Source organism: Ixodes scapularis, unplaced genomic scaffold, assembly GCF_016920785.2.
Source record: "Ixodes scapularis isolate PalLabHiFi unplaced genomic scaffold, ASM1692078v2 PGA_scaffold13__105_contigs__length_92229423, whole genome shotgun sequence".
NCBI lineage: Eukaryota > Metazoa > Arthropoda > Arachnida > Ixodida > Ixodidae > Ixodes > Ixodes scapularis.
In genome coordinates this window covers 7997976-8070064 of record NW_024609839.1, presented here as the reverse complement: position 1 = coordinate 8070064, position 72089 = coordinate 7997976, and positions in this window count along the sequence as shown.

Sequence of the window (72089 nt, the reverse complement as noted above, 5' to 3'; positions counted from 1 at the left end):
TTTTCGTTTCGGTACTTCACCAGTGGCAACGAAAACGAGATCTGAACAGACAGTCACGTGACAAGACTTTGCGCCCCGATCTACCGAAAGCGCTAAGGCGTTGGAAGTTGGTGTGGTGGATGAACTGTGATGTTGATGGGAATTTTTCGGTTGTGCGCAGGTGAGCATGGGTTAGAAAATACGAAGAGAAATTGACGAACCTTAAAACAATCTTGGGTGGTCGCGCAGCAGTATGGATGCTCCTAGGAAAGGATGCCGGCCTAAAATCACCTGGAGAAGGGATAGTGTAGCGGCGCCCCTGAGGCGCGTGCCAGAGCCCAGGACCCATGGAAGATGACAACGCGCGTGCAAAAAGCAAATTGGGTTATGGGTATATTTATACAGCGTGTAGTTGGTCAGCCATTGAAGGTTTGACGAGTCACTCGCTGTAGATGAGCAATTTAGCCAGTGCAGTACAACCGCTAGCCTGGGGTCTTTAATGTGCACCACGCAGTAGTGATCCAAAATGCAAGAATTGCACAATTCGATCTGTTCTAGACGCTCCGTTCTAGTCGCAAAATGAACCCTAACAATATTTTATACAAACCAAAATTATAACAAGCACATCTAAAAGGAATGATATTCCCATCATGCTTTCATATTATTTTTTTTCTTCCGTGTACATTGAGTTTTGTAAATGCCCTCCCTAGCGTGATCGATGTGCAATTAATAGCATTTTGAAATACGCAAATAATATATAAATAATTACATTCCTCAACCTCTCAAAAATCAAGTTTTGTTTGCGGCTCTTGAGCACTGTCACCTTGACCACGGTGATTCTGCGGCAGGAGATGGAGCTGGAAAATCTAAAAATGTCGAACAAAACGTGAGTGGTCGACGTTGCCGGCACGCCTTGTATGACGTTTACGACATTTAGGTGTGAACGCGACGCCGCTGAAACGTCACTGACGGGGCAATAATGTAACGTCCCACCCTGGACTTTATTTTAACTTCGAAGAAACGTGAATGTTCGACGTTGCTGAAACGTCTTTTCTTGACGTCGTGGCGACGATGACGACGTTAGAGTTGAAACGTGACGTCGCCAGCACGTCACGGACAGGACGAGAAAGGAATGCATTTAGGAACTTCAGTTCAACGTCAAAGAAACGTGAGCGTTGGACGTTGTGAGAACGTCGTGCCTCGACGTCATGGGAACGTTGACGACGTTTGAGTTGAAATACAACGTCGTCACAACGTCACCGATTGGACTCTAATGGAACGTCATATAAGGACGTCACCTCAACATCGAAAAAACGTGATCGAAGTCATACGGGACGTCACGGACGTCCGGGACTTTTTCTCGACGTTTCCACGACGTTTTGTGCTGCGCCTGGGTTTATTCCTTTTAGGGCGAGTGTAAAAAGAAAGGCAACCGGGGCTGATTTCTAGGGTTATGGAAACCTACCGGATAACAACACCCCCGCAAACGGCGTTGTGGGCACGCTCTTTTTCGACAACGCCGCCGGAACAACTACTCAGCCCGGAGTAAAATTCGTCATCTGACTCAGTATGTGTCATCATCGCCTCCTCAGTCGCGCATTCTTGACGACGTGACGCTGTATGCGGTTACGTTCTTTTATAGGGAAAGGGGGGCATAAAAAAGCTACGCGCCGATAAACTGAAATAGAGGAAGAGACGAGAGTGGGGTAGGACGTAAGACTGCCGAACTCTAGCTCGAATGATTAGCAGGACGATCTTAAGTTAGCTGCATTTATCTCCACTGCACTCCTCGAGCGCGTTTGAATGCGAGAGTTCGCATTCGTACCCCTGGACCGGCGTTCCGTATTCGAAGGCGTACCACGAGTACCCTAATCATTCCAACCAGAGCTCGGCGTTCTGACGTCCCTTCTCGTCTCCTGCTCTCCCTCAGTATCTCGACCCATAGCGTGCTCGCATTCTGGGTCCTGTGGATAAACAATCACAACGACTCTGTTTATATATATTTTTCTTTTCCGAAGGAAAATGTATTGGTACGCTATTTCAAAGCTCCCTAAATTTTTCATGTTTCTGCATACGTCACTGTGTGTTTGAGCGCACGGAATGCGCATCTGTGCATGCGTGCGTGCCTATTCTCCCTTATTGTCTGGTAACACTCAGTGGTGCATTTATTGGGTAGCTCCGGCACACTTCTGCTTCACGTACATTTCTCAATTGTTTACCTACCATTCTTTTACCATATGAGTGAATTATGTCTGAAAATGCTGTAAGTGGCCGCTTCTGGAAGATAGCGTGTATATTGGATTTCGCAAATGCTGCGAACCCCGTCATCTGGTTCAGAACCGGGAGTGGTTGGAGCCTATTTGCACACTGGCGCCACCACCTGTCAATAACGCCGGAAAGAGCGAATGCAGCAGGTTTTCGGCGCGTGAATGCGAGCGTTCTAATAACCTCGGACTGGCAAGTGGCGTTGACGTTTTGCTAAAAAACTTACATTTTACAGGACTACAACTACTATAGAATGAGTTTAACCCGGCAGCTAAGTAACTTACTAAAACGTTGGCTGTTACTCTGGGGCTTCCGTCAAATACCTTTGTAACTTCTTTGAGGCTCTTTCGCCTACCATGTGTTCTTCGATGCAGTTTGTTTTCTTAATTTTTACGCAGTCATATAATCGTAAACATCACCTTAATTACGTTTGTATGGGCTTACCAAAGAGCTAGAGTTACAATTTTTATAGTTAGATTGTGGAAACCAGCTGAACTTACAGAAAAGGGTGAGGAGAGAAAGGAGAAAAGGCATCCGATTGCTGGACTACCAACTATTTATTAACCCTCGGCTTCGTCTTCTACTGGTCTGGTGGCTCTCCTTTTCACGTCTTCTTCTTTTTCTTTTTTCTTGATCTTCCTCTATCTTCATGCGCATTTGCGTCTTGCAGGAACTTCTTTTCACTTGTTTGTAGGGCAATGGATGGTGAACTGACGCAGTTATCTTCTTGTTCTATGGCTAAGGCCTCAAGTAGTTCTCGGGCGAACCGGTCTTTGTGGTGAGCTAGGATGCTTACCGTTTCAAGCTTAGCCTCACACATGCATTCTCTACAATGAGCTGCTAGATGTCCAGGTGCAGCCAGGTTTCTTAAGTTTGCGGCATGTTCTCGCGCTCGGTCATTTATACAACGTCCCGTTTGCCCGATGTAGCTACGTCCACATGACAATGGTATGTTGTACACGGCTCCTTTGTCGCATGGAACGTATTCTGTCTCGTGTTTGGTGGTACACCTGCCTGTATTGTTAACCTGGGCTAGATTGACCTTCCTGCACATTGCGTGTGCCGTGTTGGGTGTCGAGCATACGATATTTACGCCGTGTCTGCTTGCGATCTTTTATAACCTGTGAGTTACCCCATGTATGTATGGGACCACCGCTAAAGGTGAACGGAAGATCTGCTTCGGTGGATCAAGGTGGGTGCGTTGACAAGTTCTTTTTATGTTGCGGCAAATCTTTTCGCAAATGGAGGCCAGGAAGGGTCTCGGATATCCGGCCTCTTGAAGCCTGGACATTTGAGTTTCAAAACTTTTTACCATCTGATGGGGGCAGGTCTTTCTGAGGCTGGCTGAAAGAGCTGCAGTAGCGACCCCTTGTTTTACAATTTTGGAATGTTCGGATTCAAAGGGAAGGAACCCTTTCCCCGATCGCACTTCATATCTCCAACACAAATGCTCTGTTTGGAAGTTCAAGGCCAAATCAAGAAGCCGTATGGAATTATCAACAGGGGGCTCGTAGGTGAATGTGAGCCCCATGCAGCTTGTCTGGAACTGCCTGAGGGTGGTGTGGAGGCATCCGTCTGCTGTTTCATGAACTCCAGTTGTACATAAAATAAAAAAATCGTCAACATACCTGAAAATAGCGGCAACTCGCGGGTCTTTTAAAACTTGCTGTATGGCTACCCCACATGCGGCGAGAAAGATGTCGCACAAATATGGGGCCACTTTTGAACCAATGCACACACCACTCTTCTGGACATAAGGCCGATTTTGATGGGTTACTACCGTTGCGGACAAATAATATCTTAAAATCTCCAAGAAGGTGTCTAGGCTAACACCTGCTGCATTTTGGAACTGCGCGAGCCATTGGTTTTCGATGGAACTTCGGAGGACCTGTAGAAGTCTTGCTTGAGGGATGGAGTAATACATGTCCTGTACGTTCAAGGAAAACCCCGAGACGGTGTTGTTTCCTTGTTTCTCTAGATACGATATCACTCGCTCAGAGTCTGGTATGTGGAATGGGTTCGCATGGTGTATTGTGGAAAGATGTTGGGCCAAATACCTTGAAACACATGCTTGCCACGGTGTTTTTTCCGACACTATGGCCCGGAAAGGTACCCCTTCTTTGTGAGTCTCGGCGGAGAAAAACACCATAAGCTTGTCATTTTTGGCGGCTTTGATCTTGGCGCAAAGGCTGGTTTGTTGATTTTTTTTCAAAGAGGTCTAGGATGTGTCTTTTTGCTGCTTTGGTTCGTTGTTCGTCAACATTTATAAAATTCTTGATGATAGCTTGATGGGCCTTTTCTCCATATGCATCTGAACCAAGAACAACAAAACCTCCCTCTTTGTCTGAGACGCAACGAAGAACCCATAGGTTCTCCGTTGCATGCCTTGTCAAGGCGAGGTGATTGGAAAAACAATTGTAGGTAGAACATTTGACTCGCAGAAATCGGTGAGGAGGCGGACTTGGCGCCATTTTTCGGATCTAAGGATCTTGGGCACTCGTTGGGCATGTCCTTGGGATGGTTTGACCGCACCAAAGAAGGTTTGCACTTCATGCAGGACAATCTTCTTTTGTATGCTCCAAATGAGTAGTCGTGCTTGGCAGATAGAGGTGGCAATGAAAAGGCTTAGGGCTTGCGGCTCGAGGAGGTTAAAATTAACGAAAGACGTTTGTGTTGGAGATATGAAGTGCGATCGGGGAAAGGGTTCCTTCCCTTTGATTCCGAACATTCCGAAATTGTAAAACAAGGGGTCGCTACTGCAGCTCTTTCAGCCAGGCTCAGAAAGACCTGACCCATCAGATGGTAAAAAGTTTTGAAACCCAAATGTCCAGACTTCAAGGGTCCGGATATCCGAAACCCTTCCTGGCCTCCATTTGCGAAAATATTTGCCGCAACATAAAAAGAACTTGTCAACGCACCGACCTTGATCCACCAAAGCAGATCTGCCGTTCACCTTTTGCGGTGGTCCCATACATACATGGGGTAACTCACAGGTCAAAAAAGATCGCAAGCAGACAAGGCGTAAATATCGTATGCTCGGCACCCAACACGGCACACGCAATGTGCAGGAAGGTCAATCTAGCCCAGGTTAACAATACAGGCAGGTGCACCACCAAACGCAAGACAGAATACGTTCCATGCGACAAAGGAGTCGTATACAACATACCATTGTCATGTGGACGTAGTTACATCGGACAAACGGGACGTTGTATAAATGAACGAGCCCGAGAACTTGCCGCAAACTTAAGAAACCTGGCTGCACCTGGACATCTAGCAGCTCATTGTAGAGAATGCATGTGTGAGGCTAAGCTCGAAACGGTAAGCATCCTAGCTCACCACAAAGACCGGTTCGCCCGAGAACTACTTGAAGCCTTAGCCATAGAACAAGAAGAAGACAACTGCGTCAGTTCACCATCCATTGCCCTACAAACAAGTGAAAAGAAGTTCCTGCGAGACGCAAATGCGCATGAAGATAGAGGAAGATCAAGAAAAAAGAAAAAGAAGAAGACGTGAAAAGGACAGCCACCATACCAGTAGAAGACAAAGCCGAGGGTTAATAAATAGTTGGTAGTCCAGCGATCGGATGCCTTTTCTCCTTTCTCTCCTCACCCTTTTCTGTAAGTTCAGCTGGTTTCCACAATCTAAGTAGGTACAACCAACTAGCTCAGTTCCTTACCATTGCAATTTTTATAGATTTGCCATCTGCCCTTGTGCCATGTCGTCGTTCAATTCATTCACGTTTTTTTACTGCGAATTACATGAATTATTACTTTAATGTTTTTGCAAGCATGTCTCCAGGTGTTAACCAAACAACAAATTTAATATCCATGGCGTAGACCGCCGTACAACTGAGTTTAATAAGAACAACATGGCAAAGAACATAGTGCGAGAGGCAGCCCCGTGGTAGACACGCCTTATGCGTTTCTCGCGCTAGGCACACGCAACGCTGTTGAAGTAACACCACATAGAGCAGTCCTTTCCGCTAGTCGAAACTAAGTCACAAAGTCATAACACCCATCCGGAATGCGCCGAATTCGCTCCGCGTGCCATGGCTCAGGCAGGTGAGGGGGTGGTGCTTCTGATTCCTTGTCAAAAGAACTTGCACGCACGTCCGTTTCTACTGTTCCTGGTTCACTTCCCAGTTCTACCACTTAATCCACAGATTCTGGTTCACGTTCCAGCTCTGGCACTTGACACGACGGTACAAAGCATAGAAGCACCAGATCAATGTTCCACAGGGGTCAATCCTGGGCCCTCTCTTGTTTTTAATATTTATAAATGATATAGTATCTTGTGTCCAGAGTTCCCAGTTGTTACTTTTTGCTGATGATATCAAGTTGTTTAGAATGATTCACTCTCCTGTGGACTGCGAGATCCTACAGCGTGATGTGTCCCTCATTTTTCAGTGGTGTGAACAAAATCTATTATTGCTTAATCCTGCAAAAACAAAGGTCCTATCCTTGTGCCGACGCCATGTGCCTTTCAGTTTTACTTATCATCTTGATATCATGCCAATTGAACGTGTACTGTGTGTGAAGGATCTTGGCGTGTACGTTGATAGTGCCTTGTCTTTTAGAAATCATGTATCTTTTGTGGTAGGAAGTTCTATGAGAGTTCTGGGAATCATATCACGTTTGTCAAAGAATTTCAGGAGGCCTCATTGTTTGTTACATCTTTACAAATCTTTAGTTAGGTCACGTTTGGAATTTGCCTCGGTAATATGGAACTCAATATCTAGGGCACAGGCCTTGACCATCGAAAATGTTCAAAAAAGATTGATTCGTATTGTTTACGATAGGTACTTTGAAAGGCGCTGTTATTATGACTATGAATACATACTTAGGTCATTTTCGCTTACACTCTTGTCTGAAAGGCGAACGATTCATGATTTTGTATTTTTGCATAAGGTTGTGAATAGTGTAATTGATTCGCCATCAATGCTCAGCAAAGTTAATTTTCATGTTAACTTACGCCATACTAGACATCCTGTATGCTTTGATGTACGTTCACCTTGTTGTACTTCACCGCTTTCTCGGATTCAGACATTATACAACAGCATTTCTCCTAAGCACTTCGATTTCTGTACATCCATTTCATTGTACCGCCATGAGTTGAATAACCTTGTAATTTACTGATAACATTTTGTTTGTTTATTTGTTTTTGGGTGATCGTAATATACCAACGTGTTTCTAGGATTGAACAGGTGCACCAAAGTGAAGACCGCTGTGGTTGTTTTTGGGCACTGAAAATAAAGTCATTATATTATATTAAAGTCATTATAATGTCATCCACGCCAGGAACGGTAAACACGCATAGCCTCAGATGCTCCAGGTGTCGTTGCCAATTAAACATTCGACTGGGCGCTTTCACACGCACTCGGTAAGACAGAGATCGTGCCCGGGACAGGACGACTCTTTACAACCAACGATCTTCTGGGAGAAAGTTCTTGACATGGCGCACGCCTACCAACAGCGAACTGACGTTCTTAATGACAACTGGATTGCAGCTGCCTGTGCTGTGCCTTCTGGACGCTTAGCTCAGTGGAGACTGGATGACTCCTTTCAGCGAACGGTCTCCTGGGCAGATATACTTGACATACACACGCTCACCTACAATAAACTGACGTTCTCAATGATCACCGGATGACAGCTGCATTTACTGTGCCTTCTGGATATATTGCTCAGTGAAGGTCTTCAAGCAATCCAGCCGCGTAGTCACGTGACGTACAAGTGGCAGTTCCGTTGGACTCTAAAAAGTGGTGGCATGTGGCCTGTTTCTGCATGTGAGCAGGAAACTATCCAACCTAAGGTTGAGAGGTCGACCCTTCCCTCCTTTCTCACGGCCTCTTTGTGTGTGCGGAGGAGACGCTCCGCTAAACGTCTGCTTGGTGGATGATAAGGCGCAGTCCTCACATGCCGCATTCCACTTAAAAAAAAACTTTCTGAACTGGTCTGAAATAAATGGAGGACCATTTTCTGTTAGAAGCACATTGGATAGGCCAAAATGGCTAAATAGCTATCTCCATTTGGCCATGGTGGCCTCTGCTCCGGCGGTACTCACAAAGAACGCTTCGAGCCATTTAGAATGAGACTCAATAATGATAAGAAAGTTACGTTCCTTGAACGACACTGCAAAGTCGAGGTGCAGGCGCTGTCTTGGACGGGTGGGCCACGACCAGGGAGCAAGGGGAACACTTCCTGAAACACTCCTGTGCTGCTGGTAGGCTCACAAAGCTTGTCAAACTCTTTGATGACTGCATTGATTTCTGTCCACCAAGTGTAACTGCGTGCGACTTTTTCTCAATCTAACCATCCCTGGATGACCATCGTGAAGTTCGACTTATACACGGTCACGCCTGACAGCAAACATCTTTGGGTGTCGTACCAAATCCTGTTTTTGTGTGAAGAACGGTTTGAGAAAATCTTCAACATTCTTGGACGAGCCTTCGACAACGTATCTTCTAATTAATTCATTGTTTTGTCATTTCTCGCAGTACGAGTCACTTCTTAGTTGATTACTGGAAAAGAGCCGAGACGAAGGCTGTCGTATGTAGAGATGTCATCGCCGTAAACTCTTGGTTCAGTTCGGGCGTGGGCACAGGAAGACGTGAAAAACAATCCGCTTCCACGTTGGGGTTCCCAGCCTTGTACATCAGCTTATGCTGATAGGTTGATGATATCATGGCCCATCTTTGAAGCCTTGACGCTGCGACAGTCGGGATTCATACCTTAGGCCAGAACGTGGTTTGCAACGAATGATAATCTGTGAACAACACCAATGATCGTTCAAACAAATAGAAGTGAAGCTCATTAACACCAAAGAATATAGCTATGCTTTTTCTTGATTTCTGTCAGTGTTCTCGACGCAAAAGCAATAGGGCGCGTCACCCCACTCTCATAAACTGAGGACAAAACAGCACTCAGACCATAATAGGAGGCGTAGCCATAACCTGAATTTTCGCATCTGGCTCGTAGTGCGCTAAAAGCAGATCTCCAAATCGCAGGTTCTTTACCGACTCAAATGCATCTTCAGATGCATTGTTCCACTGCCAGACAGCGTTCTTCTTAAGTAGGTGGTTCAATAGTGCCAGCATAGCAAACATGTCTGGAAGAAACTTGCCATCAAAAGTGATTATGCCCAAGAATGACCGCAACTGCTTCACGTTCCCTTGTTTTTGGAGCTTTTACGATTGCCTGCATCATTGTTGCAGATGTGGAAATTTTCTGGCAACTTACTTCATGCCTCAAAAATTCAAATTAGATTTTAAAAAAAATCACATTTATTCTTCTTCTTCATTTTGATACCTCTCTGCCAAAGGCGGTGCAGTACTTGATCAAGGATCTTGAGGTACTCCTCATGTGTTCTTCCCGTTATCAGAATGCCGTCCAAAGAAAATATTTTTCCACGAATTCCCTTGAGCATGTTGTCATAATTAGTTTTTAGAATATGGCCGGTGCCGATGCGATCCCAAAAGCCAGGCGCTTGACCGCATACAGACCTCGGTGTGTGCGATCGGTAAAGAAGGGCTCGGATTCACAGTGAATTTTTACTTGTTCATAGGCTTGGCCCAAATCGACCTTTGAAAATGCCGTTGCCTCGGCTACCACCCCAATGATTTCCTCCATCTTAAAAAAAAAATGTTATTTTTCTACTTTCATACAAGGATTCAAGGACATACAGGCGTGCGGTCTCGATCTTCTTCGTCACGGGCACCACGGGCGTTGCGTAGTTGCTGCGCGAAAGTTACTCGATCATTCCAAACGCTTTCAACTTGTCTAAGGCCTTCTCCACACGTTACTTTAACGCGAACGGCATGTTCTGTGGCTTCTGAAACTTTGGGGGACTTCCTTCCTCCAAGTGGAGTTGCGCCTTTTTGCTTTTAAAGCAGCTAAGTTCGGCTCGAAACAAGTCATCGTGCCTCTCCAGAAGATCACACAGCATGTTCTTTAGGACCACTTTTATGGCGTTTGACGCTGTCCAGTCGAGCTTGACCTTTGTCAGCCAATCTCTTTCCACCAATGGCAGGCTGTTCTTCCGCAGTATGTAAAATAGTAACGTCCCTTCAAAATCTTGGCGCTGCATGCTGATTATTGCCACACCTTGTGGCGCGACTGCTTCACCCGTGTATGTGCGTAACCTCACTGCTGCTGCGGTCAACTTCACGAACGGCAATAATTCCTCATACTGCCGCTCCGACATTACTGAAACAACAGCATTGCTATCTAGTTCCATCTTCAATTGCTTATTTTCAATGTAAACTGTTACGCAGCAACGAGAAGGGACGGACAAACACAAACTTTGTCTGTCCCTTCTCGTTTTCTTCCTCAAGTTTAATTAGCCATATAAACCCGCTCGTTCTGTCCTTAAGGCGGGTTCTTTCTGTTTTCTCCCCATACGTGCATGACCGCCTCCTCCACTTTTTACTCTGATTCCAAAGTTATAAATACTTTGTACTTTTCTTTCGGAAATTGGTCGCTTCTCAGAACACTCCTGGAAGCTCGTTGCAGATGACCTTGCTTCTTGCATTCGTGAAAGACAGCATTCCGATACGGGCCTGCCTGTGCGTTATGTTTCAAAAATGGACAGCGAAAACATTCGTAGGGGTTTTTGTCATCTTGTCTCATTTTTTTTTTTGTTTAACCTAATATTGCAAGTCATGTGACTCCTCTTGCATCTCGTGATGCTTCTCGTGACCATGACCTCGTTCGTGGCACGCCTATACATGCTTTGTCTCCCTTTCAAATGACAACGCTTTGTCGACGGCTCTCTTAAACGTGAGAGTCTCGTCCTCCGTGAACATAACGCGTTGAGTGTTGACGCGTGTTAGACCAATCACGAAACGGTCTCCCGAAACCTCTTCAAGATTGCTTCCAAAGTTGCACGTTTCGGCGAGTTTTTTTCTTTTTTTTTTAACTTTGCCGCGTACATGGCGATTGATTCAGTTTCATGTTGCTGCCTTTTTTTAAATGTAGTCTTAGAAGGCCAAAAAGGTCTTCCAAGGTCTTACTTTACTGATCTTCCGGTGCTACCAGGTTCTTCAACAGTTTATGAGTCTCAAGACATATAATACTGATAATGAAATCCACAATAATTTTCTTGCAACTTTGTTGGCTTTCGAGAATGCTTGATAAATTATCTTCATAGCGGAGCCGGCCCGTTTTTGAATCCTCAAAAGGTTCTACTTGTCTGAACGTAGCCATCCTTCTTGGCTCGTCCGTCGCCGTTGCTTCAGACATCATTGACCGCATTGGCTCGTCCTCTGCCGTTACTTCGGACCTCGTAGCTTGCATTAGGCTACTTGCGTCGCTCGTCGCCACTATGTAATGGCTTTTTTTTTGGAAGGATGCATCCAGGTGTTAATTACACTACAAGTTGTATGCCCATGGCGCAGAACGCTGCACAACTGGGGTTAATAAGAAGAACATGGTTAAGAACGTCGTGCGCGACGCACCACCGCGGTAGTCACCTCTCAATGATCTCTCACGCTTGGCACAGGAGGGGCTGTTGTAACAACACATGCAACAATTACAAAAAAAAAACCTTGATATTCACTAGTTTAGGACTACTATATCTCGTTCTCGCCGCAACTGTCAAAACACACAGAAAAACCACCGTGAAAAATAAAGAAACTGATTTCGTGTTACGATCATCCCCATTTTGTAATCCTTTCTCTAAATTCGTTAAAAATGGGTGCCCCCCTTCTTTAGCATAACACGCACCCTATAATAATCCTAACTTTGGTAACAGTGCAACCTAGATTTTGTTTTATTTCTAAATTTTATATGTAGGCAGTTTTAACTTTTACGTCCCGTTCGGACTTCGTAACTAACTCAAACGGTTAACCGGATACAATGTCAGTTTATTGGCGCAGTTGCCGACGTTCGTGGGACCTTGTGCCGTGGACAACCAGACATATTTGACCCCGAGCGAAACTTGAAAATTCATCGAACTTTCCAATTTGGCAAAGCTCTGGCTTCACACTCCCGCGGGGGGTGTTTATTCAAACTCGAACTAAAAAAAAAAAAAAAAAAAAAGAAGAAGTAGGAAAACAGCTTTAGTGTTTTTTTTTCCGCCCCTTAATTATCTTGTCCATTCCAAATTGGATTCGGTCGGGCCACCGGCGAAAGGTTCATTTCGCCCTAGGGTTCTAATTTGCACAGCGCGCGAAAGTCCTTGCTTCGGTCCGCGCGCAGAGTGCACGTCTACTCCATCCGACGAGGGAGCATGGAGCTCTGTTTGTCCAGCGATAGGATTCTATGGAACAGGATTAACGGGAAACGACAGTGTCTAACCCCGGGGTCGGAACTGGTAGGGGTTAATTATTAAGCTCCGTCGGACGAGTGCGCGACTCAAGTTGTAGCGAGAAAACGGAATTTGAGAACGAACTCGATGCCCGGAGACATAGGTTGGCGATGGTTGCGGCCGGAAACAGATTGGATATTTTGTGGAGATGATGATTAGCGCGTGGGTTGAGAAATAAGAGAAGCGATGGAAGTCCATGGCTAGTACGTGGGATGGTATTTGAAGCACGCCTAGTTTATTGTAAGTACTATTAAAATATAATGTTTCCAGCAGCTGTCTGTTTTCCCCCGGTAAATGCTTAAAGCTCAAAACGTTGAACTCATCAGGATTGCGCATCTAACATGAGGTTATTAGGTTGTCATGAAAGACGGCTTAAACAGTTTCGTGAGAGTAACGAAACAAAGAAAGCTTTGAGCACGGAAGTGGATAATCAGACTCACAGAACAAGGCGTCTCGAGCCTGTGATTCAGAAGTCGATTTGCGAGCGATCGCGTGAAATTTAAGAAAGACGCCGAAGTTGGAGCGGGAACTCCTTCTTGGGGAATAAATAGGACTTCTAAACTCCGAGCGTTACTCAAGGACGTAATGAACATATGACCGGAAACAATGAAAAGCAAAAACCATACCTGGGGTCGGTTTTTAAAGCGACGCAATTTCGATTGGGGTCAGCGAATAGGAACAGCGCCACCGGAAGTTCAATTAATGACATTAATGACGTCACCGGCACTGTTCTTCGCATCCTTGTTGAATGTGCTCGCACGGTAAAGTTGTTGTTATCACTGGCCGGTGACGTGGAAACTAACCCCGGCCCTGATAAAGCTAGTAAAGCTGATACGCAGGATCCCATTCAGGAGATTTTAAAAAGCCAGAAGGACATTGCCAAGGTCTTTAAAGAAATGCGAAAGGAACAACAAAGCGTTAAGGAAATGTTTGTAGGTGCGAATAAGCGGCTATGTGCTATTGAGGCCACCATTGATGAGGTCAATAGCACGGCAAAGTCCTTCCAGGCTTACGAGGCTAATGTTGCTGAGCTAAATCACACTGCTTCCGATTTAAGAGTGACTGTTTCTCAAATGGGAAAGAACCTTGATGACTATGAAAATCGTAGTCGACGGAGCAATGTTATTGTTTTCGGTATACCTGAAGATCGTCAAGAGAACCCTGTCCAACTGAAGCAGAAAGTTTGCAGTGATGTTTTGGTTGGTAAATTGGATGTACATGTCACCACCATTGAAAGGATCCACCGGCTTGTTTATAACAAAGGAAATCGCCCGAGGCCTGTGATTTTGAATGTTCGTGATTTTAACGAAAAGGTCAATTTATTTAAAAACGCTTACAAACTAAAAGGTTCCGAAATTTCTATCTCCGACGACTACTCAAAACAAGTACGATTACTTCGAAAAAAATTGTGGGATAGTGCAGACGCTAACGGGAGGCAAGGTGACAGGGTAAAACTCGTCTACAACAGATTGATAATCAACAACTTGTCTTACACGTGGAACACGGAAAATGACACCAGAATTTGTATTTCCACAACAGAACGTTCCATGGCGTCTGTTGAAGGTGCCTTTTCACCGTGACACGTCGTACCTTGTTCGAAATCTTTGAAATTAATAAACGTCAATGCCAAAAGTGTTGCTAATAAAATCGTTGACCTTGAGTGTTTGTTGTATGATCACGAACCTGACATTGTTGCTGTAACAGAAACGTGGCTGCATAGTTCTATTCATGATTCAGAGATTATTCCCCCATCGTATAACATTGTTCGAAACGATCGCGAATCACGTGGTCGGGGCGTTGCCGTTATCCTGAAAAATCATTTGGATTTTGTTGTAATCAATGACGCTCTTGATATCGAGTGTTTATGGCTGAAGCTTACCGGGTTTACCCCGCCAATCGTCGTCGGCGTAGTCTATCGTCCGCCAAATGCTTGCTCATCCGTTCTTGATCTTCTTGCTGATTTTGTTTTTAAGATTAAACAAAAATACCCGGTTTTTGTTATGGCTGGTGACTTTAACTTACCCTTAATTGATTGGAATTTTATGTGTAGTTGCAGTGATTGCCCTAATTCATCCTTGCTAATTGACCTGGTTTATAACAACAATCTACTTCAAATTGTTAGTAGTCCAACACGAATCACCTCGTCTTCTCAATCTACACTAGACCTCGTGTCTCTATCGGAACCACTTGCAGCACGTACGTACGACTACCAAGTGGTGGATGGGATCTCTGATCATCAAATGGTACTCGTTGAGTTTTCTACTTCAACACTTCGTCCTTCATTACGTAAAAAGAAGATTTCTAGGCGTGTGTTTAATTTTTCTAAAGCAGAAGACGAGTCAGTACTTGACGCGCTAGAGGTGTCGTTTGATTATTTTTCAAACATGTGTTCTAATGGTTCTTCTATTGATACCCTTTGGAATTATTTTAAAGAAACCGTGCTTGAATGTTTACGAAGGTTTGTTCCAACGAGTATCAAAGTTACCAGAAAACATAATCCATGGATCACTCGCGATATCCTACACCTAAAACAAAAAAAATAATCGTGCCAGGAAGGGCAAAAGACGTTTAAATATCAATGAAATGCGTACAAGACTGAAAGCTATGATTCGTCTTGCAAAACATAATTATAACAATATAACCTTGCACACGTTCCTTAAAGGATCACCCGATAAGTTTTGGAGGTCTTTGTCCCCGGTTCGAAGAGACATTTCCAAACTTATGGTTTCGGACAGATTATTAACGGATGACTGTGCCATCGCTGAAGGTTTCAATGATTATTTTCCATCTGTTTTCACCTCAGATAACGGCATTATTCCTTGTTTAAACCTGTCACCCAACCTATCAGTGTTACCCGATGTTTTTTTCTCTCCCGACGGACTGTTTTCAGCGTTGCTTAATCTTTCGACAAAAAAGGCTGCTGGTCACGACGGCATTCCAAATATGTTCCTCGTCCGCTACGCAGAATGGTGCTCAAAGTATCTTTATCTAATATTTAAAAAATCATTGTCGGAGTCCGTCATTCCAGTAGAATGGAAGATTGCCAAGATCGTTCCCGTTCACAAATCTGGATCTCATCTCTTGCCTGGAAACTTCCGGCCAATTTCTTTGCTTCCTTACTGCTCTAAACTCTTAGAGCACGTTGTTTTTAAACATTTGGCAGCGTATTTAGAAAATCACAACTTTTTAATGTGAATCAACATGGTTTTCGTCATGGCCTTTCAACCAGAACGCAATTACTTGAAACCATCTATGATTTTGCTGAAATATTAAATCGTTCTAAACAGGTTGATGTAATTTTTCTTGACCTCGCCAAAGCGTTTGACAGAGTGTCACACTGTAAACTGCTTCTAAAACTTAACTCAATCGTGCAAAACGATATCATCTACTCCTGACTTGAAATTTACTTGCTAGAAAGAAAACAGTACGTTCAGATAAACTCTAGTGCATCCTCACCAGCCCCTGTGCTATCAGGCGTTCCACAAGGGTCAGTCCTTGGGCCTTTACTTCTTTCAATTTTAATAAACGAAATCACTGCTTACATTCCTGTGCGAGCACGTTTATTCGCGGACGATGTTGTTATCTTCACTGAGGTAAATGGTGTTAGTGACCAGACATTACTTAACGGCTGCTTATCCAAGATCCACGATTGGTGTGACTCGTGGCAGATGTCACTAAATGTTAACAAATGTGTTCGCATGCATATAACCCGCAAAACTAGTTTTCTTTTCTATAATTATTTCATTAACAATACTGTCCTAGCCGAAGTGACTTCCTATAAATACCTCGGTGTAATCATTTCAAACGAGCTGCGTTGGAACACCCATATCAAATATATTGTTCGCAAGGCATTAACTAAACTCTGGTTTCTCCGGCGAAATTTAAAGCAAACCTCATCGGATGTAAAATTAACAGCCTATAAAACTATTGTTCTGCCTATATTAGAGTATGCGTCCGTTGTCTTGGACCCGTTTACTAAAACCAACATAAATTTACTTGAATCCATACGGAGAAAAGGCTTGCGTTTTATATACAACAAATTTCAGAGACAATACCCGGTTTCCGAACTATATGTGTGTTCCAGCATTAGCCCATTAACCCATAGACGCATGTTTCAAAGATTAAAATTTTTGCTCGACCTACTAAACAACCGATTTAATATTGACACCTCTACATATATTTCACCTGCTCTTCATAATACCCCACGCGAAATTTTCGTTGTAGATCATTACAAGAATACAGCTGTAGGGTCGATGTATTTAAGTTCTGATTTTTCCCAAGGACCATTCATGATTGGAATGCCCTACCCAGTCATATAATAAATGCTACATCTGAGTCATCACTCATTGCTAACCTTCGCAGTTTCTGTAACTCCTGCGATTGACGGTATTTCTTGTAGGTTGTTTTGTTGTTGCTTTTTTCGCTTTAATTTTTATTCAATACTGTATAATGACGACATTGATTGCCTTATTCGCGTGTGCTAAAATGACTAGAAATGTATGCCTTTATACAACATTATGTACCTCTCCTACCACATTTCCCGAAGGAGATAGTAGCATCAATAAATAAAATATATAAAATAAATAAATAATTACTTCTCAACCAGGACCGCTTTCTCATCGTATTGGTCTTCACCCTACGAGCGGAAGAAACAGTTTTTATATAACGGTTTTTAAATAACGATATGCCCGCGCTAGTTTGATTTTATATTTTTATACAGTTCTTAGTGTTACAACCCCACGTTAGGAACGTAACTAAAATCTCTACAAAGCGGCAAACTTTTCACCCATCTAATTAGTTTTCTGTTTCGGTCATCATGAGCCAGATGGTCCCCGAATATTAAAACGTTTTGCTAGACCGCACGCTGCACATCACAGGACTAGAGGGGTCGAGCTCGATCTATGCTTTATAGTGACGCAACGAGCTCCCGCTAGCAACCTAATGCTCTAGCGTATGGTGTACTAAAATTCATTTTTATAACAGGAACATTTCGCGGAACTCGTGTTCCGCGAAACAACTGCCAGAGACTTTGACGCATGCTTTTCAGCGCGCTACCGGGTGAGACGGTGCCCGCGGGGCACGCGCTTAATATCATGCTTCAAACAATCCAGTGGTGCGGTACGCGGAACACGGTAATGGTTTGCTAAAAGTCCCCATGATCTCTACCGTTATTGCGTGTTATGTTCGCGTTTGTTTCGCCAAATTCTATTCCCAAGCCAACGCTTCTGTTATGAAACAGTTCTTAATGATCACCGACAAACATTTACCAAACCTGGCCAACCTGTGTTTGCTCAACAAGGAACTTCATTCTTTGCGCTACTATAAGCGAGGAACAGATGTTGTTTGAATAATCATCAGCAGATAAAACCGACGGACGAATTGCTTTCGAAGGCACAACGGAGGAGCTAATACGAACTAGGAATTATCGGGGTTCGTTACTCTCCTTTCTTGCTTAGCAAAAAAGTAGGGATAATACGAAAAAAAATAAAATAAAAGCAGGAGGTGCGAAATAGCCAAGGACGGAGTACAATCTACAGATTGAACAAAGCGGCAGCGTCCTCGTCTGCTCAAACTCCATTATTGCATCCTCCACGTCGCGGCCCGCTCATGCTTATAGCGGATCCCCGAAGAAAACGCGTACGTGAAAATAATTAAGAAAAAAAAAAAACGGATGGTGAGCAATAAAACAATTAAACAATCAGGGAGAAGGTAAAACCAATGTGGAATATTAAGTACTTATATTTTTTATCGTTCTTTGTTTTTTATAAATTTGGGCGCTGTGGAGTGACGTCTTTCTACAATATCTTTTTTTCGAGTTATCTCCGAGTTTCCTGGCATTCCAGGTTCCTCGTTCAGCTAATGGTCTTTCTCCGGTGCCCGGCTGCGTTAGATGATTCTGACCAGAAGTGCAGCGTGGGCCGGCACGCGTGTCTGGCCCGGGCCTAACGGTCCTGATTTCTCGGCGCAATGGCGCTCGCAGCGAGGTAGAAACCTTGTGCCTCGGGTAAATTGATTCGGATTGTGGGGGATTCATCACTGCGTCTGCGATGCTGCTTTAAACCGTGACCCTGCGTTTGTATCTATGAATATGAATATGTGTGTTTCTGTGCATGCGTGTGCGTGCGTTACATGTGCGCGTGCGTGTGTGCTTCTGCGTGTGTGCATGTGTGCACGTTTGTTTGTGTTCTTTTCCTGTGCTTGTGATTATGAATGTGCACTGTTGTGCGCACGCGGGTGCGAACGTGTACGTGTTTTTTTTTTTTGTGTTTCTCTAAGGCTGTTCACACATGTTTCTTTATGGGCGCTCACATCTTACTCTGAGTGTGTATGCGACTGTGGATGTTGTGCTAACGTTTGTGCTTATGCGCCTTTGTTTCTTTGTGTTTCTATGTGTGTGTGTCTTACGCGTGTGGTGGTGTGTGTTTGAATATGCACGTGTTTACGTCCGTATATGAGTGAGTTTAAACGTATATTTAATTATAGATATGTGTTTACGATCAAGTGTCCTTCTCGCTTTCTGCATATGTATGTATATCTGAGTGTCTCTCTGTCGGAGTATGAACTTTGATGTTTGCATTGGTGTGCACTTGTGTGCACACGAATATGTGTGTATGTATACGTTAACCTTTTACTTATGTTTGAGTGAACGGCCCGCCCGAAGCACACGAAGAAGAAGGGCAGATCTCGAGACCGTAGGTTTAGGAACAAATCTCGTCTTACTGGGCGCAGAGCTCATTCACACCACCGCGTATCACCCAATGTCTAATAAAATGGTAGAGCGCTTTCATCGGTAATTGAAAGCTGCCAACAAAACACAGGACAAAACTGCGTCATGGACGGAAACCCTACCTTTGATAATGATCGGCATACGCTCAGAGCTTAAAACTGACTTGAACTGCGGTGCAGCCGAGCTGGTCTATGGAACGTCTCTCCGAATACCAGAAGAATTTTTTCCAAGAAGCCTTCAATCACCAAATTGTGAGCGCCGAGGACTATGCTCACCGGTTGCGGCTTCTAATGCAAGACCTACGCCCCGTTATTACAAGAATGCCTTCCTCACGGACTACCTTCGTCAGGTATCGTACAGTGGCTGAATGCTCGATGATCACCGCAAGGCCGCCAGTCTCCTGTCTTCTTCGGCACCATCTGAAGCGCTGACGACCAAGGACTTCAAGACGGTCGTACATAGCCTAGTTCAAGCATATGTCCAAATTCGTGTTTGGCTATCTGAAGTCGGTCTGGTGGCAGGCGTTCTGGACGTGCGAAGTGAACAACCAGCTTCGATGAGATCGGTTCCTAAACCTCCAGTCTAGATATCTGCCCTTCTTCGTCCGCTTTGGGCTGGCCGTTCACTATAATGTGCTTGTATTTCTGCGCCCGTGTTTTTGTATATATGTACTCGCGTCTATAAATGCCAGTACCTACGCGACAATGTGTATAGATTTGTCTGTTTTTTTCTCTTTGTGCATACTTGCAAATAACAATGGCGTACTGTTTTTAAGTTCCAAATAAACAGTATCATATGTACCCTTAACTTGACAAGTGCATGCTCAAACGAGTGTGAGTTTTGGGGGCGGAGCTGCGTGTGGTTGTTTGTGCGTCTGCAGGCGACCATGCGAGTATTTTGTTGGAGAGCATGAAAACTGTCAGATGTCGTTTTTAGAGTTGTATTTAAAGTTTTATCAAGTTTATGTACGCTTTGTACTAAATTGTGACATCATATAAAACGATAAGCTACAATCTCGATATCACTGCTAACAGACGCTTTCTGTATTCTGTGACGTCAATAACAAAATATTTGTTTTTACCTTATAGTCAACAGGGTGCCCTAATATATGATTCTACTGCGTCTATTCCTATTTGCTTCATATTAAGGCATTTATCAGAGACAAAAAGATGTCAGAAAACCCCATACAACACGCTAACGAGACAGCAAGTGCTGCGTCATCACGAGCAGCTAATGGGCTTCGCAAATAAAGTATAGCTCACGGAGAAATCAGCGACTGGAACCTACCAGAAGTTATCCGCGCGACTGCAGGACGTGAACGCGTATCGGTCAATTCCTACATCGGTCAGGGGATTCGCCTGCTTGTAACAGGACATCCACCCTCATTGTGACACTTGGCAGTAGCGAAGGCACATTACTATGGTCCTACTAACACGGAAAAAGTGTTTATGTTTGTAACTACTTTCTTATACAAATAATTCGTGTGGTCTTGCGGTGGTTGCTGCCAAGCCCTCTTCTTCGGGGGGGGGGGGGGGGGGGGGGGGCATGCCCAAGGATCTTGCTAAGTTGTGCAATGAACTGACCAAAGAGTTAAAACGCGAGTTTGAGACTTTCAAGGCATCGCTTGAAAGAGAGTTTAGGTCAAAATGTGTGAGCTACGAACAGATGGTAAGGACGTTAAAATTAGCCAATAAGTTAATACGAAAACATACGAAGACATTAAGATAAAGTTGGAGGCATTTTCGAACCCAAATGCTGAACTCATGCAGAAAAATGCGAATCTGCGTCAGTCTCATGAAAGGTTGCTAAAAGCAATGAAAGAAGCGGAAGCCCGTTTTGCTCACTGCGAGCAATATTCAAGAAATGGAAACCTAGCGATAAGAGAAATTCTTAAATACAACCTTACCAAAATAACAGTGGCAGACAGAGTCTCTAAAGAGACGCTGCCTGAGCCTGTTACTTTTCCATGCTCCGTAAAGAAATTTCCTCCTTCTGTTCCAGTCTCAGTTTCTCTAGCCTGCAATCATCCTATCAGCTTAGGCGGTTGAAGCTTATCGCTCATCTGGGGTTCTGACCTGGGCACGTGGGAAAACCACCGGCGGGGAATTCAACATCGTTCATTGGCCCATGTCAGGGTCCAGTGCAGCCCGGGACAATCCCGACCGCTGAATTTACCACCGACTTTTTCTCCAAGTGTTCAGATAGCAGGGGAGCCATGGGTTGGAGTGCGTTCGTCTCCGAAATAATTTACTTCAATGAGTGCTTGAACAGAAGGCGTTTTATTCAAAGCTACAATGTTTGCATCTGTGCCATCAGCAAGACGCGTGAGACGAGGTTTTTCTACAGTATCAGTTTCTACAGCTTTCGTTTGACATATGAGCCTGCAGTTCTACCGACTGCAAATATTGATTAGTAAAACTAACTCGTTAGGTTTAGAAAACGTGTTTTGGGCGATAACGGTCATGTCCCAGTGGTTCTTATAAATAAAATCAACACTCTGAAGAAACGGCTGTGTGTCTGCTTTTCAAAAATGTACTATGATATTAGGTCACTGTGGTTGGCGGAAGTATCTTGGCTTAGGATAACACCAAAATGACATAGTTGGACACCCTGAGAAACGGGGAAATAAAAAAGCGGACAAGAACTTGTGTTGTCTTGTCCGTTTTTAGAGTGCAGCTCTTAGGGGCCCGTTTCCGGCTTGAGCGGCGTCGCCGTCGGCGTCGGCGTCGGCGTAACCGCGCGGTGCATCATGGGAAATGTCCCATAATGCACCGCGCGAGCCCCTCACCGGGGTCACGTGACCTCGTGGGGGGCACGTGACCCCCCGAGGTCACGTGACCCCGGTGCATCATGGGAAATGTCCCATAATGCACCGCGCGAGCCCCCCACCGGGGTCACGTGACCTCGTGGGGGGCACGTGACCCCCCCGGGGTCACGTGACCCCCCGAAGTCACGTGACTCCCCTGAGGTCACGTGACCCCCGCCGATGTCGCGTGACCCCCAATGACGTCATCGTCACTGATGACGTCACCGGCATCTACATCGTCATCGTCATCATCACTGATGACGTCACCGGCATCCACATCGTCATCGTCATCATCACTGATGACGTCACCGGCATCCACATCGTCATCGTCATCATCACTGATGACGTCACCGGCATCCGCATCGTCATCGTCATCATCACTGATGACGTTACCGACATCCGCATCATCATCGTCATCATCACTGATGACGTCATCAGTGACGTCACTGATGTCGTCACCGGCATCCACATCGTCATCGTCATCGTCACTGATGACGTCACCGGCATCCGCATCGTCATCGTCATAATCACTGATGACGTCACCGGCATCCGCATCGTCATCGTCATCATCACTGATGACGTTACCGACATCCACATCGTCATCGTCATCATCACTGATGACGTCATCAGCGACGTCACTGATGACGTCACCGACATTCACATCGTCATCGTCATCATCACTGGTGAAGTCATCAGTGACGTCACTAATGACGTCATCGGTACCCGCATCGTCATCGTCAATGATGACGTCATCAGGGACCTCAGTGATTACATCATCGGCATCGGGGGTCACGTGACCCCCCCTGGTTAGTTTAACCCCCCCCCCCCAGTGCCCTTCCCTCCTCCTCCTCAAGAGCTGCGCTCCAATTCGGCGTTACAGGGAGTTGTAAGCAGCTTTCACTTTTTTATTTCCCCGTTCCTCAGGGTTTTCAACTACGTTGTTTAGGCAGCTGACTCGCACTCTTTCCTTAAAAAAGAAAAAAGAAATAAAACGTTTGCAGACAATAAACCAACCTGCGCCATTACACATTATTTCACGTTGCATGACGTACCGTCCAAACAGTGTATGTCCCGTGAGTCACTTAAGGCATATTGTTCTGAATTGAACGATTTATTTCGCATTACTCATTCATCAATATTTTTGTATAAATTTCGTACATTGACGGAAGCTAGATAAATGCAGGAGATTTTCTTTTTTAGACGACATGCAATGTGCACCGTGTGCACATGCTGCACATGCAATTTTTACTTCTGGGCGAATTTAAATTTCCCAGTTTCATCTATTCCGATACTTGCTGTCTATCAAAGCCTCACTTGGCCGAATGTAACCAGTTTTTAGATTTATTTTACGATTTCCACCTTTCATAACTTCTAGCATTGCCAAAGAGGACAACGCCCTCTTCAGCGAACAAGCTCGACCTCATATTAACTGATAATTTAGTCTCCAATGTTTTACGTTTTCCAGATCTTAGTGATAACCTGTTGCTTCACGTTCTTTATTAACTCCTGTGGGTCGTAATATAAAGCAAGTCAAGCCAATTCCAGATAAAAAAATGTTAATTATACTGCCCAATTAATAACCCTTTGTTGCATAATGGCCACTGCAGTGGACAAAGTTATTTATTTTTCTTAAATTAAGTGTCAGGTCACGTAGTGCCCGTTCGCATGATGTCCACTTCGGTGGACATATACGTTTTTGATTACCACTCATAGACGGCGCCACCATTCCACTGGTGTTGACACATTCAGCATCCAAAATGGCAGGCTCCACAAATTCGAAGTAAGGCACGTGCAACCTTGCAAATGCGTCGTAAACTCTATCAAAAAGCTTATTACTCATTTGTTAACCTTATTACTCCCGAGGAAGTCTTGAGGTGTAGTCTTTATAAACATCAGTGTTCGAAAAGTCTTCATTGTTCAGTAAGTGATCTATTTGTGACTTGTCCACTCTAGTGGACTCTATGAACAGCAGCATTGCGGGGCCATGTGCTATGCAAAAATCGTTTTTTTTTTTTGTTGTTCAGCAACACTGTAAATAGTTTGGAATGGTCCAATTTTATGTTGTAATGAATAAGGCGCCATAATTATGCATTTTCCAAGGAAAAAGACACGATATTTTGTTATTTTATTGTTTTAGTTGCAAACGATTTGATACAAAATCGCCTTTAAGGGAAGAAGACATCGATGATTTATGGGATATTCCACTATCTGACTCAGAAATCCATGTCCTACTTAAAGGCGGTCTACCGTCAGGACCTGATAATGATATTTTGGAGAGCGAGGATGATGACATTGATTATGCATAGAGGATGATTAAGGTAGGTGTGATGATAGCTCGGAAGATGCCAGCCAAAGTGATGACACTGATGAAGAGGAACGCGACCGAGAAACCCAAGCTCGACCACCAAGGAAACGACGTTGAGCTAAAAAAGAAAAGCCAAATTTATGGTCAAGGGACGAAAGGGATCTTGTGCCCCCTGTGCATGCCGTCCACTGTAGTGGTGGTTCTGTAATCAGTAAACTACATTCCTGAAAGTTAAGAAAAAAATCCTGGGTCGCAAGTCATTACCGATGGTTACAAAAACAAACTTTTATTATTTGCATGGACGTTTTTGAAGTATGCTCTCTTCTGCTTGTCGTTTAAATAGCCCCCCTGAAGAATGTGCCGTGCCGGCACCGAAACTTTGGGACCCTGCGATCTTTAGGGATTGGTTGGCGTTTGCACTTTATTTATAAGAGATAATATTCTGTGTTGCTTTTAGAGCGCAGCTCTTATGCGCCCGTTTCCGTGTTCTGCGGTATCGCCGTCGCCGCGGTGTCGGCGTAACAACGCTAAATTTAGCGGAAAAATTGACGTAAGGTGACCTCAACACTAATTTAATTCCCCGCTAAATTTAGCGGGGAATCGATGTTACGTGACCTCAACCACAGGTTTCCCGCTACGTTTATAAAAAAACTTGACGTCAAAAGACTTCAGCATCAATTCGATTCCCCACTAATTTTAGCGGTCAATTGACGTATCACGTAACCCGAACCAACATCCTCTGGAAGTTTCAAGGCCCGTTGACTCGGGCGTGACGTCACCGCACCCGGATGGTCGTTCGTCGGTCGTCAGTGGCGTCGCCATTCTAGTTTGAGTTGGCTGAGAGTTGGCTTCGGTAGACTAAGCCGTCATTCAAACGAAAACTACGACCGTGGTACTCCCTTTTGTTATCTGTCCTTGTGAACGCCGTTCTTCCAAGCTCAAGATTCGCTACGAGATCGCCGAGATCGCCGAAAGAAGACAAACAGAAGTATAAAACGGAGCTCTTGCTCCGAAGCCTCGCTTCGCCTCCCCGTGGGTTTCGTTTCTCTGTTCAGTCCGGACTGCTATTCCTGCGTTGTCTGTGTGCACAAGAAGTCAAAGCCGTTCTTCGGAGCTCTTATTTTGATATGCTTTAGACGAAAGAGACTAGATTCGTCACTAATCCTCCCAAATATTTCCGTGGTACGTGTGCTTTCTTCGTTCACGCCTACGTGCTTTGAGTTCTTGGATGTGCAAATGCAAATGAACACTGTTTTTTAAGCCCAAGTTGTGGAATTCTGCCGAAAGGATATTGTCACGAATGCCTATTGATGAGGTGATGATAACCAAAGAAACTAAAAGTTTATGTGGCGAACTTGTGCCCAAAAGAAAAAGGAAAATCAAGATAACAACACAGCGCAGTGGGCGTCGAAGTCGGCGAATTAAACAGCCGGATCGCACGCTGGGGCGAGACTGACTCCACTCGCCATACGAAGCCCCTATGTACCCTCGTGGGTTTCTCGAACATTTGGCGTGGAACTATTGGGGCGTAGAACATTCGAGACTCGATCAGATTAGAATCGACCATTTGCAATGTACCCCTGCATCAAGCAGAATGGAGGGATTGGTGTTCCACGCGCCACACGCGCACGCCTTCCCGGTACAAAAGACTCGAAGTAAATAACCAAAATAAAGCGTTGACAAACCCGCGTGCATGATACAATTTGTTTTAGGTTTATGCTTTAGAAAATTTACAGCTGCTGAGGCCAGCACGTGCGGGGCGTGGAATACCGATCCCTGCATTCTCTTTGATGCTTGGGTAACATAGCAGTAGGTCTATTAGGAGAACGCCAAGTTGAAAGAATAAATAAAAGGACATTCCGCTGACTGGAATCAAACTAGACCTTCCGCGCGAAAGTCAGGCGCGGTAACCGTTCGGCCACGCAGGTGCTCGCTCGGAGACGCGCGCGGAATTACTCTCCCCTTTTAAAAGCGCATCGTCTCGAAGTGTGTGCCGGGAAACTAAACAGCAAAACAAATTAAGATAATGGCAAACTACGGGGACCTGTACAACACAATCCTATTGAGCGTAATACAAAACGCAATTCATAGTCCTATCGATCGTAGTACGGCTTGTGGCGCACAACGTGGACGACTTCCGGTCGTGCAGAGCGACACTACGAAGGCCGTGTTCCGTCGGGCATCGCCTCGCAGTTCAGATCACGGAGTCGACGAAGCACTTTGTAGGGCCCGAAGTTGCGCTTTAGGAGTTTCTCGCTGAGACCACGCCGACGGATCGGTGTCCACAGCCACACCCTCTCTCAAGGCTGGAAGTCGACGTCCCTACGACGAAGGTTGTAGCGGCCAGTGTGGACACGTTGTTGGGCTTGAATCTGGAGTGGGGCGAGCTGACGGACTTCTGCCCGTTGGTCAATCACAAGGGCATCGTCGCTTTCGTCGACAGCCGATTTGAGGGGTACATTGCGTCCAGAATTGTCGTCACTTTGCGACCATGATCAGTTGAAAGGGTGTCACCCCGGTGGTCTCTTGCACAGCCGTGTTGCAGGCAAATGTGACTTATGACAACACTTCGTCCCAGATCGTGCGCTCCACGTCGACGTACGTGGAGGTCATGTTGGCAATGGTCTTGTTGAGTCTCTCCGCCAACCCGTTGGTCTGCGGGTGGTACGCCGTGGTGCGACGATGGCTGGTGTGGCTGACACGAAGGATTTCTTTGCGTCAGATGGACCATGAACAATGATCCACGGTCTGAGATCAGAACTTCGGGAGCGCCGTGCCGGAGGACGATGGACTCGATGAAAAGATTGGCGACTTATACAGCAGTCCCTAAAGGAAGGGCTCTCACTTCGGTGTACCGCGTGAGATAATCGTTGCCGATGATTATCCATCTGTTTCCCTTGCGCTGATATTGAAAAAGTACCAATTAGATCCATTCCAACCTGCGGGAACAGTGCGGTCATGGGAGCAATCGGCTGCAGGAGACCTGCAGGCTTCGTCAACGGTTTCTTGCGTTGGCCCTCGTGGAGCGATCGTGTGTAGAAGTGAATGATTTTTGGGAGCTTGAGTAATTAATACTTTTCACGAAATCGGACGAGCGCACGGCTAGAACGAAGGTGTCCGGACGTCGCGTATTCGAGGCAGGCTTGAAAGATCTCTGATAGGTCGGTCGGGAATAACAGTAGCCACAGCGAGTTGTTGTCCCCGAAGTTTCCTTTCTAGAGTACACCGTGTTGAATGGCGAAGGTCGCCAGGTCTAGTTACAAAACCCGCGGCATAGTATTCCCGGACCCCTGCATATTAGTGCGCGCATCTCGGGATCGTCTCGTTGACGTGGTGCCATGTCGTCTGTGTTCTCTGCGCCTAGGAAGCACTCGTCGTCATCATCGTCGCTGCCGCCAGAAGAAGCTTCGACGGGGGCTCTGGACAGGCAGTCGGCGTCGTTCTGCTTGCGGCCTGACTTCTAAACCATAGTCGGAGATTTCAACGAGCGAGGCGATCCCACGGGTTCTTGAGGTTCTCAAGCCACCAGAGCGAGTGGTGGCCAGTGAGCACAAAACCCAGTCACGTACGCAATGGCAGGCATCTCACGCTCTTTTAGCGAAATTTTATGCTCCGTCATGCTGACACTTTGACTGTCGCAGCAACTCATCTTCCCTGGGAGGTGAAATTTTGTGGTGTGCTTCTAACATGCAAGGGAAGCTAAGGGAATCTTGTGAATGGATTTTCTTTTCAGACTCAAAGACTAGTGTGATTGAAACATGGTATTGCGACCCTGACAGCTGCCTATACCTTCCGAATTTTTCTTGAAGACTATCCGCCTGAAACTTGAAACTTAATATTCAAGAGAAATCTCGAATGTTTAATTTCTGAAATTTCCCAAGCAGGGCGTACTTGAAACCGAGCTCCCAAACGCAATGTCGGGTAAGTTCGATCAAGCAATGCGAAGTGAGTCGTAGTGTTGTGTGTGTACGTGTCTTCTGTTAGCATGCCCGTGTCGACTCCCAGGTTTCACCATGCGTCAAGCCAATCCACGAACATGCCTAGAAAGGCATCTGTACGCCATCCATGTACGCAATAGGCTCCTGCAAAGGATCCCTCAGTCGTCGTTCTTTTGTTGGGGTTTTCACATTTATGGCAGACCACCACTTTACAATATTGCAATTTAGTCTGCAGTTCCCTCCGCATATTGTAGCTTCAAGGCGCTGTCTCGAGTTCTCACCGCTTCAGCAACTAAGTTGCTTAATACTTTGAGTGCCAGTTTGACATTTTGTCTCTCTAGGTTTGAGGGGCTCAAAGTCTTAACTGTTAGCCCATGACTTAATTTTACTAGCTTGTACTGTTCGTGCTCATGCAACTTTTTCAGCATAGTGAACGATGCCCCATTGACACTGGCAGTGCTGCCAGAGCTCACGTTTGGGTGGAACATGCACTTTTCTGGGTTTTTCTTTTGTGGCTTGGTTTAACCAATTATTACACAGACACTAGAGTAAGTGGACGGGATCTACGACAAAATACAAGTGTCTCTTGGAGTCAGCTGGGTGAGCATAGGCCCTTTGAAGCTTCCTCGGGGATGAGAAAAGACTCGTGCCTTTTGAATAGCTTTGTTGTGACTTATGACTGCTACAACCGTGAGACTAGATTGTTACAGCTTGATTATGAGCTGTTCTAGAGTTTGGTGAAGTTGTTCAGCATCAATTTTCGACACTAGAGGTATGTGGCCGACATTTTTCTGGGAAGACAGAAATGACTGCGCCCTGAAAACGTGTGCCGTTTTTTCGGCTTCTGTTGAGTTTGAGGCAGTGTCAGCTAATTCTCCTTCCTTGTAGTCGAAATACTGTTGGAGATTTATTTCGTCCATCACAAGGAAAACTTTACGTTCGTGCGGTTTCATTAACCTCACCCCTCTTTTAAGTAGCTAAATAACCCGTCTTCATTTTGTTCAATTGCTGGGCTAACGTCGAGCGAACGGCACGCACGCAGTATTGTGAATGGATGCGGCAGGACAGCGTTTCCAGTACTCCTCATCAATGCATGTGGGGAAATAGTGTACAGAAGGCTTGCAAAATTACAAGCTCTGCCGAGTACCGAATTGTCTTTTTTTCTCGAATGACTAGCTGTACAGTTGCTCTTGAAGGAACCCGTGATATTCAAGTTCTCCTTGTAGGAAAAGGTCATCACTGTTCTGGTCCTCAACTAGAAATATCAGCATCATGGTTGCCGTGATTCTGAACTGCTTACCCTGAGATGTAGTCTTGATATACTCAATGCTGTCCACTAGCGTGCGGAGGGTACGGATATCTTTGATGCTCTGTCATATTGTGACTAGGTTACCCTAAGGGTACAACCGTGAACCCTTCCAGTAGCCACGACAGGGGAGATCCCGTGACACAAAAATGGAGCGTTCAGTTTGTGGGGCCTGGCATTACTTTATGTGTATGAGAATGAGGCTGGTTTCTGTGCGCACAACAATTGCATTGTCCAGAACAATTGCAACGTCAAACAAGGCAGTGTGTATATTAGCTACTGAAGTGTGGTCAACTTGTTGGCCTCTTCTTTGGAATGGGTTTCGATAGAAAGACTGGTCGCCTCGTCTATGGAAGCACTTTCCTCTCTTCTCCGTTTCGACTCCGGGCTTTCTCGCAGTTCCGTTGTGTCTGACAGATATGCGGGGCAGTTTGGCATGGTAGTTGGGAGTGCATCAGAGGTGAGCTTCGTGAGAGTTACTGGAGCCTCGAAGGTGTTCCCGCTTGCGTCAGTATACGATGTTGTGGTCCGGAGGTACTCTTCCTTGAAGCACAGGTCGCATACCTTCGTAATTTTCAGCATATTATTTTTTTTTCATATATAAAGGTAGCTGCCATGTTCTCGCTTAGTAACGTAAGCACATAAAAAGAAGGGGTCGAATGCTATTAGGCTGTGCAGATGACGCTCTGATGATTTCGTGTCTACAGACATCAAACCATAAGTCGGTAAGGCCGGATGACCAAAGAAAGTAAAGTCAGGTATTCTGTCCAGGAACTATCATCAGAAAACGACAACAAAGAAAAGCCAAATATAGACAGGACACGATGCTGTGTCCTCTACATCTGGCCTTTATCCATGTTTTACGGTGTTAACGCCTTAACGTCTCATCGCCTAGCTAAACTAGCACCATTCTGAAAAAGATTATTATCTTTGTCTTGGGAAATTTTAATCTAACAATGGCGTACTTGCAAATCGCGTAGTGCGCTGTGAACTAGAAGAATTTCTGCTAACTTGAGGTCTACGGATAGAAACGTGTCAGCAAGGCTAGACGACTATGGCAAGGAAACTCAAGCATTCTGACTTTTTTGCTCCTGCAGACTACAACAGTGTCTGATGGCTGATACGAAGTGGGTTAGTGCTGGATTGAATGAATAGAGATCGTGTACTTGCGGATCCCTTAGCGTGTCCAAATCGGCGTCATCCCGGCTGGCGGCTCCCTTCCAGAAGGGTCTCCGAACCGGATCTTCCGGTAAAGAAAAGGTACAAACTTATAATTACCGCTGTAGTTTGGGACGCAGCAGCAGCCTATTGCGCACGCGAAATAAAAGAGAAGGTTTCGAAAAATCACGCCGCCGAGTGAACCTAAACAAAGGCGCTGCCGGGCAAATGGGAGCAGCAATGTGCAGCCCCCAGTTGCCTACAGCGCCGAAGCTGCACCCACTGAGTTTAGCTAGATCGCGGTACGTGACGTCAGTGCCAGGGGTGAGGGGATGTCAACGGGCCTTGGAACTTCTAAAGGGTGTTGCCTCAACACCTCAATTCCCCGCTAAATTCAGCTGGGAACTGAATTGGTGCTGAAGTCGCGTGACCTCATTTTTCGCGCTAAATCTAGCGGAAAACTGAATTTGTTCATAGGTGACGTGACACGAAGTCACGTGACGTCATTTTCTCCGCTAAATATAGCGCAAAAATAAAATTGGTGTTAGAGGTCACGTAGTGACAATTTTTCCACTAAATTTTGCTGGCGGAGGAGGAGGAAAGAAGACGATAGAGAGAAGGAAAGAAGGAGTAGGAGAGGAAGAGGGGAGGAGGAGAAGGAGAGGAGGAGGGGAAGAAAAGGAGGGAGGAGAGCATAGGTGTGGGAAGAGGAGAAGGAGAAACATACGCTCCCCTCCTCCTCCTCAAGAGCTGAGCTCTAATTTCGCATAACAGAGATTTATAGAAATCCCTTTTTTTAGACTATCGTTTGCCAATTTGGATTTAGCATTCTCTTAAGGCTAACTGGGATTTATTTGAGAACAGAGAAATTTCTCTGATTAATGAGCACATCGCACTGCGTGGGATCTGCTCATGAGAACGACTGTGCTTGTCTTTCGGACCCCCGGCCTCCAGCGCGCATCTCCCTTCTCAAAATTCCAACGACGCTCGGACATCGAGCGAGTCTTTCCACGGTGCGGCTTTTGTTTTTGTTCGCGATGTCCGGGATGTCTAGTTTATTTTTGCGGCGCGAAAAAAAGGGTTTGTTTATATTCGCGGACATCCTGTATCCGTGCCCCACAAACCTAAACACAGACACATATTATCGAAAAATGGGTGCCATAGTGCCTCGTATACTTGTATTAGGGCGGAAGCCTTAGCGAATAATCTATGAGCGACACGGGACTCTCTGCAAGACATATTTTGAAACACATTTTGTGCGCCACAAGGAAAGTGCGAAAAGCACGTTTGTCGTTCCTTCAATTGTATGACCCAAGTGGTGATTTGTTTGTGCTCACACGACAAAGGTGTGCTAAATTTCGTTGTTAGTAGGGCATTCGTATCGATGCTTCAACACTCAGATAAGTGCTTCCCTGCATCGCTCAATGTTGGATAGTTTCCAACGCGGTTTAGGATTAGGAGGAAAAGTATAAAAGTAAAACGTCTAAAACCGACCTCTCATTTTCTACATCGGAGGAATTTTATATACTTGAAACCATTACGCGCCGCCTAAAGATCGCAAGTAGTTATGTGCGCACTAAATAGAAGCAAAACCATATACTGCGATAGAAATGCAATAAAAGTACAATGACAACAAGAAGCCCTGCTCAGCTCTCCCTTTGCGTTAATTGCATTATAATCCAAATTACAATGTAGAAACTTGAACATTTTACAATTCCGATAACATTTTTCCTAGAGTGATAGTACGCGGAAATCTTCATACTCAAATAGTTTCTTCCTGCCTCTCTCTTTGCCCTCTTCTGTTTTTTTTTTTTTTTTTTTTTTTAATTTAGAGACTATACTTCTTTATCAAAGTTCAGCTGTGTCTGAGACTGTGCTTCTCTCTTCCTCTAAAACACCCCAGGCTCGGATAACGTCACTATGTTGACCCTAGGCCAGCTACATTGCACCCTCGTTTTTCGCTCGTTATATATTGAAGCTTACGAAATCGTGCATATATGTCTACTCAGAACCACATATATCCTTGAAGAGGCCTCCTACTTAACTCGACTCAGTCACATTTCCTTTGGCAAACTGCGTTTTATATATATATATATATATATATATATTATGTGCCGTTCTCGCTTTTAGTTTAAGTGGCTCTTTCTCTCGCTTCTCGCTCTCTCTTTTTTTCGTTGCTCTTTTTTTTCTTTTTTACACATCTGCCTTGAGCTTGCAGGAACAACAATTCGCGTACGCGAGCCGCTCTAAAAAAAAATTCGACCATTTAAATGCAGGCCGCCGCTCCGTACACGGGTCCGTTCATAGAACGAAGCGAACAATATGCAAATCAAGAGCGATACGCCCAACAACGCCCCCCGGTGCTCGCCAGCCCGTTCCGGCGTCGGTTTCGTCAGCTTTATGCGCCCAAGCTGCTCCCAGCATGCCGATCGCGTTTGAACACTGTACGCTCCGCAGGGTGAGGGGACCGCTCAAATGCCTCGGATAGAATAAATTGGAAAGCTATCACCTCTGTCGGACCTGGCCACGCGTCCTGCCCTCTTCTCCCACTCTTTTACTTTTACTGTTTAAACTCCCACTTAAATTTTTCCTTCGCGTTTCGTTCTCCATCCTTTGTTCCTTTATGGTCTCTATTTCGATCGTAAGTTTTCTCGATAGGAACCCAATGGAAGCTGAAGAGATATGGTGCGGGGATGTGGCAAACTTGTCGATGTTTGGGTTCTATCAATTTCGATTCTTTTTTCAGCTTTTCACAAAAGGTTCGACGAGGGTTTGAGTAAAGTTCGACTGTTATGGGCATACGCTGAAATTAAAAACAGGCTGATGCCAACTGGCAGCGGAGACGACTAATTGTTATAAGCATATTTTTTTTTGTTCCTTCCCTTGAATAAACTAGTTAAACTATTTTAAGTATATATGTTTACTTTTACGTTAAAGGGACCATGAAACAATTCTGAAATCAAATTTCATCCCTCGTACGTCGTAAAAGGTGTGGAAAGAAATACGAACGTTGTAAAAGGTGTGAAAAGAAACATAAAACACAAAAATAGCGAGTCAAAAAAACATTCTTCGCTATAGAACTATTTAAAAAAAAACAGACTCTTTTGCACCTCTTTCCTTCGATAGTCCTCTGCCTTTTCACAGCGATGCATCCGCGGAAGCGCAGCATGTCAGCTAAATTTACGTCGCCTATTTGTGCAAGAGCCTACCTCACCAGCACCGCGATCATAAACAATAAATAGGAGGCGAATGTTTCATAAAAATTTTGTTAAATATTATACAGATCTACATTTTGTAACATAATTAGAGATGTGACGAAAATTGCTGAATTTGATAATGCTCAGAGCCAAGCGCCATTTATCCTGTGGTAAACGCAGCACGAGAAAAGAGATCCCGACTACCCCTGCGTAGTCAACCCACGAGCGTCGTGTGCTGAACGGGTTTGCTCCTGCTCTCGCTTTCTTCGCAGAGTAGACTTTCGTTTACTGGCTGCTCGAGTAGTGTTTACATTGTTCGTGAATGATCCCTAGGTCGCTATGCCGAAAGGCTGCAGTGTACCGAAGTGCCCGAATTAGAGTTTCTGCAGTCCGGTGGTTAAAAGAAACAGTTGCTGTTTAACAGCTTGACGTATGATCAACCACGTCGAAGCACTTAGTGCAGGCTCATCGGTCTGAGGGACCACGGGTCTAAGGTCATTCGTGTATGCTGGGAACATTTTGACACCGAGTGTGATTACAGCCACATTCACAGTGTTCTCCGCGAACGCGGGCAGGTTCCAAAAGTCCTCCGTGGCATCAGCGCCATTAGCGCAGTAAAACCAACCGCCACACCACCAACTCGCCGCCGCCAACGCTCCCATTCTCCTACTGCCGAGAGAGCTTCTGGTTCCGATTCCGGCGAACGACACGACCATCAAATTTACGCCGCAGCTTGCTTTGTGGTGAGTTGGAGAGAAAAAAAAAATCGATATTTGATTAATTGCTTTATTTTTGTTACTAAACCGAAACGAAAACGATTGCCCTTTCGGCATTCAGTGAACATTGAAGGTTTAATGTAAAATACATTTGGCTAAAGTAAAAAGGTAATTTCATGGCTCCTTTAGGTAAGCATTGTTAGTGATTTTATAAAATATAATATAAATACTGTGTAGCATATTCTTTCAAAACTTTGGCACTTTCGAGTAGAAGTTAGACGACACTGTTCATCAGTCCAGTTTTGTGAAATTTTGAAAAAAGAAAAACAAATACTGTAAAACCCTTTATTTTCGCGGCCCCTATTTTTCGCGAATCGGTCACAGATGACATAGTCGCGACCACTAAATTTCGCGAATTCCAGACGCCTGAATTGAAAATCTTAAGGACCGAAATTTTCGCGTGCCCTTAAATTTCGCGAATTCTTCAATTCGTGAAATTCGCGAAAATTGAGGGCTCGCGAACATTAAGGGTTTTAGAGTATCTGAAGGTTTGCTAAGTAAGTCAAACATAATGTTCGACAAAGGTTCGCGAGGCTCCTAATATGGTTAGCAACGAAGTTCACGTTTCGGATTCCAGGATGGGAGTCGCCATTTCGGTGGAGATGCGCGACAGATTAGACGGTGAGATCTCCAAATTTTAAACCAGGTTTCGGGAACAAAAAAAAACAAAAAAAAAAAGAAAAGAGGCTGCTCAATGAAGCACCGAATGTGAGGAATCGTCTTAAGATATTTTATTTTATTTTTTTATTTATTTATTTACAATACTGAAAGCCCTTTCGGGCTGTTTCAGGAGTGTACAGCAATAAAACAACAGAAATACAGAACCAAAGGTCAAGAACAATCACCGCAATAAATCATTTGAGTACAATTTCGGTTGAACCACACCACCGAAAGTCACGACCACCAAGGAATACTAGTATGGCTCTGCATATAAATCAAATAATACAGCTTCAAACTTATCGGCACTGCCAATCCCAACAAAGAGGTCGCCATCCAAACTATTCCAGTCCTCAATTGTTCTTACAAGAAAAGAGTACTTAAAAACATCGAGATTTGGTAAATACGGCTTGACTCCAAACTGATTATTAACTCTCGGGGACCTTCTACCAGGAAACTGTATATTGTCACGTAGGCGAAGGAGACGTTGGCAGTGGTAGGACCCAAGAAGGGTTTAATGAGCGTACTTCAAAGCAGGATCAAAGAGAAAAAGGCGAAAGGCCGGTCCGGTCGATCTGTGGCAGCTCTTCGAGATTGTGCGGGGCACGAGAGAGCGCCAGGCGCGAGCCTCGTGCAGAACCGAAAAGGACCGAGGCCCGCTGTCATGCGCGAACAATCGAGGTGTTTGTTAGCTGTGGCATTATCCCCCCTTTAAAGGAAGCAGAGACCCGATGCTTGAAGATAAATCTTCGCGGGAATAGACGGGCACATATGTTCTTTCAACGTCTATCTGGCATAGTAGGGTTTGAGGCAGAATACATGAACAACATCTGGGTGTGAATGGCGTCGCCGTGATGGCGAGTTTTCTTGGGGCATGACCTCGTAGGTTAATTGTCCAAGACGGCGGACGACCTTGTACGGGCCGAAGTAGCGACGGAGGAGTTTCTCGCTCCGACGTCGTTGGCGAATGGGGGTCCATACCCAAACTTGGTCGCCAGGTTGGTATTGTGCGTCATTTCGTCGAAGGTTGTAGCGTTGGGCATCGCGTTGTTGCTGGTCTTGAATTCTGATCTTTGCTAGCTGACGGGCCTCTTCTGCGCGTTGGAGGAACGCATCCACGTCGTCGTCGGGATGGACGTCGTCTTGAACGTACGGTAACATGGCGTCTAGTGTACTTTTGGCCGCTCTTCCGTATACGAGACTGAATGGCGTCATTCCTGTCGTCTCTTGCGTTGCCGTGTTGTACGCTAAAGTAACATAAGGTAAAATTTCGTCCCGCGTTGTATGTTCGACGTCCACATACATTGATAGCATGTCTGCGAGGGTCCTGTTGAGGCGCTCAGTCAAGCCATTTGTGTGGGGGTGGTAGGCAGTTCTCCGGCGGTGAGCGGTTTAGCTGAAGTGCAGAATGGTTTGCATGAGCTCGGCCGTGAAGGCTGTTCCTCGATCTGTGATGACGACCTCGGGAGCACCATGTCAAAGGAAGATCACATGCACGAAGAATCGTGCTACCTCCATACAGGTGCCGCTGGGAAGGGCCTGTGTTTCGGCGAAGTGGGTTAGGTAGTCGGTAGCCACGATAATCCATTTGTTACCGGTAGCAGAAGCAGGAAAAGGACCCAGCAAATCCATTCCTACTTGTTGGAAGGGCTGCATGGGCGGCTCTATGGGCTTCAACAGTCCTGAAGGTCTTGTAGGCGGCGCTTTTCGGCGTTGGCATTCTCGGCAAGTGCGTACGTAGTGAGCGACGTTGGTAGCGAGGCGTGGCCAGAAGTAGCGTTCATGGATCCTGCCGAGGGTACGCGTAAATCCCAGATGTCCCGATGTTGGCTCGTCATGCGCCGCTTGAAGGATTTCGTCGCGGAGGGCTGTGGGGACCACGAGTAGGTACTGTGCCTTGTTAGGGGCGAAATTCTTCTTTCCGAGCATGTCGTTTCGCAGACAAAATGTGGATACGCCGCGCTTGAAGACTCTTGGGACTATGGTGGTTTTGCCTTCGAGGTAGTCGATCAGCTTGTTTAGGTCTGGATCAGCTCGTTGTTGCTGAGCGAAGGTACTAGCACTAATCGCACATAGAAACGTGTCTTCGTCGTCCGTGTTTTCTGGTGGTGGGTCGACAGGTGCACGCGAAAGGCAGTCGGCGTCGGAGTGTTTGCGTCCCGACTTGTGTAGGACTATGAAGCCAAACTCCTGCAACCTCTAGCTCCAGCGTGCGAGGCGTCCGGAGGGGTCCTTTAAACTGGCGAGCCAACACAAAGAGTGGTGATCAGTGATTACCTTGAAAGGCTTGCCATATAGGTAGGGCCGAAATTTGGAAATCGCCCATACGATGGCGAGGCATTCCCTTTCAGTCGTGGAGTAGTTTTTTTCGGCTTTTGACAAAGCGCGGCTGGCGTAGGCGATAACTTGCTCAAGTCCGTTCTGGTGTTGAACAAGAACGGCGCCGAGGCCTACAGAGCTGGCGTCGCTATGAACTGCTGTTTCGGCGTTCTCGTCGTAGTGGGCCAGTAACGGGGGCGACTGTAGGCGTTGCTGAAGCTCCCGGAATGCGTCTGCTTGCTCTGACTCCCAGGTAAACGGTACATCATCGTGCGTCAAGCGCATGAGGGGCTCGGCAAGTTGAGAAAAGCCCTTGACAAAACGTCTGTAATAAGCGCAAATGCCTAGAAACCTACGAACAGCTTTTTTGTCGACTGGCTGCGGGAAGCGTGCAATAGCTGCAGTTTTCTGGAGATCCGGATGAACTCCACTTCCGCTAACGATGTGTCCGAGAAATTTTAGTTCCTCGTAAGCGAAGTGGCACTTCTCCGTCTTAAGTGTTAGTCCAGAAGACTTAATTGCTTCGAGTACTGTTTCCAGTCTCCGTAGGTGTTCATCGAAGTGCGTGGAGAACACGACAACATCATCGAGATATATGAGGCAGGTCTGCCATTTGAGCTCTGCCAACACAGTGTCCATAACTCTTTGAAACGTTGCTGGCGCTGAGCAGAGGCCGAAGGGCATGACTTTAAACTCATACAGCCCGTCGGGGTTATGAAGGCTGTTTTCTCCCGATCCCTCTCGTCGACCTCGATCTGCCAATATCCCGTCTTGAGGTCCATCGAAGAGAAGTATTTCGCGTTGCTTAATCGGTCTAGAGTGTCGTCGATTCGGGGCAAAGGATACACGTCCTTCTTAGTGATCTTGTTTAGCCGGCGATAATCAACGCAGAACCTTAGGGTGCCATCTTTTTTCTTCACAAGAACGACAGGCGACGCCCAAGGGCTTTTCGAGGGTTGAATAATGTCGTCAGAGAGCATCTCTTTAACTTGATGTTGAATTGCCTCGCGCTCCTTGAATGAAACTCGATAAGGAGATTGTCGAAGGGGGCGTGCGTCCTCGTTAGTTATGATTCGATGTCTCGCAATCTGGGTTTGCCGAATTTTCAAAGAGGACGAGAAAGAGTCGTGGTAGCGTTGAAGTAGGTGTTGTAGTCGGTCCTGTTTTTTCCGAGACAAAGCAGGGTTTACATCGAATGCGGGAGCAGCCTCTTCCGTCACGGAAATTGTCGAGCTTGTATCGGAGAGGGTCAGAGCATTACTGACCTCTGCGGTGTCCTCTAGGGAAGCGAGTGAGGTGCCCCGGCTGAGATGTTGGTATTCCGAAGTGAAATTTGTTAGCAGGATAATCGCTTGTCCTTGTTCAAGGCGAGCGACTCCCCTCGCAACCGAGATTCCTCGTTCAAGCAGCAGAGATCTGTTGGTTTCAACAACTCCTTCGTAATCTCTGGATACGGCAGCTGTTACGGAGACAAGGACACTTGAGCGGGGTGGTAACGTAACATGCTCGTCGAGTAGAGTAAGTGACGTCGGCTGGACGTTGGGCGGGATGGCGTGCTCTGTAGAAAATGTCACTCGAACTGACGTTATAATGCCCATTGTAGAGTTGATAGAAAAATTTTAACCTTCCAATTTTTCTCCGCTGACCCAAAGTTGGCAGCCCCGCTTTTTTTAATAGTCCTGTTACCTATTCCGTGCGGCGATACTTTGAATAAACAAATCTTACTGCCCGCCGCTGGATACGCTCAAGTTGTTCTACTTGATATTTGACATATGGATCCCAGATCACGTGCGCATATTCAAGAGATAATCGAACTAGAGTCTTATACGCAAATAATTTAACTTCAGGCGTTGTCTTTTAGAGCGTCCGTCTTAAAAACCAAAGTTTTCGCAAAGCCGCACTACAGACATTTCCTATATGTTCCCTCCCGTTTAGATCATTAGAAATTGTGACCCCTAAGTATTTAAAAGTTTCGGATTGTTTCAAAAGTGCACCATTATAGGAATACGGAAATATATTAGGCGACCTCCTTTTTGTGATTGTTACAAAAGCTGTCTTTTCAAAATTTATCTCCATATCCCATCTTGACACCACTCGTGCATAGTCATTAACGAGTCATTTAATAGCATTTGGTCCCGTTGTGAATTACTTTGATGTACATTAGACAATCGTCTGCAAAAAGACGGACTTCAACAGATGGATGAATTTCAGTTGCAATGTCATTTATATACGCAAGAAACAAAATTGGTCCCAAAACCGAGCCCTGAGGCACACCGGAAGTGACTGGCAGCAGCGTGGAAGTTTCCCCAGCGATCTTAACAAATTGAAATCTGTTTGACAAGTAAGATTTGATCCAAGAAACACAAGGCGTACTTACCCCTAAATCCAACAATTTTTTAGCAGCTTCGAGTGCGTGACTCGGTCAAATGCTTTTGACAAATCAATTGATATCACATCTACTTGACCACGCTCATTTAAATCAGATGCGAAATAATGAGTCGCTTCAAATAACTGGGTGACAGTTGATAACTTCCTTCTAAAACCATGTTGTTTTTCGTAAAACAGACCATTCTGTTCGATGAAGTCTGTGAGATGTTTACAAATAATATGTTCGAGGAGTTTGCAGGCAATAGAAGTAAGGGATATCGGCCGATAATTTCCAACATCAAGCCGACTCCCGGATTTATGAATAGGGACTACTCGCGCAAGTAACCAGTCCTTAGGTAGCCTCCTCTGGCTTAATGACGCTTGAAAAATAAATACTAGAAACTCAGCAGCTCCTAGACACTAACGTCTCAAAAATTAATTTGGAATGTTATCTGGACCCGGCGCCTTTTTTACATCGATATTCAGTAGCATAGAAAGAACACCCTCATATGAGACAACAATCTCTGTTTCAGAGATTGTTGTCATTGACGTTAACTCGTGAGATATCTCACGAGTTAACGCCAATGGCTCTACACTGTAAAAAGTAAACAAAAAGAAGGAAAAGGGTAGAAACGGCGCGTTTTCCTCCTGTTACTGGCCGGTCCCCAAGCGTACGCGAGAAGAAGGAAAGAATGTAAAGTGTTTCAACCTTTTCCAGAGGAGGGAAGGAACGTTCCTACCTTCTGCCTCATCTTCTTCCCGTTTCGTTTTTTGGGCATGTCGCACACGTTTGTTAATAAACGCCGTTGATCTGACCGAGCGTCAGCGCCAACGAAGCCTCTCTGTAATTCAGTTTTCAAGTTGAAACACGCATAGCACCTCGGTAGCATTGACGCGATTACTGCTCAATCTGTGAAACGAGCAACCGAAGCCGTTAGAAACAGTGAGCTTCCAGAGCAGTGCCAGCGGTGATATTGTAAAATTACCGTCTCCGCAAATTTACGTCAGCAGGTTTTTTGCCAGGTGCTTGCGCGCCTTCGGCGCTACATTTGTCTCTTTCCTGTTACCGAGTCCTATCAATCGGCAAATCAGGTTTTAAATTTTTGTGAGTCACCAACGTCGCCATGACAGTCTTGTGCGTTGTCAGCGAAGTCTGGAATCGTCGTCCATGTCTCCAGCTGTTTCGCGTACCAGTCGTGTAACAGCGAGATGAGATTGTGCGTAGGGTCGCACGTTGACATTTTGCTGCGCATTAAAGCGTGTCATAAGGCCGCTTGAGCGATTATGGATAAAATAAGCGATCATAACTCAGTCCTGATTGTAATGTCTCTGCCGAAAGTAAGTAGAAAAATGACACTTGAACTAATAAATCTTTTTAACAAAAGTTAATATAATAAAACCTTTCTTTACCAGCTTCTCGAGTTGTTTGTTTCAGAACACGAGCTGAAGTTTAACGAAAGAACGGTCGAGTTAATTAGATATTGCTCAAGGAAAAATGCAAAAATGTGATGTCAAACTTTGTGTCTCACATTGTTTTGAAGGCGAATGCCGATCAAACCTGGTTTACGAATATACTAAAAAAATTGAATAATAAAAAAAGAAAAACATCTCTTCGCTCATCCAAAAAAAAAAAAAAAGAAATCTTCGGTGGGATATTTAAATATATAAAAATGCTTAAGACGAATTAAATGCAGAATTGAGAAAGCAAAAAATAAATTTTACGCGCTAGAACTTTATAACTAATGTATTTTAAATGCGTGTAAATTTTGCACAAAAAAAAACTGTCCTACGAAAGATGACTCTCTTCCTAAACTATGCATTGAGCTTAATTATCTGTTAACCAACCTGGAAGCAGCTACCGTTTTCAACAACTACTTTTCATAAGTAGTTGTCTTATCTTACAGCAATTACCACTCACCTCCGATCAATTATGTAGTGTGCCTATTGTTCAGTTTAAACACATCATTTTTCACCCGAACGGTATCTTGAACGCAATAAAAAAACATTCCCCAAGTTCAGCTCCCGGGGCCGTAAATATCTGTCCAAAACTTCTCAAATCAAAAAAAGCAAAAATCTTCCTACCTTTTTTTTTTCTTTTTTATATAACATTCTCTTGACTTGGCCAACTTACCCGCGACTGGAGATTGGGGAGAGCGTTACCCATTTTTATTTGTCCGGAAACAAAGATGACTAAACAAATTACAGACCCATATCATTGGCAAGCGTACCCTGCAAAATACTGGAACACGTCAACTACTCTCATATGAATAATCTGTCAAAAATGATTTAATATGTAATAATCACCATGGTTTCAGGAGGGGTTATTATTGTGAGACCCAGCTTTTTGAAATCGTTACTGACCTCCATCACAACTTTCACTGGTCTAAACCTATTGATGCCATTTTTAACAATTTCACAAAGGCATTCGACACTGTTCCTCACCGACGACTTCTCAATAATTTTTGTGCTCTAAACATTCGTCCTTCAATTATACTCTGGATAGCTGAATATTTAGCTAACCGGACTCAAGCATTATATTTTTGGCCAGGACAAATCATTCAGTGTCCCCGTAATATATGGCGTTCCCCAGGGCAGCGTTCTGGGAAATAATGGAGCTTGCCAATATTAACTGGAATTCTGTTCCTTAATTAATTGCAAATGAAACTAATCTTGATAAATTCAGAGATATTTGCAACACGCACCTCCAAACTGTTCATAATTTCCATGCTTAGTTACCACCGCCCATTGTTCCTTGTTTAGTTTTCTGTCTTTTCTGGCATTTTTGTTGTAGATGTTTGTATACACCATGTCCCTAATTAATCAGCTGTATTTTTTGTATTTATCTGTTGTTCAAATTTGACTTATGTAATTTACTTTTCATGTACTTTTGAATGATTATCAAATTAAATAAAAGGAAAGGTCAAGAAGGTAGAAAGCTTCTGGAGGCGACATGACGCCAGCAGAGGCGTAGCCGGCGGAGACTTCCGGTTTGGAGGGACACTCTCCCCGCGATGACCCAAACAGAAAGACGCCGTTGGAAGAACTTTGGCACGCTTGGACGCAGTTAGACGGATTTGGGAAGCCTTGGAGGCGTTCCCACCGACTGAGATCTCTAGTTGCGACTTAACCTGGGATTTTTTTAGTTTGGCTGGTTTGAGCCGGTATGTCGCGTCTTATTCGTGCCTTTATGACGTAAGGTAACGGAAGTGCAATATTTTCGTCACATATATACGATATCTAAACTAAGGCTTTAAGCCATACTAGACGGCCCGAAAAAATCGGTTTTTCAACATATCACGTCGGGATTTATTATAGAGGTGCAAGCAGGTCGTGGAAGTATCCAGTTAAAAAAAAAACCAAAAACTTACGTATTAAAAAAAAAAAAGAAATTTGTTGCGGGCAATTTATGTCACGACCTCGCAGACGATGCACGGGTAGGGATAAGTGCCGCCGACAGATGGCGTACGCCGCGTCGAGGGACGGCCGGCCGATTGAGGTTATATTAGACGATCCCGCAAAAGAAACATAATCAAGAATTAAACTTTGAGACAAGGAAACAGCAAGGGACATACACACCACCGTCTCAAATTTTTAAAGTGAAAGTGTGTATGTCCCTTTCCGTTTACTTGTCTCGAAGATTTAATTCTTACTTATGATTGTTCACCAGCTGGCCTGCGTTTTGACTCTTATTACCGCTAAAGACCCCGAATCGGTCGGCGCGTTTTTGACTTCCGGTACGCGATCTGTCGGCCACACAAGTTTATCTTTGTTGTTTCTTCTTTATCTTATTTTAAACGACGTAAGTTTATTATGATAATGCAGTTAATGCAAAGATGCAAGCGAGCTGGACAAGAATATTGACAATAAACCCTGGAGAAGGGGCAAAAAAGGGGGACAAAGGACAAACATATATCTCGAAACACAGCTGGACAGCCACCCAGCTCTGACTGATAATTAGTTTTTTTTTTTTTTTTGTCCCCTTGTTCATTCTCCTCCAGGAATTATTATCGCTAAATGCATTCCTCATTTTTTAGTATAAAATTTTACCATTGTTTGCACTGCTGCACTAAATTTCAGCGCAAAACGTTAAAAAAAACAAATTTTGCCGGGTCATTTAAGGCACCTTAATGTGTTTATTTACATGCTGTACTTTACGCAGCTGATTCTTCGCTCAATTTTATCTGACCGTACGGGCTCTTACCGACAAAAGATTAATGTTTACATTAAAACAAATTGGAATAGGCTGTCAATTCTTCTATGAGGACAAGTCTAGCCTTCTTACTGCTTGGGGCTCATTCATTTACCTAGGCTCCCCCAAATTTGCAGCCGTATTTATCTTACGTTATTTGACAAACCAAGACTGTGCGCTCCAATCCCGCATAATATTCGAGTTCAAATTTTTATACGTTGTTATTTTTTGTTCCGAACTCCAAAAATTCCCAATGTTGCACGAAGCCATAGCCATAACGGTACTAATGTGTTTTCGCGTGCTGAGGGACTACTGCAGGATGCAATAGGCACACAGGAATATAAAAACCGGCCACCGAGATTCACACGAGTCCACATCACTAAGCTGCTAAGACCGGCAATCTTGAGGGTGCGGAATGCACGTTAAAAAGAACTGTGGAAACTCGCCATCAGCACGCGCTCTGCAGTCGCGCACACAGCTATGGCCACTAGTGAATACTTCCTATAGGGAGTACTCACTGGCGGCCATATCTGTGTGCGTTGTTTCTGAGCGCGTGCTGACGGCGAGCTTCCACAGTTATTTTGCAACGTGCATTCCACACCAACAAGGTTGCGGGTCTTAGCAGGATATTAATGTAAGCTCGTTCTAAGCATGCGCCCTAAACATCCCCCTCAAATATGGCGTCCAGTAGTAGTAGTAGTATAAAACGTTTATTTGAACCGCTTTAAGGGGGAGGGGGAGAGGAATGAGTCAATGGCATCGCGGCCTGGACTCGCGGTAGGGGGGAAGGGAATTATATGTGTACTTCTATGCCAGCTTCGTGGATATAATCCAGAAGCGTGCGTAGAGTTTGATATTGCTTATCTGGAGGGCCTGGGGGAAAGACCCAGTCCTCCATGGATGTCACCCCGTCCTCTAAGTGCTTCTTCCTTGTTGCCTCAAGGCCTTTGCAGCCCCATAACAGGTGAACTAGGTCGACCGCATGTTGGGGGTCCCTGCAGTAGCAGCATGTCGGTGGTGTGCGCGCCTTTTCCCACGCTGCTCTTCTGTTCGGCGTGCAGGCGGTATTGGTTCTAATGCGAGTTAAGAGCACCCTCGTTCTCCGCCCAAAGCCTCGCGGCAGTGGGTCGGAGATGGGTGGAAGGTGCTCCTTCAGCGCAGTACGGGACGAAAGTTTTATCTGCTGTTTAGCTTCGTCGGGGTCATAGTCGTCTTCGTCTTCGTCATCTTCGGGTGAGGAAGATGCGTAGCCGTGATCATGGAGGTGGCAGGGCGGCTTCTGCGTCTCGCGGAGTGTAACTATTAGCGCGCGAGCTGCAGAGTGGGCCTGCTCATTGCCAGCTATGCCTGCGTGGGCGGGCGCCCAGGACAGCTGGACTTTTGTACCTTGCAGAGAAAGTTGGAGGGCCATCTTTTTTATGGATTTTGCTCTCTTGCAGGGGCTGTTCCTATTTCTGCACTCGGTGAGCGAGGCTACCGAGTCCGTAAAAACGTGGAGCTCTTTTGGTCTAATGGTTGTGTCGTTGAGGACTGTTTCAATCGCATATTGAATCGATCCGAGTTCGCCACCCTTGACGGAGGTGCTGTTTGGTAATTGTTTGGAAGATATAATTCCTTTTCCTGGTATTGCCACTGCGACCGTAGCAAGTTGGTCTGGGAGTGTCGCGAAAGCCGCGTCTGTGTAGACGGCTAGCTTCTCCGCCGAGCTTTCCCAGGTCTGTATTCGTTTGTTGTGGCTACTGGCTTGCGATTTCTGACGATCTGGATGTCTCAAGCTCGCGTTCTTCGGGATGGGCTTGCCTTCTACGAGGTCGATGTAGTCTAACCAAGGAGGGTCGTTTTCTGGGAAGTCGGGAAGCGGGAGTTTAAGTGCTTTAATCAGACTGAGAATGGTTCTGCCGGGTCGTGAGTGTTGCAGTCGTTCACGGTGGGCGGCAGATCGTACCATTACAGTTTCTTGTAAGTTGTTGAGCTGGGCATGTTCCATTGGTGTCCCTATTGGTGTGAATCGAGGTAAGCCGGTAATTACCCGTGCAGCTTGTCTGTTGATGGTTTCCAGTTTTTTCCACTGGCTTTTTGAGATGTTGTAATACGGTAGCAGACTTTTGATACGATGAGTGCCTTCACCATCTGACGTGCAATTCCTTCGTTCGCTCCGCCTCTGGAGCTGCATATCCTTCTGATGACATGGATGATTGCCTTGCATTGCTGGCTGATTTTGGTCATCCAGGTTCTGCACGAGCCGTCTTCATCGATGTACATTCCGAGTATTCTGATCGAGGTAGATGGTTGGATTCTGTTGCCTGCTAGCGTTAAGTACATCTGACTGGCGATGCCAGCTTTTCTTTGTTTACGGGATGCGACGACCACATAGGTCGTTTTCTCCGGGGATGCAGTGAGGCCGACCCTATTGAGATGGGTTTGCACTTCGTCCAATCCGGCTTGAAGAGTCTGTTGTTGGGTTCGGGTATCGCCTGTCACTGTCCATAGGGAGATATCGTCCGCATATATGGTGAACTTGAGGCTTGGGATCCTCGATAGGCGGTGTGGGAGATCGGCCATTGCCATGTTAAACAGTAAAGGCGAGAGTACAGAGCCTTGTGGTACGCCGACCCTGTTGGGTCGTGGGTCGCTCATGTGGTCCCCTATTCTTATCGAATATGTCCGATCCTTAAGAAAAGCTTTAATAAAGTTAAGCGCCCTGCCCTGTATCCCTAAGCGTTCCGCCTCCTGAATGACAGCCCAGTGGGGGACGGAGTCGAAAGCCTTTCTAACATCAATGGCGACGATTGAGCGGATAGTTTTGCCCCTTGGCGCCCTTTTCTTGGTGATGTCGTGTGACATCAAGAGGAGGCTTTCCTGTGTGCTTAAACAGGGTCGGAATCCTGTCTGGGCTGGATGAAAAGCGCCGGATCTCTCTAGTGTCCAGTTAAGTCGATCTAGAACCATTCGCTCCATGAGCTTGCATACGCATGAAGTGAGTGATATCGGTCTGAAGTTGATGAGCGTGTCCTTGTCCTTGCCAGGTTTGGGGATTGGGACGACGGTCGAATGCTTCCATATTGGTGGCAACTGCCCTTGTTCCCATACCGCGTTAATTCCTTCGATAAGCTGGTGTTTAGCGTCTTGTGGGAGGTTGCGCAGCATGGAAATGGTAATTTTGTCCGGGCCCGGAGCACTGTGTGCCTTCCCGTTGTGGAGTGCCGTTTCCAATTCACCCAGGGTAAAGGGTTGGTCCATTGGATCCGCTGAGTTAAGCAGCACTGGAGTATACGGGTTCGGAATTGAGTTTGTTGTCGTAGCAATGGGCTGCGGGAAGAATTGGTCTCCGGCCGCATCTGCGAGGTCTTCTACCGAAGTGCCAGTTTTTAGCGCCAGGGTTAGAGGGGCCTTCTGTTCTCTCTTTTGTCCCAGCATGGATTTGCTGGTTGCCCACAGTTTCTTTACTGAAGTTTTCTCCGACAAGGACGCACTGTAATCCAGCCATCGTTTCCTGTCCAAATATATCGCGTGTTTGCGTGCCGCGATGGTGTGTCTGGTGACCTCTCTGAGTGCCGCTGGTGTCTTTGGGCCCCTCCTATATCGCTGCAGCGCTCGGAGTCTCCTAGCCCAGAGATTCAAGAGGTGAATATCCGGGGTAGGTGCATCGGCAGGTATGTTGGATCTGGTTGTAGCCGCTTTCAATGCATCGAGCATTGCTGTCGCAAAGGATTCCTCTTGGTTGTTTTCCAGGTGTCTTCTATAAAGGTCCCAATTGACTGTATGAGCAAAACGCCGGTTCTTTTCGGACTTCTTGGAGTTCACCTCGATCTTTATTGGGAGGTGGTCACTCCCCCACGTGTCGATGTTTACATTCCAGGAGAGGTTTTCAGTCTTTCCGTATATCCATGTAAGATCTGGACTGGTATGCTGTTGTCTGCTTGTCAAGCCGAGTCTAGTTGTTGAGCCCGGCGTGTTTAGTAGTGTGTACTTGAACCGTGTCATGTCCTCCAGGAGTTTCTGGCCGTTTATGGTGTCTACTTTGTAGCCCCAGCTGGTATGTGGCAGGTTGAAGTCTCCTCCTATAATCTTTCGTTCTTTTGGGTAAAGGATGTGTAGTTGTTCTATCCACCCGTTGTCTCTTGGTGATTTGCTGCTAGCCCCTGGCCTGTAGTATACAGATGCGATGATTACGGGTGTTCCTTGATGCGTTGCACGGACTGCGACGACTTCTTGTCTGTCTGTGCACCATCGCATCAAGTCAATTTGATGTTGTGGCCAGTCCGATCGCAAATACACCATGGCTTGCCCCTTGGGCACGTCTTGGTTGGGCTTGCGGCCTGATGGGATCGACGGGCTGGAGTATGAAGTGTAACTTGTTAGGTTGATGGTGGTTGTCTTTACTTCTTGTAATAGAATTGCATCTGGACGTTTTGATGGTCTGTTCAAGTGTCTTGCGTTGAGTTCTGCGGCCCGTAGCCCCAGTCCTCTGCAGTTCCATTGAACAATGCTAATCCCTATTTTTATCGACCAAGTTTGAAAGCGATAACAGTGAGCTGTTGGCTCAGCGCTGAGAGTTGTTTTTCCAGCCTTGTAAACCGGACTTCGTAGCTGTCTCTCTCAAAGGGGGGGGTACCCCGGACTAAATCAGCGTAAGTCCTTTCGTGCATCCGTGGGTGTTGGATCGGATTAAATGGAGGTGGCGGCGGCGGCGGTGGTGGTGGTGGTGCCCCCTTCTTCCTCCTGGACTCTTGATTGGGTTTCGCGTGCTTCCTTGCCCTTTCCCTCAGTAGCTTCCCGATCTCTGTCTTCTTCGGGCAGGCATCGCTTGTCGCCAAGTGTCCATTTTTTTTGCAGATCTGGCAGTACGGGTTCGGATTTGGGCACGGGTTGGTGTTACCTTGGTCATCTTGCGTTTCCTCGTGGTGTTTGCCGCACAAAGAGCAGACCGTCTCTTTGTGGCAGATGTCTTGCTTGTGACCCGCGCCGTGGCAGTTTGTGCATGTCACCGCCTTGGCTCTATATGGGTACACTGGGGTGATGCAAAGCGCGTATCTAACGAACCTTGGCAATCGATTACCCTCGAACGTTATCATCGCAGTGCGTCCTTTCCTTCCCAGAAGTCGGGCCGTGACGATGTCGTGAGTGTCACATCGGAGCCTGTCCCGGAGAGAGGTGTTGTCCTCACCCTCGTCTACTTCATATATGACCCCTCGAATTTGGTTATCCTGCAGTGTTTTGTAAGCTTGTACGGGAATCTCTTCTTCGTTAGCAACTGGAATTCCAGTGATCTCCAGTAACGCCTTGGCGGTAGGCTCAGATGAAGTTTGTGCGGAGATAGTATTGCTCTCCTTCTGTAGCTTTACTGATATCTCCTGTGATTGTGTGCCTAGCGTTTTTGTGAAGGCTTCCTCCAGGGTTCTTCTCGGTATGGTGGTAAGGTATGTCTTCGTTCGTGGTCGAAGTATGACAGTGAAGAGCTGGCGTGGGGCCTGTGCCTTGCCTTCGCTTTCAGTGGTCTTCTTGCGAGTGTATCGTGCCCGCTTGATGGTCTTTTTGGATTGGACCAAAGACCATGCTGGGCCGTCGTCCTCTTCTGTGATTGAGTTTTGCGTTGCGGCGGTGCTGACGAGAGTGTCCGCTGTCGCCGCCTGTGTTGAGAGTGACGTCCCAGGCGCCATGTCCGCATGCCGCTTGCGGCTCTCGCTGTCGTCTAGTCGGCCATTTTTCTCCGGTGTACTCGCCGACGAGGTGGCCGACTCTTTTTCATGAGATTTAGAAATCGGTGTATTCTTGAACCGTGGCTCTATGGTAGTCTGCTTGTTTCCTGACGCTTCTGGCCGAGAAAGATCGTCTAGAGCTTGCAGGAACATTTCCGTGATCTCCTCTTTTGAGGCCTTCCCTAGCAGAGCGACTAGGAGCGATTTGATTTCGTTCGCGGTACTTTGAGTTACCGGAGCTGGATGTGGTTGTCTCGGTGGTGGTTCCGTGTTGATGGCCGGCAGGGCGGGCCAGTTGATCGTTGTTTCCGGTTTCGGAGGATTCAGAGTTGGCGTCGTAAATCGGAACACCGCATTGGGGTTGGCGGTCACAGCTGCGGTGTCCATCGTCTCCATCGCAGCGGTTAGGCCTAGCAATGCACCGGCTCAGATCGCTTTAGTGCTGGCTCTTTGGGTGCGGAAATTCGGCATTTTGGCCCCCGGTATGATATACCCTGGTCACATACCTGCCGAAATCTACACTTCGAAGCATTGGTCGGTATACTTCTGTCTTAAAACGGAGTCAAGAAATTCGAAAATTTCCAGAGCAGTCGAAAGAGCACGGCGTCTCAGTCGGGCTTCTTTTTCCTCTCCTGGCGTCCAGTGAATACCCCTTATTGACGTCCGTGCACTCGCGCAGTTTGAGCGCCGCTCAAAGCTGTACACGCGTGCTCGTCACTTCGTCAGAAATGCCCCGCACCTCAGCGTAGAAATTGTGCTGTGTTTAGGTTTAAACAGCAGAAAGCCATAGTTAGCCCCGGTGGGCGTCTGGTGTCTCAGCTGTAGATATGACATTTAGCCAGTGCAGTGCCACTGCCAGCCTGCGTTCTTTGACGTGCACCACGCAGTAGGAATACACGAACGCCTGTGGGTACCAAGCTCATCCAGATCGAAACAAGGAGGGGTGCGGATTGGACCTAGAGCCACTGTTTATGGCAGCGTAGCTGCCAGAGTAGCACCACGCTTTTCCCTGTGCCGCCTCTCACCGCGATTGGTCACACGCCGTACCATAACAACAAGCCGAGCTGGCACCGTGCCCACAAGCACATCGAGAAACAGTAAGGTATTGTTTTTTTCCCGTTCCACTTTCTTTGTGCTTGTTTCTCGATGTGCTTGTATAAAGGCAGACAGACCATCTCCAGTTCTCAGTTTACCGGAAACCAACTCACACCGGAAAAGACTTACAATTTGACTCCAACCACCGAACAAGTCATAAAGTATCGGTGGTTAACACACTCCTATCAAGGGCAAAGACCTTTGCTCAACTGATTCTGACCGACGAAAAGAAGAAGAAACCATCATTTGCGACCTCAAGAAGAACGGATATACGGGCAGCTTCATACACCGCATTGCCCGTCGTCAAAGCTTCCGAAGTCGACAACACCGCCACTTGCAGGTTGATACGAAACGCCGGCCAACCACGCTCATCAGCGTCCCATACATCAAGAGAACAAGTGACGCGCTGGCACGGGTTCTAGCAAAGGCGGGCATTCAGATGGCCCACAAGACAATTTCAAACCTTGGACGCTTTATGCCACGACCAAAAGATCGGTCCCCTAAAGAGAAAGCGCAAGGTGTGGTGTACGAGATTCCCTGCGCGGAGTGCCCGTCCTCGTACATCGGGGAAACAAAGAACTATCATGAACGGATTCGTCAACACAAGGCTGATGTGCGCAACTTCAATCAAGAGCGTAGCGCAGTTGCTGAACACTGTGAAAAAAAAAATGACCACCGCATTGATTTTCTAAACACACGCATCCTGGACATCGAAACTAATCCTCGCCGGAGGCTCTTCCTTGAATCCTGGCACATTCAGACCACGCCAACAAACATTAATAGGTCTCTTGGCGCACTGCGATCTGTGTATGTGAACGGACTCCACCAGGTGTCTTCAAAAAACGATCAAAGAGGAAGAAGATGGGATCGTGCACATTCGCCTTCGTCCTAGAGGAAAAAGAAGATTGCGGCTCCTTTCCTTCATAAGGGCCGCCCACACTAGCGAGAAAACGCGCGTGGCACGCCGATCGCGGCAAGTAACAAAATGTCGCCGAAGCACAGTCAGCGCCACGAGCGCGTGCAGAGACACGCCCTTTATCTTCCCGCTTAACCGATTTATCGGCGCGCCGGGCGCGTTTTCTCGCTAGTGTGGGTGGCCCTATAGTCGCCCCTGAAAAAGAAGCCGAACCTGTTTTGAAACGTTGGGCCCCTGATTTAGGGATTGGTTGGTCCTCGTATTTTAATAATTTCCCCAACCAGACAGACTTCTGTCTAATGTTTAGTTTTTAACTCTTTATGTCTTGACTACGGAAAGGAGACTAGACAGCTGGCAAAACAGTATGTGCACATCGCTCGCACCATCTCGACGTTTAGGACCCATCTTGACTTTACAAGAAACTGCCGAGATTCACACGTGGTTCCCCGCAGTCTTCATCTCAAACGCATCCTCCATACACCAGAAGGACACAAGATTATCGACCAGGCGGAGCACGGGTTAGTTAAAGCTCGAATACACGAGTGCAACTCAACTATAAAGAAGAAAGAGCTGGACCTGTTTTTTACTCGTCGAAAGCTGGAACATCAAATTCCCGACGTGTTTCCAGCTTTAAGGTCGTTCGCCACAAGTGTCGCTGCCACTGCTGCAGCAGAACAGCAAGCAGCCCAGCGTAAAAAGTTTTCGAGACTGACGGAGTAAAACAAGGCAACGAAGAACATCGACGTGTTTGTCACGAACTTTTCTTCAAGACTGCTTTCTCCTTGTGAGACTGCAGTCTTAGCGAAGAGCCACAGTTATAACATGACAACGACGAAGCCACCTTTGCCTAAAATGGTTGCCACAATAGAAGACGGCATCGCGGAGCTGGATTCAAACGCTCGCGAGCGAGTCCGACAAAAAGTGGTTGATGTGCTATCAATACTTCCACAACATCACCGACACAATTTACCAGGAGAAGAGGTGCAAGCTCTTCGGAAGCTTCGACAGGACAACAACATCGTGATCCTGCCAGCGGATAAGGGCAACTCAATGGTCGTTCTAGACCGGGATGCCTACTACGAGGATAAGGCCCGCGATCTCCTTGACTGCTCTACGTATGAAAAACTCAAGAGGGACCCAACATCACAAGTCCAGACGAAGTTGAACAAGATTCTTACGGATATTTTCAAAGGGCACCCAGATTCCAGAAGCCTTCACCTGCGCCTTCTTTGCCGGAATGGCCCTACCCCCGGTTTCTACGGACTTCCAAAAATACACAAACCCGACGTCCCCCTCCGACCCATCGTGGACTTCACCACCTCTCCGCTCAAAGCATTGTCAAACTACCTTCATCACACTATCTCTCCTCTCGTTGGGAAAACCCCAACATATGTGCGCAATGCCAGCGACTTTGTGGAGCAGATTTCGGATTTAAGGATAAACGCTGATTAGATTCTGGTATATTTTGACGTGATATCCCTGTTCACAAGCGTTACGGTCTCCTTAGCAGTCATGACTGCCAAAAGCCCCCTGGAGAAACAGCGATTTGAGCAACAGGCCCAAGCTCAACGTGGACGAACTTTGCCGCCTCCTCAAATTCTGCCTAAGTAACACTTATTTCAGCTTCAAAGGAGAGTACTTTAAGCAGACCAGTGGAACCGCAATGGGGGCCTCCATCTGTGTCGCCACGGAAAACCTGTGCATGGAAGCCATAGAACAAAAGGCTCTCCAGTCCCCTGCTGAAAGCCCCAAGGTGTTTCTAAGATATATGGACGACTGCTTCTGCGTCATGAAGAAGTCTCAAGTAGACAACTGTTTGACACACCTCAATTCGATCGAGGCTAACATCCAATTCACCGTGGAACGGGAAAAAAACAACACCTTACCGTTTCTCGATGTGCTTGTACTAAGGCAGAAAGACCGTCTCCAGTTCTCAGTTTACCGGAAACCACCGCACACCGGAAGATACTTACAATTTGACTCCAACCACCCAACGAGCCATAACGTATCGGTGGTTAACACACTCCTATCAAGGGCAAAGAACCTTTGCTCAACTGATTCTGACCGACGAAAAGAAGAAGAAATCATCATTTGCGACCTCAAGAAGAACGGATATACGAGCAGCTTCATACACCGCATTGCCCGGCGTCAAAGTCGAAGTCGACAACACCGCCAGTCGCAGGTTGATACGAAACACCCTGCCAACCACGCGCATCAGCGCCCCATACATCAAGGGAACGAGTGAAGCGCTGGCACGGGTGCTAGCAAAGTAGGGCATTCAGATGGCCCACAAGCCGATTTCAACCCTTGAACACTTTATGCCACGACCAAAAGATCGGTCCCCTAAAGAGAAAGCGCAAGGTTTGGTGTACGAGATTCCCTGCGCGGAGTGCCCGTCCTCGTACGTCAGGGAAACAAAGAACTATCATGAACGGATTCGTCAACACAAGGCTGATGTGCGCAACTTCAATCAATAGCGCAGCGCGGTTGCTGAACACTGTGAAAAAAAAATTACCACCGCATTGATTTCCTAAACACACGCATCCTGGACATCGAAACTAATCCTCGCCGGAGGCTCTTCCTTGAATCCTGGCACATTCAGACCACGCCAACAAACATTAATAGGTCTCTTGGCGCACTGCCATCTGTGTATGTGAACGAACTCCACCAGGTGTCTTCAAAAAACGATCAAAGAGGAAGAAGATGGGATCGTGCACATTCGCCTCCGTCCTAGAGGAAAAAGAAGATTGCGGCTCCTTTCCTCCATAGTCGCCCCTGAAGAAGAAGCCGAACCGGTTTCGAAACGTTGGACCCTTGATTTAGGGATTGGTTGGTCGTCGTATTTTAATAATCATCTGCCCAGCCAGACAGACTTCTGTCTAATGTTTACTGTTAAATATTTGTGGTACAGCTAAGGCACGAAATCGGATGCGTATGTAACAGATTGCATGACGGATCCCCATATACTAGTCATGGAATGAACAAACACATTGTGTTGCTGCAAAATACTGTTGAAACTGTATTAATAAAGTCAAGTATTGCTCAAACTAAAATGACTGCTTTCACTTTCAAAATCCCGTGCAACCGTTTGACTTAAAATATTCACTAAACACGAAAAAAACAAAGAAGACGAAACTATCATCATGACTGCACGCATTTGGCTAGTAACGCGTGGCAAGTTACTACGTTATAAAAGCACCATTTCGATTCTCGCTTATTTCGTCTTTTGAGGAAGTGCTCGGGCGCCGAGGCTTCTGCTCTTGTAAATCGGGCTCGGCTTCTCATTTTTCAAAATCCTTCGGTGAATCTTAAAGGGCGATGTGTCCAGATGACACTCGACATGACAAAGGACGCGTTGCAGCCGTTGGCAAAGCAGAGAGCTGACCCCCGCAGTAATACATATAGAACCGCTTGCGCCAAAGGTAACGACGCGACATAGCCGGCTTCCTACGTGCAGGAACGTACCGACTGGTACTTATCGTAACATAAGCGTTGAAAATAAACAGAGTGCTTTTGACGGGACATGTCAGGCTGTATTAGCGCGACGCTCCTTAAAACGGACGTCGGAGGACAAAAATTCGGCACACATAATAATAATAGTAATAATAGTTTATTTCCATGAAGCATGGTGGAGCATAGGGTAAAAGCCTCAAAGGAGGCTTGACCCGCCCTCGGCCCCGTACATTGGCACTGCAGCGAAAAAAAAAATTATTTTATTTATATATATATATATATATATATATATATATATATATATATATATATATATATATATATATACGCGCATATATATGTATAGTATATACACCAGATTACAAAACAGCCATTAGTCACCTAAAGAGATGGCAAGCACAGTCGTTGCAGACAGAAATAAAAAAAAACACACACACAGAAAGAGTGCATCCTGTATAGCATAAACAATTTAGTGAATCATTTGAGTGGGGGAAATAAATCATTGCTACATATAAAGAGAACGCAAAGCCTTGAAGGAGATAGAGTCAACGCAAATTTCTTTTTCTAGAAGGAAATTTAACAGTTTTGGTATGGTATGTCGCAACATTTGCCTACCATAGTTAGTAGAACAGTAAACAACCTTCCAATACTCCATGTGTCTAGTTAATTGAACGTGTATATTTGGTGTCAATGCCGCTAGAGTTGACAACAATTTATAATGTTTCCTTTTTTCTGATTTTAAACTCAGAATCAATCTATATTCATAAAGGCTATGAATTTTTAATAAGCTAAACTTCTTAAACAAACTGCCGGTATGGAAATCATAAGGCACGTTGCATATTATTCTAACCATTTTTTTTCTGCAGTAAAAATAACTTTTGCAGGTTTGTAAATGTGGTGTTACCCCAGACGAGGTTGCAGTAGCTGAGATGTGAATAGAATAAAGAATTATAAATTAAAAGCTTCACACTGGGAGTGTTTTGTCGTTACGGAATGTCATACCTATGATGGTAGATAATTTTGCAAGTAAGTGGTTAATGTGACTGTCCCACAACATATGTTCCGAAAATATGACTCCAAGACTTTTAAAATTACTGATAATTTCAGTTGGCGTATTGTCAAGCTCAATGCTTCTCGTTAAATTTACGCACTTATTTTTGGGTCGAAAAATGATAGCTTTAGTTTTATCAGTATTAATTTTTAAGCAGTTATCTTTTGCCCACACCCCCAGTTTGGACAAAGTGTCATTGGCGATTGCGACAAGATCGTCGCTATTATATGAAGAAAAGAATAGGCCACTGTCGTCTGCATATATGACAAATTTTCCAAGACTTATGTTTACAATGTCATTTATGTACATATTAAAGAGAAACGGTCAAAGAATACTCCCCTGTGGGACGCCTGAGTGAATAGGTTTAACGTCAGAAGGAAATTGGCCAATAGAAACATATTGGCAAGGGTGTTGCAGGTAGGAACGTAGGAGTTCTAATGGCAACCCGCGGACACCATAAAGCTCAAATTTTTAAGTAAGATGTTATGGTTGATATAATCAAAGGCTTTCGTGAAGTCAACGAATACACCTAGAACCTGCTTTTTTTCCTCGAATTTTTTTAAAATATATTCTTTTTGCTGTAGTAATGCTAATTCTGTCGATCGACCTTTCCTAAAACCAAATTGGGCGTGAGTCAGCAGGTTATGCTTATCAGAAAATTGAACTAGACGAGTATTTATTTTTTCTAGGCCTTTGGAGAATACCGGGAGGATAGAAAGGGGTCGATAGTTGCTGAGAATATTTTTGTAACCTTTTTATGCAACACTGCCACTTTCGCAACCTGCTTCTTTTCAGGAAATAACCCCGTTGTTAAAGACATTAAAAATGTGACACAGACAGGGTGCTACTAAGTCAAGTATGTATTTAATAGGTCGAATTTGCAAATTATCACAGTCACAGCTACTGCTATTTTTCAGTTGCATAAAAACGGAGAAAACCTCAGAATTTGTGACAGGTTCAAGAAAAATAGAATGGTTATTTCTATACTCTAAGTAACTGCGGAACGCATCTGTGGTGGTATTGTCACTAACTAAGCCTGCAAAGTAGTCATTAAAAGTGTTAGCTAAAGAATTACCATTCAAGTACACCCCTTCATGGACAATGCTATTTACAGGCTGCCGATTTGGAACGCGATTTAAAACGGAGTTCAATTTTCTCCAGACAACATCCGCACGTGTAGATTGCGCCTGAAAAGAGTTAGTGTGATACACTGTCTTAGCTTTCCGTAGTATTTTTGTTAATTGATTTCAATAAACCTTAAAACTTAAAAGCTGCGACGGTTCTCTAGTTTTAAGGAATTTCTGGTATAGCATATTTTTTTCTCAAGTTTCTTCAACAATTCAGGCGTTATCCATGGCTTGCGGATCTTTTTAGACACTTTCAAGGTTTTCCAAGGAAAATGGCGATTGTAAATAGTTGTAACTTCCCCCAAAAATGTATTATACGCAACATTAACATCCTCACAGTTGTATACTGGGCTCCAATTAATTTCAGAGATATCTGCTTTAAAAGCATTCAATCTGTCGTTTGTTATGTCTTGAAACACAAATGTTTCTGTGTTTCTAACTTCTTTATATGGTTTGGTATTTAAGCATAGGACTATTGGAAGGTGGTCACTAATATCATAACCTAGCGTTCCGGATGTAATCTTATCAGGCTGTGCGTTCGTAATAAAAAGATCGATCATTGTTTCACTACGCACTGTGACTCGAGTGGGAGATTTAATAACGCTGACACATCCGTTTGTTTGGAATAAAATATTAAATTCACGCTTACAAGCGCTACGTTTCAACATATCAATATTAAAGTCTCCCCCCAAAATTAAATCGAAATGGTTCTCATTTACGACGTGTAAAAACCGTTCGAAAAACTGAAAGAAGAAAATACTGCGGCCATCTGGTGGTCGATAAAGCACACTTATAACAGTATTCCCTGCTCTCACAGAAAGCACTTCATAGTCTTGAGTGATACAGCAATAATCAGCCCAAAGTTCACACTTTATTGATTTATTTACTAGCAAACACACAGCTCCCCCGCGACGAGATGTGCGATTCAAGACGTAACTGGAGTATAATGGCATTTGAAGTGCGTCGGTTTCTGTTGCATGCCATGTTTCGGTTAGCATTATTATATCGAATGAAAATTGAAACTGTGCAAAAAGAACTTCTAAACTAAGCTCTTTATTTTTAGCAGATTGTGCATTAACGTGAAAACATTTTAAAAAACGCTCGTCCTCGTTACCAAGAAGCTGTTTCAGGTCCCGAAAAAGCACATTTTCATGATAAAGCATTAAAGAAGATGGATCCTTTTTTTAACCTTTCACGTGTGGCATCTAACGCAGTTTAAGCAGAGAATCTGCAGACTCAATCACAACCGCCCGCTCACCTGCCTTTCGTCTCACGAGAATTTGGCCATTCATATGCCAAGCAAACTGATAAGACTTCTGTTTCGCCCATTCTTTTTTAGTCCAGAGTAGTGCTTTGTTTTGCTTTGTCATATTTTCCAGTAAATAGATGTTGTTGTCTCGATCAAGCTTTTTCTTGTTGTGCAACCACTGATTGCGAGTAGTCTGCCTCAAAAATCTTACAATGATACCAGGCACTTTGCTGGCTTAGCTTTAAATCTGTGAACGGCGCTAACCTCATCCATCGTCAGTGGTCGCACATCAATCATTTGGGCCACCTCATTTAGCTTGGCAAGCAGGTCTTCCTTTTCTGAATACGGAACGCCATGTACCTCGAGGTTAAGTTGTCTGCTGCGCCATTCCAATTCGTTCACTTCGGTCCTGAGTGACTTCATTTCTGTATTGGAAGCCGCTTCAGCTTGTTCAATGTTAACTACGCGTTTTTTCAGGTCCTTCATTTCTCTGTCTTGATTTTTGACGTGTACCATTAGGTCATCATATTGTCTAGACATCATTTGAACAGAGCTCTCGATGCCAACCACTGTCTCCCTGAGGCTTAGTAGACTGTCCAGTTTTTCGTTTATTGCAATAAGCATGCTCGCCACACCGATCTCTTCGTTTATTTCTTTCTCGCGTTGATTCCCCCTTGCCCCTGCCGTGGCGCTCGTTCGACACTGCCAGACCTGGCGGAAGGGTGCACCTTTTGACCTGTATTCTGTCTTTGTAACACCAGAACAATCACCGGTGTGATACTGGTATTTGCAGTCTACACAAGTCAGAAAAAACTTATCTTCTGGTAACGATTCGTTACACTCTAAACATGTCATGTTCGTACATAAAAGCCAACAGCGAACAACAATATGGCAGCAGCGGCAGCAGCAAGGGAGCAAAAGGTTCGGAACACACACTAGTATGCAAAATGAACCAACCTGTGCGTAATGAAGACAGTTCGTAGCGTGGTGTACGCTCCGTGCCGCCGCCGCTGCCAAAGACCGCAGCCGTCTTCCGCAGGCTCTTTTCTTCGTTCTTCACGATGACGTCAATCTCGCGTCCAATGAGGATGCAGCCGGGCCTGAAGACCACAGGGACACGAAAGAGTCTGTTTCAGCGATAGCCGGGCGGCGATAACACCACGGTGGTTGAAATCTTCACCATCTGGATGCCGAGCCTGTGCGTAATGAAGACAGTTCTTAGTGTGGTGTACACTCCGTGCCGCCGCCGCTGCCACATCGGCCTTTATGCTCGGCAGCTGCTGGACACTTGGCCGTGCAAACTGCAGTTTTCACCGAGGCTGAAGTGATTTGAAGAGGTAGTATAGACGCTTTACACATGCGCCAGACTACATTCGCCATTGCCTGCATTAGGGAATTGTAGTAGACCGTTTCCGCAGCCCGTTAAGCACTCGGATAGCGCTCCGTAATCCCCCACAAGACCTTGAACTAAGCAGACAAGGCTGGCGGCGCGCATGCGCAGCTGCGGTGTTTTCTTTACCGACACCGTAGCGGATGAGAAAAACGATCTACTACAACTCCCAATTCTCTTGTCTTACCGAGATACCGAGGAACTAAAACAGGCGTTAACGAGACTCCACCAATGCCAATGCTGGGGAGAGGGACACAGTGAAATCTGAAATGGCAATAACCTCTCCTGCTATGGTGTTGATGAAGTCAACGAAATAAGAAGGAACAAAAACTGAAGGTTGGTTATGGCGTCGCCCTTGCACAGCTACTGCAAAGTGTCTATAACCGACTTCGGGCGACAGGAGAGCTTCCCCCGAGCTGAGACGGGTGATCAGACCGGGTCGCCGTAATGTCCCAGTGATATCCTCGCGCGTTTGAACTTCGAAGTTGCCCCCCCCCCCCCCCCTCACATTTAGACTGCGAATAGCTTGTCGAAAAGGCCATTATAGTGATAGTGGTAACATCTTCTGCGTTTTATTTGTTTGCCACCAATTATTATTGCAATTATAGCTTTAGAAAAATGAGGGATGTGTGTCCGGTAGCCCTCAATTTGATGTCGAAATCGTGAAAGCTACCTGGGCTTCTATATTCACATACTTCGCTCAAACATTCTTGACTGCATTAGACCTCCACTACACATTTTCATCGTTCGATGGGATGTCTACGGGGAAAAAAACATTCCATGGCACCCGAACTGATTACGGAAAACACTGCGTAACTTAAAAAAAAAAAATAAACCCTGCTCAGAACAGAATATCACACGCCTTGCATTTCCAAAAAAGCGCACCTGTAGAGAATCTGTACCTATGGGTGGAAAATATAGCGAAGTGTATGTTTACCTTTAAAAAAGATGTGCCCTCTAATAGTAATATATGCTAAAACAAGTTTCACCGTAAAAGTCGCATGATAATTTGCATAGCCAGTTATTAAAATATAAGCCCTCCACTACCAAGTTACTAGGTAGCCAAGTAGGTAAAAAATAAAAACAATCTTGGGTTCTTGGGTAGCGGAGTTGGTCCTGGAAATATGGGCGCTTCAAAAATATAAGAAACAAAAAAAAACACCTAATATCAGGTGGTTAACACAAAAGTGCCAGTGGAAGCCCACGATTTAACTTCGTGATCGTTACTTCTCCAGTAAACTGCACTCAATAAATAACATAATAGCTTTTTCTAGAACAGTCGCTCTAGAATTCCCACCTAGATTATTATCCTCTTGCGTGCGGAATTGAATGCTCTAAACTGCCTTCCAGCCTTCAAAGATGGTCGGCAGAGCGTCGAGCTCAGGCGAGCCTTCTTTGGACCCAAATCCATACGATCATTGTTTTTATATGCGCCTTTTGGAACACATCCCGAACAAAAACAAACAAACAGTGTACCTCTTGGGTCCAAACTCGTCTGCATAGTGGGAACTCATCCCTTTGAAATCTCACTGTCGGGGTGAAAAGAGCGGTAAACCGGAGGAAGACCTGCGACGAACGCTGTTCACGCAAGCCGACTGCTACACCGGAGTTCGGCATCGTGCAACGACAAAACTCAGCTGCCTCGGTGCTGCGAAAATTCCGCAAGCTCGTTCCGCAGCGGCATAACGACAACGGCTCGAAAAGTCATTAGGAGAAGCCCACACGAGTTGCGCGGCCAGCCGCGGCGGGGTTCCCCGTCCGGTGCTTTTGTGACGTCGGCTAGGGGCTTCATCCTTTCTCTCCTTTCCCTCTGCCTCGGAGGGGCGTGGCTTCAGCGCTACTTTGACGGCACTTTTCCGGTTACCCCGAGCATAAAATGACCAAACGAATACAATATTCCTCATGACTGGGGTCTAATTAGCGAGCCTCGGCTGTTTTTTTTTTTTTTTTTTTTTATCGTATTTAAAACCGATTTAGCTTTCTTTTAAATTAGTTCAGAGGAGAAGTCTGTGGCCCACGCATGCACTCTCGTGAAGCTTGAACAAAGAAGGCATGCTTCTGAATTGATCGTATGACTTTCATCTCTGATTTTAGAGGATGCGACAGACTACAAGAATATTCTGAGAAAGTCTGTGACAGGCACTGGAAACCAAGTTTTATCTGGCTCCACTTGAAGGCCACCGCTAAACGCCTGGCCCTTGGAGCGGAAACTATGTAGTGGCATTATACCGTCGTTGTTGAGATTCCGAAGCAGTGTGTTTTTACCTTATACAAAACAGTGTTCGACCAAGTTCATTTAAAATGTCCCTGGAATGCGATGAGCACAAATGGCCTAAGATTATTTGTGTATTATTCATAAGATTCGATAGAGGCAAGTTTTAAGCATAATGCTTTGAGCCCCCATTGTTGCTGAAATTAGCCGAAGCCTACTTGAAACCTAACTGTATTTGCAATATAAAACCCACGCAGATACCTACTTTCAAGCTGTGTGTTAACAAAGAGTGTGTTATAAAAAGAAAAATACTAATTCGCTGCCGAGCAGGCTTAACGCCCTGGTTCGCACAGTGCCAAACGTTCATTTCCCGATGATTTCGCCAACTCTACCATTGCTGGAAGCGATTTGCGGGTATTTAAGAATGTGGCTCAAGCCCGCATTTTTTGTGCCTTGGTGCTAGGTGGCAGTTGTACTGTGGGTTGTGCCACGCGTACACCGCATGTACATAAAGAGGGTAGTGTGAGGTGTTTGTGTGTTAGTCCTGCTGTATGGGGGTTAATAAAAGGCTCATATCTTACACATCTGCAGTCTCCTTGAAGTTGCTTTGTAGAAATGGATTCCAAGGCTGCTAAAGCTAACCTGCCACCTGCAAGGCATTTCATACTTGGGCACATGCTGTCTGAGGCAAGATAGATTGACGTAGTTCTTCTGTACTATTTCAACAAATCAAAATTACTATTTAGCTGAATATTCTTGTTCACCTATGCTAATTTCGCACTAAATTTTATGATTTATTTCAACTGAGATATATTCGTTTGTCGCCTGGCATGGAACATAATCACAAGGTCTTAGTTCTTACGACAGCACAGATTCCATTGTGGTAAGCTTGCAGATAGCGCAATGATATTATTACAACACAGTTTTTATAGCAGCTTGAACCATTAAACACTAAGTGTTGTATGTCTATAATTTTTAACTGAGTCTGCGTGCTCACTGTGCCCCCGTGTTCGTGCCTTTTCTCGCAAAATTCATACTGATAAGACTTGTATATGTTGGTTCCTGCTGGCTTTTTAGGCAATGTGGCCATCTCAAAAAAGATGCCGTGTCACCATTTATTACTTTTAATATATTTCAGATGTGGTAAACCTGCTGATCTAGGACATCGCATCATTCGATGCGATGGCACTAGCGAAGAATGACGCGTCTTGCGGTGCCCCGCTGAAGGATGTGTGCGGTTCGTCCGCAGCGTGTTTCTACTCGAAGCAACAATATTTTGTATGTTTGACCGGCAGCAGCCGGAAATGTTATTCAAAATGCCTCGACGTCGGTCTCCAGGAGTACAACGTGTTTACAGAAACCGGGGCAAGCACCTTTACATGTTCCAGCTGCACTACGCGATGCAGCCTATAACCGAACGCTGCTGGCGATTTTGCTTCAACCGCCAACGACATTTCGAACGCCCCAAAGGGTGAGTCACCGCAGCGCAAGAACGCCTGTTTATTTCAGCGATCTTTTTACGTGTCGTCGACAACATGACGAACAGGCTAAACATTCTGATTACAGAATTTATATGCGTTCGTGCAGAAACTCGAAGGCTTCGCATTGATGTTCTGCAACTGCGCAAGAACGTTCTGGGCCAGATTCCACTGCTTCCGCCATCACAACTGTCTTTTGCTACCGTCGCCGCAAAAGTCTCGGGCACGAATACATCCCAGATTCGCTCTTCGGTGCCACGAACAGGGAATTTCCTCTGTCCTACCGCAACCTTATGTTAATCATTTTTCTCATCGCGACGGTAGTATCCCTTCAAGTCAGCGATGTAAGCCGGACCAGACTCCCCGTTTCTATCTCGCCGAGTAAGCCTAGAAGTAATACCCGACGCTCGCGTCTTTACCTCGCTTGGGCCCTCTCACCTCAGAGCAAGCGATGCGGCAAAAACACTAGCTCCGTTGCTCAAATCGTGAGTTTCCTTCAGGACAGCTGACGATGGTGTAAACCTAGTTCATCTGTTGCGCAAGCAAAGAAATCCAAAGATCACGGCGGCATGGCTATACCACACCTGCGCTCTGCAACGGCCGCGTATACCGTGTACGAATCGACGTAAGCGTCAGCATTCCGTGCCTTCCACGCGCATACGAGCTCTAGGGACTCATCGGTCCTCGGAGGAGGCGACAGCTCAGCGAGCAAGCCCGCTTGAATCATTCGCGCCTCAAGGCAAGCTGGACAGCTACGAGCCCAGCTAACTGTCTACCGCCTCATCCCCGGCCAGGTCGTGACGCGACATAACTTATTAAGCCTTGCTGTCACTGCCTCGACCGGCCAGAGTGAGGTCGAAAACGCATCTCCTAAATCGCCTTTCGTAGCTTTCTAGGAGGAAGAGCGTCCCACTGCCCTTCGTCGATTGTTGGGATGACGCGTAGCAACAAGCAACGTCTTGGCCCAGAAGATACGAATCGCAGTGCTGATCAACTCGCCTGCCAATGTTTCCGGTGTCAACTGCTATCCCGGAATTTTTCCTACGCCCGCTGAAGCGGTATCCACACGAAGGAGAACTCGACGGACGGATGTCGTGACGTCAGCAACTCGGAAAACTCTGTCCTCGGCTCCGCCGCCCAGGAGCTTTCGTGCTGACAACACGAAGTCTTCACGCCTCCGCCACGGAGGAGAACGGCGCCGCGAGGCGCAAAAAAGAGATGACGCATGTCTTACGTGATGCGCCCTCCGCAGGGGAAAGGGGCGGATATCTCCTCCGTGTGGATACCCCATAACAAACTCGTCCGCCAGCGTTCCCGGTGTCACCTGCTGTTCCCGCAATATTTCCGACACCCACTGACAAAACAAAATATCTGACCCTGGGCCTTGAAACGCGCTTACTTGCTCACCGCATCACCCCACGCCTTAATCTTAGATCTCTATTCTAGTCTTCAAAACTAATTCTAAATCCTAATAAAAACAAATTATAAATCTGTAACGAGTCCTGGCTCTTCCCCCTCCCTGCCAGTCGTTATCCTCCCTTCCAGGGATCATGCGGTGCCTATCCTCGGCCTCCGAAGACCAATTACTTACATCTTACCCGCACTCCTCGTAATCCCCTCGTTGCATCCCCCTCTCCCAACCGCTATTCCGGAGTGCTCGAGAGAGCGTGTCTGCAACCTCGTCTTTCGAGTCCTTTCGGTACTCGACACGGGGAGACACCTGCTGAGCTTTGCTGTGAGACCAGTCGCCAAAATTCCAACAGTCTTTGTCTCGACGGGCATCGTTAGCGTTAGTGAACAGCCCGCTCAACAAATCCGTGGGACACTCTTGGACGACTAGAAACAGAGACATACCGACCGGGCCGCACATTGGCCGCCATTTGTGGTTATTTTTTTGGTAATATCGCTCTATATCAATCGTTGCCGCCCGGTCGCTCTGTGCTTCGCTCATCTCCCATGGAGTGACAAACAACAAAATGGAAGACAGCGAATGGGCTTACTATGCTTTCCGATAGCCCGTCCTCGAGAGCCGGCAGTCCGGGCCCGCCGACCCTTGTTGTCGCCCGTCGTTCAGAGCTCGCAGTCAGAGTCCGTGTCCACGCCTGCGGATCGTCATTCCCACGCCAGCGCCGTGTAGGATAGCTGTCCCGGCCTGTGAGAGCCCGAGTCTCGCTGCTGCGGAACCACTCCAGGATCATTATGGCCGAGGGCGGTATGGCCAGGGCTCACCGTTCCCACCGGTCCTAGTCGGAGTCTCGTTGGTGAACCGCTCTGGGGTTCTCCATAGACCAGACCATCCAGAATGGCTCCATCGTTCCTGCCCGGCCCCAGCCTCGCGCAGCACGCACTGTCTGGCCCCAGCTCATGACTCTTCTGCCAACCACCTTTCACGTGCCCTCCGCCCCGCTGTCTTTCACCCTCGTGTCCCACAACCTTCATTCCCGACATTTTTGGTGGAGCTGCAAGGTTCCGCAGCCCATGAAGCGTCCCTCTCTGAGGCCTCGAGGCGCACGCCCAGTCCCTAGCTTAAGAAGACCGTGTGTGGAAACGACCGAGACCCGAGGAAGCCGCCGTGCTCAAGATTTGCCCCCGGAGTATCGTCAATTGAAGGAGAGGACCCACCAGCCGACGATGCCGACTATGAGCAACCAATCGTCGAGACTCCTGCCGCCGCCCCCATCGTTAACTTGCCCGTCGCCCCTCGTCCGCCGACGCCCTTCCACGGTGAGGTCCACGAGGACATGGAGGGCTGGATCCAACACTATGAGCGCGTGGCACACCAAGCAGTACCTTCAAAACCTCTACTTTTGGCTTGGGTTGTACTGCGAGGCACTTGTTCGAGAACAACGAGTCTCCGCTCACGTCGTGGGACGCCTGCGTCACCAAGCTCAAGCGGGCATTTATGAATCAGCATCGTAGACAGCGGGACGAAGACCTTCTCCAGGCGAGGACTCAAGCACCCAGCGAAACCGTCACCTAGTTTGTCGAAGATGTCCTGCGGCTCAGTTCCCGAGCAGACCCTCAAACCACCGAGGAGAAAATACTGCGCTTCCTCATGTGAAGAGCCACATCTTCGGCAGCTTCGTCCGCAACTCCCCAACGACACTGGACGGGTTTGTTTCCGAAGCAACAAACATCGAGCGGGCACCAGCGGAGTGAGCCCGCCGCTATCATTGGCTCAACGACGTCTCAACTCTGGCATCGGTCCGCTCCGAGCTCGGCACCAGCGCCGACGAGCTTCGCCAACGAGCTTAGGCAGCAGGCAGCAGCTCAAGAAGCTGCTGCCTGCTGCCGACCCCCTGGCATCGCTGTCTGTCGCAGAGGTCGTCCTTGAAGTGGTTCAGCGAGCCATCGAGCCAGAAGCTCCCGTCGACGTGGCAGCACCGGAAGAGCCCACTCTCAGCTACGCCGCAATTCTCCGACGACCGCCGCCTCTTGTTCACCCGTATACGGCGACACCGCGACGTGAACCTCCAACGCCGCAGTACTCCCGACGTCGCGAAAAACGGCAGTACGTGCGCCCGGAAAAACCAGCACCCACCAGGAAGATCGACGAGTGGAGGACGGGCAACCGTCGCCCATTGTGCTACCACTGTGGAAAAGCCGACTATGTGTACCACCGATACCCCTACCGAAAACTTGGGCTGCGCGGGTTCCACACGAACGACCCGCACCCACGGTACGGTGAGCGCCTACGAGACATCAATGGGTATCTGGTCCATTCACCGCCTCCTGCGACCGCTTCACCGCGAGGAGCTCGCTCGCCTTCACCCCGACGTCCTGCATCACCTGTAAACATACCCTACCGAGAAAGCCTGTCTCCCTTGTCCCGCTGGAAAAACTAAGTGCGGCAATACCGGGAGGTAATATTGCCGAGGACGAACGACGCCAATATCCTCCACAAAGGTCGGAGGGCTCCCACACTAATGACAAAACTAATCGGAACAACGCTTCTACGACGGTGTCGAATAACCTCGACGTTACTATCGACGGCCACGACGCAAAGGCACTCGTCGACACCGGAGCAGACTATTCCGCTTTGACTGGAAAAATATCTCGCCGCCTTCGGAAAGTGATGACGCCGTGGGATGGCCAGAAAATACAAACCGCCGGTGACATCTCATCACACGAGTGGGAAGGTGTACCGCGTGCGTAAACATCCACGGGGAAACCTGTCCCGTAAAATTCGTCGTCCTCAAGGACTGTTCAAAGACGTAATCCTTGGCATGGACTTCCTGCGTGAGTGCGGTGCGTGACCGACCATGTAGCCAACAAGTTGACACTGCGAAAGCCCGTCCTACCTCTGGAGGGATTCAAAACGTCGCCAGCCGCCGTCCGAGGTATTACGGACCACGTGAACCATCCGCCGCGGTCGAGCGTTCTTGGGAGCAACGTGACCGATGCAGTCGCATGCCGGGAAGTTCTTCTGTAGGGCGACGTCGAACTGCCACTCGGGAGAGGAATAGGCGTCACAAGGGGAGTAAAAAAGCTGCACGATGGACGCATTGCGGTCCTCGTGGTGAACTTCCGACAGGAGGCGCAGCACCTCAAGAAAAGTGCCGCTGTAGGACGCGTCTAACAACTCCTGGACGACGGTGAAATCGCCGCGACCTCCGACGGGCCCTCGTCATGTCAGCCGTACAATACATCGCCACCGCAGCTGATCCTCGACCCCAAGCACAGTGCCACGGAATGACGACAGCTCAGGGATCTCCTCGCCAAATTCAAGAAATGCTTTGACACAACGTCCAAAGTGCGCCCAAACAACAGTTGCGAAAATCGCATCGTTACCAACGACGATGCGAATTTCCTTTTGCATTGACCGCCGTACCAATTCTCCTCAGAAGAAAGAGAGGCGATTCAAAGACAAGTACAAGAGATGCTCAACGACGACATCATTCAACTCTCACGGAGCCGGTGGGCCTCTCCAGTCGTACCGGTGAAGAAGGGCGGAGCGCATCGATTCTGGTAGACTACCAGCGGCTTAACGCGGTCACGAAGAAAGACGTGTATCCTCTCCCCTGCATCGACGACACTCTGGACCGGGTGCGCCACTCACAGTATTTTTCGTCGATGGACGTGAAGAGCGGCGAATGGCAGATGGAAGTCGACGAAAGGGACAGAGAAGGCTGCCTTCGTCACGCCCGATGAACTGTACGAATTCAAGGTGAGGCCCTTCGTACTGTACAGGGCGCCGGCAATTTTCCAGCCTGCCATGAATACCGCACTGGCAGGTGTTAAATAGCAGAGCCGTCTTGTATACCTCGATGAAGTCGTGGTATTCTCGACCAACTTTGACGAGCACTTGTAACGCCCTCGGGCCGTCCTGGGAGCAATCAGGCCCGCCGGGCTCACCCTCAAACCAAAGGCATGCCGGTCCTTCTACGGCGAACTGAAGTTCCTAGGTCACGTTGTGAGCAACGAAGGTGTTCGTCCTGACCCTCAGAAGACTCGCGCCGTGGCGGCATTTCCACCTTTCACCGACAAGAATGCCGTCGAAGACTTATAGCACTTTGTGCGTACTACAGTCGCTTCGTGCGGGATTTCGACAAGCCCTCTGCGTCACTCACGCACTTCTCGAAAGACACCGAGAACTTTGAATGGGGAGAAGAAAAACAACCGGCATTCGACGAGCTGAAGTCACAACTCCAGTCGCAAACCATCCTCGGCCACTCCAACCAGTCAGCCGAAACAGAAGTTTAGACGGACGCCAGCAATACAGAACTCGGCGCGGTACTAGTCCTACGATAAGAAGACACAGAAAGCGGAATCGCCTACGCTAGTCGGACGGTGTTGAACGCGGAACTAATTTACACGACGACCGAGAAGGAATGCCTTACCGTCGTCTGGGCCATCACGAAATTTCTCCCATACTTTTACGGAAGCACTTTTCAAATGGTCACCGACCGCCACTCGCTGTGCTGGTTAGCGAGCCTGGAGGACCAATCGGGAGACCTCGCTCGATGGAGCCTACGACTTCAAGAGTACGATGTGACCGTGGTCTATAAGTGAGGCGGAAAACACAGCGAAACCGGCTGTGTCTTCAGCGCCCCCGTCGAGTCAGCTACCGGCTGAGCCATAGACGACGACGAAGACGGTCACTTTCATGGCACAGTGAGCGTGAACGGCATGGCAGTGCTCTAGGAGAACGATCCCGAGCTGCGCGCGACGATCCACCCCTTGGAGGGGCGAAGGAGTTCGATTCCCCGAGCCTTCTCACGTGCCCTGCCAATGTTCTCCGTCCAGACAGGTATTCTCTACAAAAAGGACTTCGGGGATAGCAAGTCGACGTTGTCCTCTGGTAATTCCTATTAGTCTCAGAAGAGAGGTCCTCCAAGCCTCCCGCGCCGACCCGACATCTGGTCGCCTGGCTACAGCAGGACCTTCACGAGGATTAGATAGAAGTATCATTATCCCAAGCTCCCAAAGAGTGTCCACCTCTACAAATGATCGTGCCACGTTCGCCAAGACGGAAGAAACCGCCGACGAAGCCGGCAAACCTCCTGCAGCCGATCTCGCCCCCGGCTTCGGCGTTCCAGCAGACTGGAATGGATATACGTCGACCTTTTCCGCCGTCGACGCAAGGAGTCCGTTGAATAATTGCGATAACTGATTATCTCACGCGATACACCCAGAAAAAGAACTCTTTTCGGGAACCGCTGCAGAAGTAGCCAAGTCCTTCGACGAGTCCATCGTTCTGAGACGGGGCGCTCCCCAGGTTGTTATTACGGACCGAGACTAATGGTTCATGACGCCACTGACACAACAGATAATCCGCCTGAGCCACACCAAACACCGCCGAACCACGGCATACCAGCCGCAGACCAACGGGCTCACTGAGCGACTACACAAGACCATCGCCGGCTTGATCTTGATGTACGTGGACGTGTAACAGAAGACTTAGGTGTTGCCCTCCGTCACGTTTAAGTAGAACACGGCGGTTTAAGAAACCACTGGGCTTACACCTTTTCAACTGGTGCATGGCAGAAATGTGACGACGATGCTCTACGCCATGCTGACCAACGACCTGACAGACAACGGCACTGGCGACGCGCAGCTGCTCACCCAACGGACAGAAGGGGTATGCCAGCTAGCCCGCCTTCGGATAAAGGACCAACGACGTGACGACGCTGGCCGGGACAAGCTTCGTCGTCGCGACGAGGAGTTCCAGTTCGAAGGTAGAGTGTGGGTGTGGACGCCCATCCGCCATCGAGTACTCAGCAAGAAACGACTAATTAAACGCCACTTGGGATTCTACAAGGTCATTCGCCGACTTGGGGACTTGAACTACGAAGTGCTCTGCGTGGAACCCGATCATCAGGGAGCCTCGAGCCACGAACCGAAGTGTTCCACGTCGTTCGAGTGAAGCCGTTCTACCGCGTTAGCACGTTGACGCGGTATGCTTATTTCGTCGCATTGTTTTTTTCTAGCCATTTTTTTTTATTCGAGTTGCATCCGGACGATTTGTTCTTAAAGGGGGGGGGGGGGGGTAGAGAGGGGAGGGTAATGCCACGCGCACGACCGAGCAAGTAACGCTGGGTCACGTACTTCTAGAAGTTTCGTGTTTATTCTTACTCGGAAGTCGGGACGTAACTTTTATCCTTTCGTTCGACTACCTCCTTCTCGAAAGTGCCTGTTTATCCTCACCCCGAGTGTTCGACGCACGAAACTTCTGACTCACATTAGAAAAGGAGCTGCTCGAGTCCTTGTCAAGTCAATCTTGCTTTCGCTTGCTCTTACAACGCCAAATCGCCACCCGCTTTTCTGCTGCCTCGGCGCTCCTTCCCTATTTTGTTTAGCACAAGTTCGCCCACTAAACTTTCAGGTGGAAACGGGATTTTCGGTACTTCTGCTCTTGTCATCTGTAAAAATATGTTTAAAGAACTAGACCGCAAATCGCGAATATGGGGTTATCTGCTACTAAGTTTCTATTTAATTTAAAATTAGAATTTCTATGGTTGACGCTAGTACGTTGGCTAATATTGGCGTTTATCTCTGATTAAAGGGTATTTTTATGTCGCGTTTTGAAAACTTTGCTGTTTAGAGACAAACTTTGTAACTTTATGTTAAGAGGATTATGTCGAGCAATTGACAAACTTATAAAAAAAAGCGCTCGCTCTCAAGCCAC